At 40.2% G+C, this 57623-nt stretch overlaps 1 protein-coding gene across 1 annotated transcript; it reads right to left on the reverse strand.

The window, feature by feature from the left end:
• Positions 1–19248: 19248 nt before the first annotated feature.
• On the reverse strand, positions 19249–45867 carry XB5944457.S (uncharacterized XB5944457 S homeolog; the record flags this gene model as incomplete). Its single annotated transcript, NM_001095684.1, is given in 14 exon segments — positions 19249–19792; positions 20536–20703; positions 21881–21981; positions 23082–23184; positions 23956–24087; positions 26735–26847; positions 28979–29103; positions 32176–32279; positions 32367–32501; positions 36320–36452; positions 37718–37827; positions 38056–38156; positions 39391–39522; positions 45453–45867. Coding segments are annotated over 14 exon segments (1800 nt in total). The 3' UTR covers positions 19249–19687.
• Positions 45868–57623: the final 11756 nt, after the last annotated feature.

Consider the following 57623-nt stretch of genomic DNA (forward strand, 5'->3'; position numbering starts at 1 on the left):
AGCCCTAGGCTAACATACTGATACACATGCGCGGAAGTGATGTAATACACGTAATTATTACGTCACTTCCTTTTGACCAAGGCTCGCAAGGAACCTCACAGTGTAGTTTGTAGAGCAGTCACTCAAAGAGCAGACACTCAAAGAGCAATCCTCCAGGCAGTTGTAGTTAAGAAAAGTATTTATTGAATTACAAACATGTATTACAGCCTTACGCGTTTCGTGTTCTCACACCACTTAATCATAGGCTACTGGAGAGTTACGCATACAGTGTATTTAAACTATTGTCCACCAATCCTATTTGTACTCAAATGAACCAATCAGACGGTATCAGAAAGCATCTTACCAAGCTAAATGGTCTAAAGTTAAAAAGAGGGAGGGGGAGATAACCCAACCCACTATGATGATGTGTGTCACATGACACACCCAGGGTAGCCATGTTTGTACTCCCTGTTGGAGGCAAATCCTCATCAAAAACAACTTTATTCTCAATCTAACAATACAACAAGAATGGTTAAAAACAAAGATATATATATTAATTCCAAAATGAATTGTTTGTAGTCTCATATTGAACCTATTCAGAGGTATATAAGTATAAGCTGCAAAATGGACCAATTACTGAGAAAATGATGTGCATTAGGAAAGTGACCCTGGAATGAGCCATATTTATTCCTCTCTTGTAGGAGTGTGAACATATGCCTTGATCCTGGGGCATAAGAGCCCAAAATCTAAATAATAAGGGCAGAGACACACGCTCAGATTTGGGGAGAATCTAAACTAAATCTCCTCGAATCTTCGCCTGTGCCCTGACCCTAAAAAGGAGAGTAATATAAACTATACCCTCATATATAGATGCAAATATATTAATACTGTATATCCCATTCAAATGTAATGAAATGAAAGTAGTGGAATTTACCTCTTGCACGTTGTTACATAGAGTTATAGTTACTTAGTTAAATCGGGTTAAAAAAAGACGAAATTCCTTCAAGTTCAACCTCTCCAAATGAAACCCAGTGCCCACACTCACACCAACCCCTCTAAACACTCACATAAACTATATATACCCACATCTATACTCATCTCTATACAGCTATGGGACCTTTAATCCAGAATGCTTGGGTCCTGGTGGACTCTGGATAACAGATCTTTCCATAATTAGACTCATGTCTACTAGAAATTCATGTACACATTAAATAAAGCCAATAGGCTGGTTTTGCTTCCAATAAGGATTAACTATATCTGAGTTGGGATCAAGTACAAGTTACTGTTTTATTATTACACAGAAAAAGGGAATTACATTTATAAATTTGGGTTATTTGGATAAAACGGAGTCTATGGGAGACGGCCTTTCTGTAATTCGGGGCTTATAATAATAGTAAGATATTGCTTAATAACTTATATATATTATATATATATAAGTATATATATATATATATGGTTACTGATATATATTTTCCAATAATAATTAAATAATGATTCAGTTAAATGAGTTACCATGGAAATCGGTTAGGAAGGGAAGCAAACCATAACGTTTTGCAGAAATATTTTGTTAAATTCGAGCTCCCACGTAAATAAATGTTTCTCTCGTGTCCTTGTTGCAGATTTCTATTGTTTATGGCAAATAACCCAAACCATCAAAATATTTGTATTTTCCATATATTGGCTCCATAGGGAAGTGGCAGTTGCAATGTAACCGTCATTTCTAATCTGTTATTTCCTGCACTGATTTATTCATTTACATAACAAACCTCTCTCTTGTGCCGGCAGCCTCCCCCACGTGCAGGAATAAAATACATTATACATGGGATCCTGAAACTGCATTTCTTTTCTACTTTGGAGAATTCATTTCTCTCTGACGCTGTCGTTCAGCTCATTTTTTGGCCTCTAAATGTTTGTGTGAATCTGAAAGATTTAGGTGGTTTTCTTAAGTTTTGCTGCTTTTTAGAAAATATTTTACCATTGTAATTACAAAAATGTTTAGATGAAACCAAATTAAAGTTATTATGACCCTGTTTTAGAAACTAGACTTTATACATATGAACTTACATTATGTTTCTGGTTTCACTTAATACAGCTCAGTGATGGCAGGTAGTAAAGGAAAGGAGATCTCATCATCAGCATAGGAAGGGGCTCTTTACTGTAAGGACAGTCAGGTTATGGGATTCCCTACCAAGAGAGGGGAATGAGTGATTCATTGGTGGAGAGGAAAGGAGATCTCACCATCAGCATAGGAAGGGGTTCTTTACTGTAAGGACAGTCAGGTTATGGGATTCCCTACCAAGAGAGGGGGAATGAGTGATTCATTGGTGGGGAGGAAAGGAGATCTCACCATCAGCATAGGAAGGGGTTCTTTACTGTAAGGACAGTCAGGTTATGGGATTCCCTACCAAGAGAGGGGGAATGAGTGATTCATTGGTGGGGAGGAAAGGAGATCTCACCATCAGTATAGGAAGGGGTTCTTTACTGTAAGGACAGTCAGGTTATGGGATTCCCTACCAAGAGAGGGGAATGAGTGATTCATTGGTGGGGAGGAAAGGTGATCTCACCATCAGCATAGGAAGGGGTTCTTTACTGTAAGGACAGTCAGGTTATGGGATTCCCTACCAAGAGAGGGGAATGAGTGATTCATTGGTGGGGAGGAAAGGAGATCTCACCATCAGCATAGGAAGGGGTTCTTTACTGTAAGGACAGTCAGGTTATGGGATTCCCTACCAAGAGAGGGGAATGAGTGATTCATTGGTGGGGAGGAAAGGAGATCTCACCATCAGCATAGGAAGGGGTTCTTTACTGTAAGGACAGTCAGGTTATGGGATTCCCTACCAAGAGAGGGGAATGAGTGATTCATTGGTGGAATGGGAGACAGCTCTGTATGGATCACCAGGTGCTGATTAGCTCCCACAAGTGGAACATCTGAAAGGAACAGAGATCAGTAACAAGTCTATTATGTACAACTGTCAGCGCAGATTAATAACCAGACAAGGAATTTGTTCAGCAGAATATTGAGATGAAAGCATTTCAGAAACCAGATATTGTCATTCTAAACCCGACGTGAAATCTGTTAGAAGGAAATATGTTCTGTAGTCACAACACACCGGGTTTTTGCTTAATGACATTATTTCAAGAATTGCTTTGTTGTTCCTTTAGTGAGTGATAGAAGAAATCAGCACTGGGGGAGAAGCTCATGTATACACTCCCCCATGCAAAGGAAGTAGAGACAGTCACAGGAGTACCAGGAAATACACTCCCCCATGCAAAGGAAGTAGAGACAGTCACACGAGTACCAGGAAATACACTCCCCCATGCAAAGGAAGTAGAGACAGTCACACGAGTATCAGGAAATACACTCCCCCATGCAAAGGAAGTAGAGACAGTCACACGAGTACCAGGAAATACACTCCCCCATGCAAAGGAAGTAGAGACAGTCACACGAGTACCAGGAAATACACTCCCCCATGCAAAGGAAGTAGAGACAGTCACACGAGTATCAGGAAATACACTCCCCCATGCAAAGGAAGTAGAGACAGTCACTTGAGTACCAGGAAATACACTCCCCCGTGCAAAGGAAGTAGAGACAGTCACACGAGTACCAGGAAATACACTCCCCCATGCAAAGGAAGTAGAGACAGTCACATGAGAACCAGGAAATACACTTCCCCATGCAAAGGAAGTAGAGACAGTCACATGAGTACCAGGAAATACACTCCCCCATGCAAAGGAAGTAGAGACAGTCACATGAGTACCAGGAAATACACTTCCCCATGCAAAGGAAGGAGAGACAGTCACATGAGTACCAGGAAATACACTCCCCCCTGTGCACAGGAAGTAGAAACAGTCACATGAGTACCAGGAAATACACTCCCCCATGCCAAGGAAGTAGAGACAGTCACACGAGTACCAGGAAATACACTCTCATGCAAAGGAAGTAGAGACAGTCACACAAGTGCCAGGAAATGCACTCTCATGCAAAGGAAGTAGAGACAGTCACACGAGTACCAGGAAATACACTCCCCCATGCCAAGGAAGTAGAGACAGTCACATGAGTACCAGGAAATACACTCCCCCATGCCAAGGAAGTAGAGACAGTCACACGAGTACCAGGAAATACACTCCCCCATGCCAAGGAAGTAGAGACAGTCACATGAGTACCAGGAAATACACTCTCATGCAAAGGAAGTAGAGACAGTCACACGAGTACCAGGAAATACACTCCCCCATGCAAAGGAAGTAGAGACAGTCACATGAGTACCAGGAAATACACTTCCCCATGCAAAGGAAGGAGAGACAGTCACATGAGTACCAGGAAATACACTCCCCCCCGTGCACAGGAAGTAGAAACAGTCACATGAGTACCAGGAAATACACTCCCCCATGCCAAGGAAGTAGAGACAGTCACACGAGTACCAGGAAATACACTCTCATGCAAAGGAAGTAGAGACAGTCACACAAGTGCCAGGAAATGCACTCTCATGCAAAGGAAGTAGAGACAGTCACACGAGTACCAGGAAATACACTCCCCCATGCCAAGGAAGTAGAGACAGTCACATGAGTACCAGGAAATACACTCCCCCATGCCAAGGAAGTAGAGACAGTCACACGAGTACCAGGAAATACACTCCCCCATGCCAAGGAAGTAGAGACAGTCACATGAGTACCAGGAAATACACTCTCATGCAAAGGAAGTAGAGACAGTCACACGAGTACCAGGAAATACACTCCCCCATGCCAAGGAAGTAGAGACAGTCACATGAGTACCAGGAAATACACTCTCATGCAAAGGAAGTAGAGACAGTCACACAAGTACCAGGAAATGCACTCTCATGCAAAGGAAGTAGAGACAGTCACACGAGTACCAGGAAATACACTCCCCCATGCCAAGGAAGTAGAGACAGTCACATGAGTACCAGGAAATACACTCCCCCATGCCAAGGAAGTAGAGACAGTCACACGAGTACCAGGAAATACACTCCCCCATGCCAAGGAAGTAGAGACAGTCACATGAGTACCAGGAAATACACTCTCATGCAAAGGAAGTAGAGACAGTCACACGAGTACCAGGAAATACACTCCCCCATGCCAAGGAAGTAGAGACAGTCACATGAGTACCAGGAAATACACTCCCCCATGCCAAGGAAGTAGAGACAGTCACACGAGTACCAGGAAATACACTCCCCCATGCCAAGGAAGTAGAGACAGTCACATGAGTACCAGGAAATACACTCTCATGCCAAGGAAGTAGAGACAGTCACACGAGTACCAGGAAATACACTCCCCTGTGCAAAGGAAGTAGAGACAGTCACACGAGTACCAGGAAATACACTCCCCCCCCCGTGCACAGGAAGTAGAAACAGTCACACGAGTACCAGGAAATACACTCCGCCATGCAAAGGAAGTAGAGACAGTCACACGAGTACCAGGAAATACACTCCCCCGTGCAAAGGAAGTAGAGACAGTCACACGAGTACCAGGAAATACACTCCCCCGTGCAAAGGAAGTAGAAACAGTCACATGAGTACCAGGAAATACACTCCCCCGTGCAAAGGAAGTAGAGACAGTCACACGAGTACCAGGAAATACACTCCCCATGCAAATTGTGAAAAGGTTCATGGGAGTTATAGTTCAGCTAGGAGGTTGGACACACTGCTGGAAAGAAGCAGGAGATACCCCTATTTCTGTGGGGTTACAAAACAACAACATGGACAGGGAACCCCGCAAAAATACGGCCAATCTATACTCTGCCCAAATGTGACTGGAGTCCCCATATTTCTGCCTTGCGAAGCTGCCATGGAATGGACTTAATGCCCCAGATTATGAATTCTGCCTTTTCCCTTAAAGTATAAACTCACATGCCGTGATGCTGATATTTTGTGTTTCGGGGCTAAATCCTATTCTGCTTTTTGTTTAACAATTTTCTAGGGCACAACGTCAGTCCTGGTGCTCGGGACAAACAGAAGACATGGTTTCTATGGAAACAAAGGTCATGTCTGCCTCAGAATGCGGTCAGAAACGGGGAATAAATTATTTCTATTTCCCAGTTAGAAGGTCTGTGAACTCGCTCTTTATATTAAAAGCCATTTAACAGCCATAGAAAAATATTATTGTTTCATTTCTACTCAGTGCATTTTGATTAGTGGCTTCCAATAGGGAGGAAGTCACTGAGGGGTTGTTCTGTGACCATATAAAGGCACAAGGCTGCAGGCTGAGTTATACAGGGAACTCTGAGTATCACTCATGTATTATAAGGGATAATGTACCCCCTACTGTAAATGATAAGGATATTAGAAGTCACTGAGGGGTTGTTCTGTGACCATATAAAGGCACAAGGCTGAAGGCTGAGTTATACAGGGAACTCTGAGTATCACTCATGTATTATAAGGATAATGTACCCCCTACTGTAAATGATAAGGATATTAGAAGTCACTGAGGGGTTGTTCTGTGACCATATAAAGGCACAAGGCTGCAGGCTGAGTTATACAGGGAACTCGGAGTATCACTCATGTATTATAAGGGATAACGTACCCCCTACTGTAAATGATAAGGATATTAGAAGTCACTGAGGGGTTGTGCTGTGACCATATAAAGGCACAAGGCTGCAGGCTGAGCTATACAGGGAACTCTGAGTATCACTCATGTATTATAAGGGATAATGTACCCCCTACTGTAAATGATAAGGATATTAGAAGTCACTGAGGGGTTGTTCTGTGACCATATAAAGGCACAAGGCTGCAGGCTGAGTTATACAGGGAACTCTTGAGTATCACTCATGTATTATAAGGGATACTGTACCCCCTACTGTAAATGATAAGGATATTAGAAGTCACTGAGGGGTTGTTCTGTGACCATATAAAGGCACAAGGCTGCAGGCTGAGTTATACAGGGAACTCTGAGTATCACTCATGTTTTATAAGGGATAATGTACCCCTACTGTAAATGATAAGGATATTAGAAGTCACTGAGGGGTTGTTCTGTGTCCATATAAAGGCACAAGGCTGCAGGCTGAGTTATACAGGGAACTCTGAGTATCACTCATGTATTATAAGGGATAATGTACCCCCTACTGTAAATGATAAGGATATTAGAAGTCACTGAGGGGTTGTTCTGTGACCATATAAAGACACAAGGCTGCAGGCTGAGTTATACAGGGAACTCTGAGTATCACTCATGTATTATAAGGGATAATGTACCCCCTACTGTAAATGATAAGGATATTAGAAGTCACTGAGGGGTTGTTCTGTGACCATATAAAGGCACAAGGCTGAAGGCTGAGTTATACAGGGAACTCTGAGTATCACTCATGTATTATAAGGATAATGTACCCCCTACTGTAAATGATAAGGATATTAGAAGTCACTGAGGGGTTGTTCTGTGACCATATAAAGGCACAAGGCTGCAGGCTGAGTTATACAGGGAACTCGGAGTATCACTCATGTATTATAAGGGATAACGTACCCCCTACTGTAAATGATAAGGATATTAGAAGTCACTGAGGGGTTGTGCTGTGACCATATAAAGGCACAAGGCTGCAGGCTGAGCTATACAGGGAACTCTGAGTATCACTCATGTATTATAAGGGATAATGTACCCCCTACTGTAAATGATAAGGATATTAGAAGTCACTGAGGGGTTGTTCTGTGACCATATAAAGGCACAAGGCTGCAGGCTGAGTTATACAGGGAACTCTGAGTATCACTCATGTATTATAAGGGATAATGTACCCCCTACTGTAAATGATAAGGATATTAGAAGTCACTGAGGGGTTGTTCTGTGACCATATAAAGACACAAGGCTGCAGGCTGAGTTATACAGGGAACTCTTGAGTATCACTCATGTATTATAAGGGATACTGTACCCCCTACTGTAAATGATAAGGATATTAGAAGTCACTGAGGGGTTGTTCTGTGACCATATAAAGGCACAAGGCTGCAGGCTGAGTTATACAGGGAACTCTGAGTATCACTCATGTTTTATAAGGGATAATGTACCCCCTACTGTAAATGATAAGGATATTAGAAGTCACTGAGGGGTTGTTCTGTGTCCATATAAAGGCACAAGGCTGCAGGCTGAGTTATACAGGGAACTCTGAGTATCACTCATGTATTATAAGGGATAATGTACCCCCTACTGTAAATGATAAGGATATTAGAAGTCACTGAGGGGTTGTTCTGTGACCATATAAAGACACAAGGCTGCAGGCTGAGTTATACAGGGAACTCTGAGTATCACTCATGTATTATAAGGGATAATGTACCCCCTACTGTAAATGATAAGGATATTAGAAGTCACTGAGGGGTTGTTCTGTGACCATATAAAGGCACAAGGCTGCAGGCTGAGTTATACAGGGAACTCTGAGTATCACTCATGTATTATAAGGGATAATGTACCCCCTACTGTAAATGATAAGGATATTAGAAGTCACTGAGGGGTTGTTCTGTGACCATATAAAGGCACAAGGCTGCAGGCTGAGTAATACAGGGAACTCTGAGTATCACTCATGTATTATAAGGGATAATGTACCCCCTACTGTAAATGATAAGGATATTAGAAGTCACTGAGGGGTTGTTCTGTGACCATATAAAGACACAAGGCTGCAGGCTGAGTTATACAGGGAACTCTGAGTATCACTCATGTATTATAAGGGATAATGTACCCCCTACTGTAAATGATAAGGATATTAGAAGTCACTGAGGGGTTGTTCTGTGACCATATAAAGACACAAGGCTGCAGGCTGAGTTATACAGGGTACTCTGAGTATCACTCATGTATTATAAGGGATAATGTACCCCCTACTGTAAATGATAAGGATATTAGAAGTCACTGAGGGGTTGTTCTGTGACCATATAAAGGCACAAGGCTGCAGGCTGAGTTATACAGGGAACTCTGAGTATCACTCATGTATTATAAGGGATAATGTACCCCCTACTGTAAATGATAAGGATATTAGAAGTCACTGAGGGGTTGTTCTGTGACCATATAAAGACACAAGGCTGCAGGCTGAGTTATACAGGGTACTCTGAGTATCACTCATGTATTATAAGGGATAATGTACCCCCTACTGTAAATGATAAGGATATTAGAAGTCACTGAGGGGTTGTTCTGTGACCATATAAAGGCACAAGGCTGCAGGCTGAGTTATACAGGGAACTCTGAGTATCACTCATGTATTATAAGGGATAATGTACCCCCTACTGTAAATGATAAGGATATCAGAAGTCACTGTAAACATATATGTTGATATCATGTCAAGATAAAATGAATATGAATGTTAATATTGTTAAAGGAGAATTCAACCCTTAACTGAAAAAAACCCTACCCTACGTAGACTCCCCCCCTCCCTCCTCCCCGCAGGCAGAGCTGCCCCCCAGGCAAATTACCCTAACTTTTTACTTATCCCTCGGTGCTGATTCAGGGATTGCAGTCCACTGCAGCCATCTTGGGGGTCTTTGGCAATTTTCGGTCTATTTCGGCCAATGCGCAGTTGATGCGTATTGCGCATGCATCGATTTGCCGGTCTCAGTCTCAGATTACCGAAGACCCAGAAGATGTCGCCCATGAACTACAATCCCTGAATCTGCACCATTGGGTAAGTAAGTAAAAAGTTAGGGGCATTTGCCCGGGGGGGGGCAGCTAGGCTGAGGGGAGGAGGGAGGGGGGTCTACATAGGGTAGGGGGGTAGGGTTTTTTAAAGAGTAGTATTATTCAGAAGAAACATTTTAGAGTTTAGTGACCCTTTAAGTGACATTATCTCAATATATATTTGTTTCATCCATGTGGCCCACAGAACTGCCCCAGAGCTGTTTCATCCATTCCGTCCCTCTAATATCAGAAATGATGAATAAAATTAGCGGGCGCATCATTTCCAGACTTTAAACCTTTCTCCGAGTCAAGGAAAACACATTGTGAAATTCTTGTTGCGTGAGAAGATCATTTCGTGAAAGAGAAGAAATCTCCTGTCAGAATAATAACCAAATACAAAACGTTATGCCTGTACCTTTATAATAACCTCTAATAGATCTTAGAGTGATTGAAATACAAAGTATCAGTTGTGATTTGGTTTTGCAACTGCTCAACTCCCAACGTTTGAAAAATGAAAAGAGCAAGAAAAAAATCTGCTGCAGCCAAAATTTTTCGACTATGCACATTTTATGGCCACACCCCCTAATTAACTTGTCCATTTTGCAGAATTTGGCTGGTTATGAAAGTCTGAACACATTTGTAGGAGTTTTGGCGGCCATGTTTTATGTGTTATAACAGTTTTGCTAATGAAGGGGAAATTGCCCTTTAGTATTGATTTAGACAATGAGAAAAATGATCATCACAAGCCCTTGTTCATTACACTACAAGTATTATTTCCCACATGTCATTACACAGAGCTGCCCTTCCGTCTGTGAAGAATCAATATTCAATGTTCATGTCAATAGTCTTGACTTCTGTGATAGACAAGTGGAACCTTCTTTGCTGATTTATAATGTTTCTTCCTAAAGGTCTCCCAACTGCACTTGACCCTTCAACAATTCAACCCTGGGCAGATGGACAGATGGTGACCTTTGGTTATTGTATCTAAAGAGAACAGCAGGTATCCGGTCTCCTCAGGTACAGGAGAATCCCCAGAAGATGTCTAAAGGTGGCCATACACTGAGAGAACCGCTCGTTTCCCCAATATGCCCACCTTGAGGTGGAAGATATTGGGCTGATCCGATCATGGGCCCTAGCACCCAACGATCGGATCATAACGAAGGGTAACGGGCGGTCGGATTGCGGGACCGCATCAATGAACAGATACGACCCAACTGGATTTTTAGACATGTCCGATCAACATCTGCCCGACTTTTGGCCAGATATCAATCAGGGAAGCCCATCGGAGGGACCCATACATGGGCCAATAAGCTGCCGACAGCTTTTAATGGCTCGCGTAAGGCCAAACATGTGGTCATTGCATTGTCAGATGTTATCAGTAGATGCTGGTGAGACCTGGATACATCTGGAGATCACAGTGGCTGAAATGGGATATATTACTTGCCAAAAGCTGGACATGACTAAAGAGTATTTAGAACTTTTAGAGTTGAGAATAATATAATAGTTTGCTTTTGTTAAATCTTCTTATTGGATGATCCTGGGAGAATGTATTTTGAGATGTAGGACTCGCGAGAATCCAAACCAACCACTACAAATACAGTTAGAGTGTCAACGAGTAACCACTGCATCGCCCCAACACTTACCTTTATTGAATCAACCTCACTGCTTTATATTTTAATGGGGGTCTAGACATCCAGGTTCCTTTGGAGATTTAGACCTTGTTTTAAGGGAAAATGCAGGAAATCCGTTATCCAGAAAGCTCTGAATTACAGGAAGGCTGTCTCCCATAGACTCCACTGTATCCAAATAATCCAACTTGTTAAAAATTATTTTCATTTTCGCTGTAATAATAAATCAGTAGCTTGTACCTGATCCCAACTAAGATATAATTAATCCTTATTGGAAGCAAAATCAGCCTATTGGGTTTATTTCATGTTCATGTGATTTTCTAGTAGACTTAAGGTATGAAGATCCAAATTCTGGAAAGATCCGTTATCCAGAAAACCCCAGGTGCCAAGCATTCTGGATAAAAGGTCCCATACCTGTATACCCAATATCCTGGAGATTAGCACATTTATAGTGGTGGTACTTATGAAGCACCATTCCTTTCCATGGGAGTCTAAAGCACCCAGTATGCAACTGGGACTTGTCTTTTCAGGCTGTAGCCCCCCAATATACAGTGCCTAAAACTAAAAACTGCACCTCATTGTATCAGATTGTGCTCATGGCACTGTGGCAGTTACTCTAGCTCAGTGATCCCCAACCAGTAGCTCGTGAGTAACATGTTCCTCCCCAACCCATTGGATGTTGCTCCCAGTGGCCTCAAAGCAGGAGATTATTTTTGAATTCCAGGCTTGGAGGCAAGTTTTGGTTGTACAAAAATTAGGTACAATGCCAAACAGAGTCTCAATGTAGGTTGAAAACCCACATAGGGGCTACTAAATGTCCAATCACAGCACTTATTTGGCACCCCAAGAACATTTTTCATGCTAGTGTTGCTCCCCAACTCCCTTTACATCTGAATGTTGCTCACAGGTTCAAAAGGTTGGCGATCCCTCCTCTAGGGACTGAACTCTTTGAAATCCAGACTTGCTGTGTAACTATGTGACCCTTTGTACTAATTGACTCAACATTCCATTAATTACAACCCATTGGGTTCCCAGCCGCTGCCAGGAAGAACTGTTTCCCCTTATAAATTGGGGATTAAGGACTTGGCTTGTTTTCAGCTCTGGATAAATTTGTAATGACTTCCTTACCCCTATTTACATTCAAATACACTTTAGACAAGTGATGTTCAAAGTAAGTACAATAATGCAATGCTGTACACTGCTACAATTCAAGATTTCAATACCCGCTCAATCATTTTTGTTCTTGACCCAAAACAACATCTGTTCAGGCCCAGAAGCGCTAAACATAATTCTAATAATTAATGGTACTTTACTTACCGGAGCTCACACTGATTGTGGCAGAGAACATTGTGCAACCTGAGCAGTAATGGAAAAGTTAGAGACTCCGCGTGATCTTTATTATGACTCACTACAATCAAAATAAAATATTTTAACTTCACCATGTTCTGGGCTGAGTTGACCTTGAGCAAAGAGAGGGGATTGTGGAAACTCAGCAGGTTCATTGACTTTTTCCTTTGTGAACGTGTTACATTTTGTTCCAGGCACTTCGGAAAGAAAAATTTACCTTGGATGGAAGTCTTGTTGCGCTTTCTCTTTTATTCCAGGGCTGTAGTTTTTTTTTGTCCTTCTCTCTGGCTAAGTGCTGGGGTGGGATTGTATCTGCAGCTGGTGCTCTTGTAGTTTTGGGAAGGGGTGGAGAACTGATTTGCTGAGGGTCAGGAAGATCTGTGTGCGCTTTGTACTTTCCTAGGAATCTTCTTCCCTGCTGTCAATTCCTTTCATTTTACCCCATGCTCCACATGAAAAGGGAGAGAAGAAGAATGTTTCAAAACAAGCAGAGTCGGCAAAGATAACGATAACGAGCTCCTACTGTAAATTGCCTTTGAGGGGAGTTTAAAGGGATACTGTCATGGGAAAAAACATTTTTTTTCAAAATGAATCAGTTAAAAGTGCTACTCCAGCAGAATTCTGCACTGAAATCCTCAAAAGACAGATTTTTTTATATTCAATTTTGAAATCTGACATGGGGCTAGACATTTTGTCAATTTCCCAGCTGCCCCATGTCATGTGACTTGTGCCTGCACTTTAGGAGAGAAATGCTTTCTGGCAGACTGCTGTTTTTCCTTCTCAATGTAACTGAATGTGTCTCAGTGGGCCTTGATTTTACTATTGAGTGCTGTTAGATCTACCAGGCAGCTGTTATCTTGTGTTAGGGAGCTGCTATCTGGTTACCTTCCCATTGTTCTTTTGTTAGGCAGCTGGGGGGGAAAGGGAGGGGGTGATATCACTCCAACTTGCAGTACAGCAGTAAAGAGTGACTGAAGTTTATCAGAGCACAAGTCACATGACTTGGGGCAGCTGGGAAATTGACAAAATGTCTAGCCCCATGTCAGATTTCAAAATTGAATATAAAAAAATCTGTTTGCTCTTTTGAGAAATGGATTTCAGTGCAGAATTAGCTGATTCATTTTGAAAAAATTGTTTTTTTCCCATTACAGTATCCCTTTAAAGAGCTACAAAAATTCCCATTAGATAGAAACAAGAAAGGTAAAATGGAGGTAAAATGATATTTGGGATATAATTGAAAGTGGCTGCTGGGTGCTGCAATAAAATAGCCCCCTATTAACGAGTTCTCACTAATAGCAGCCTCTCTCCCTACCAGGACCAGAACTAGGGGCAGAAGAGGCAAATGTCTAGGGTGTAATGATGTGGGGAGCATTGGGCACGTACCTCATTTGTAGCCGACCCCTAGTCCGAGTTCTTTTTACTTTTATTTTACACTAACACCCGAAAGTTTTTTCAAGTCTCCCAATCCCCATCGGCAAAACATCAGCAGAATCCATTTGTGCATGTGCGGTCCTTTTCCGGCACGTAGTTGTTTACTCGCACGTGGGGTGGTGGGAGACGTGGTTGGTCAGGTTGTCTACGCCACCCAGTTGGCTTGGCCCGGCGCTGCTCCCTACAAACAGTGTCGGACTTGGATGCCAGGGGCCACCAGAAAACCTTAGACCGTGGGCCCACTTTCCAAACTGTTACTTCTCCTCTCCTCACTCAACCTCTTTATTATCTTATTATATCTACTTACCTTATTCTTCCATTACTACTCATTTTTTTCTCATAAAGAAATGCATGAAATGTATGTTGGATGGAATTAGAGAAGAGGGGGCATCTGGCAATTATGGGCAGCCCTTCAGGTGTGGGCATGCCCTATGGATGGTGGGATGGTCCCATTGGTGTGGGAATACTTACCATATAGTATATGAAATAGGGGGTGGTCATGATAGTGTTCTAATGATCTCCTCTAATGAACTAATTACTTTTATGGTGACATAGATCACAGTGAATAAAGAGCCATCAGTCAGGGAACATTGACCACATGAAAAAGGGCTTGCTAGTGGAAAGCTAGATTCCATGTTCAGTTACTCTAGAAGCAAGAACTAGTTGTGGTTATTTACCAGAATAGTCAGAAGCTCCACCAAGGAGTTCACAGGAATAGTACCTTATGGTATAGAGTCAGAAGAACACCTTGGAGCTCAGCTTAAAGGACACCATGACTGGTGAACAGTTTAATCCCTTTCTTCCAGCCTTCTCCCAAGGGCCCAACTGAGATAGTCCTCTGTAACCTCTGCTCTTCTGGAGTTGGTAGTGACCAAAATAACAAATATATATTTTGAATCAGAGTTGTCTAATCTCATCTGGGCCATTGGGGTAATTTAGGGGGGTTTAACCTGTAGGAATGCAGGTTTGACATTCCACAATAATAAATGTCTGGTATTTTTGTCTGCATTTCTCCTCAGTGGTTTGGCAGCAAAATGACCAATTCTAGCCATTTGGAGAACTATCTAGTACAAGATTCCATTGACTCAACTCTGACAGAATTGAGAGTATCCAGACACGTTGAATAGATACAGATATACAAATAAATGATGATGATCATGATAAAGGTTAACTTATTTCCCAAGTAAACTTACTCTTGCTGACCCAGAGGAAGGTGGAAAAACCCTTGTGGAAACGTCTCCCATTTGCATGTTAGTAATGTTCCTTTCTGGGCTCCCAATGGGAATTTTGGATCAGTCCATGGGTCAGTTTAGTACTTTGCATTATACTTCCTTCCTTGTACCTATCTAATATATCTGCCAGCTCGCTCTGAAACACCCATTTCCCTTAACATGGAACCTCATTTTCTCTAATCTGATTGGCTCCCTCCTGCTGGGAGGAGCTACTGGTGAACAAAGCATCCTTCCCTTTCTTCTACCTATCTAATGTATCTACGTTACAGCCTCTTCAGAGAGAGAATCCCGCAACTTCCCCACTCTCCGTGTAACACCCCTTTCCCTCCTTAACATGGAACCTCCTTTCCTCTAATCTGATTGGCTCCCTGCTGTCTGCTGGGAGGAGCTACTGGTGGATAAAGCATCCGACCCTTCCTTATACCTATCTAATGTATCAGCCTGTACCACTGATTCACTTCCCAGCTCTCCCTGTAACACCCCTTTCCCTCCTCTAATCTCATTGGCTCCCTCCTGTCTGCTGGGAGGAGCTAGTGGTGAATAAAGCATCCGACCCTTCCTTGTACCTATCTAATGTATCAGCCTGTAACACTGATTCACTTCCCAGCTCTCCCTGTAACACCCCTTTCCCTCCTCTAATCTCATTGGTTCCCTCCTGTCTGCTGGGAGGTGCTACTGGTGAATAAAGCATCCGACCCTTCCTTGTACCTATCTAATGTATCAGCCTGTACCACTGATTCACTTCCCAGCTCTCCCTGTAACACCCCTTTCCCTCCTTAACATGGAACCTCCTTTTCTCTAATCTCATTGGCTCCCTCCTGTCTGCTGGGAGGAGCTACTAGTGAATAAAGCACCCGACCCTTCCTTGTACCTGAACAGGTCCATGTTCCCCGAGCTCTGGGGTTGTCAGTCAAGCACACGCATTCACAACTCAGTGTTTAATATTGTATTTATTTGATTTCTTTGTTTCAGAACATACATGACAATCGTGCTTCGATCACTGTTGACACAAGTAAAAGACATTTAAAATGCATCTTATAAATATATTACATTTGGTCCATAGAACAGGTTGCAAGTTTCTAAAGATAAAGAATACTGTATATATATGTTATTTTTTTTAAACAGGCTCTGTTTGTGTATATATATATATATGTGTGTATATATATAATCTGACTATGTATATGTTACATTAGATATATTATATATAGAGATCCATTTATTTGTGTCTTGACAATTAGAGTTTATTGCCCAGAAGCTTATTCCATCATATCATTGCATTTTTTCAGGGATGGTACAACAAAAAAGTTACAGTTCTACACAATTGAAACACATTTGGTCCCAGAACACTATTTTCTGCTAAATTATGTCATTTTTTTTTAGCCTCCTACAAAGCTCATCTTTTGGGTTGAGGTTGTTGTGCACAGACATTTAATACAGGGATTCTCAGAACAAAGCTCTAAGGAACAGTAAATGGTTGTAATAAATGTATTCTTTAATAATAAAAGAAAAGTACCAATTCTGAAGTATTTTTTCACATTTTTGGGAGGATTAAAGTGAAAATATACATTATTTATAACCAGGGTATTCTATCATGAAGACATAGCTTATTGTAGGCCATACATACTGTACACGAAAAGGATCTGCCATATTGTTTTACCGAGCAAAGTAGGTGACTTTAGAACTCTACAAAGCAGAAAAAGGAAACTGATGATTTCGGGGGAGCAAAAGTTCATATTGCAGATAATTTTAAGTTTAAGTGCAGAAAAATATAGATGCTCATGCTGTCCTATAGAACCAGCTCCTTCCCATATGCATAAATATGAGCACATACTGTACTGGGAATCAAAATGGCACCTAATATACAGAGAAGGAATGTTCTGTGCACAAAATAAGCCAGTGATCCCCAACCAGTAGCTTATGAGTAACATGTTCCTCCCCAACCCCTTGGATGTTGCTCCCAGTGGCCTCAAAGCAGGAGATTATTTATGAATTCCAGGCTTGGAGGCAAGTTTTAGTTGTATAAAAAACAGGTGCAATTCCAAACAGAACCTCAATTTAGGTTGACAATCCACATAGGAGCTACCAAATGGTCAATCACAGCACTTATTTGCCACCCCAAGAACATTTTTCATGCTTGTGTTGCTCCCCAACTCCTTTTACTTCTGAATGTTGCTCTCGAGTTCAAAAGGTTGGGGACCCCTGCAATAAACTGTACCCTCTTATTGTACCGTCTAAGGGAATCAATATGGCACCTCCTCCCATATGTATACATACAAATATACAGAGAAGGAATGTTCTGGGCACACAATAAGCTATACCCTCATACTGTACTGTCTAAGGGAATCAATATGGCACCTCCTCCTCCCATATGTATAAATACAAATATACAGAGAAGGAATGTTCTGGGCACACAATAAGCTATACCCTCATACTGTACTGTCTAAGGGAATCAATATGGCACCTCCTCCTCCCATATGTATAAATACAAATAAACAGAGAAGGAATGTTCTGGGCACACAATAAGCTATACCCTCATACTGTACTGTCTAAGGGAATCAATATGGCACCTCCTCCTCCTATATGTATAAATACAAATATACAGAGAAGGAATGTTCTGGGCACACAATAAGCTATACCCTCATACTGTACTGTCTAAGGGAATCAATATGGCACCTCCCTCCTCCCATATGTATAAATACAAATATACAGAGAAGGAATGTTCTGGGCACACAATAAGCTATACCCTCATACTGTACTGTCTAAGGGAATCAATATGGCACCTCCTCCTCCCATATGTATAAATACAAATATACAGAGAAGGAATGTTCTGGGCACACAATAAGCTATACCCTCATACTGTACTGTCTAAGGGAATCAATATGGCACCTCCTCCTCCCATATGTATAAATACAAATATACAGAGAAGGAATGTTCTGGGCACACAATAAGCTATACCCTCATACTGTAATAAGGGAAACAAAATGGCAGCTATTTCTTTGTTCTTGGCTTCCAGCTACAAACATTTAGCACTTGATATCTGTGGATATGTTACATTGAATATGAGACAGGAATTACTAAACAAGACAAAGTCAATTAAAACATCTGTCCGTATATATTGTCAACAACAACGTGTGTGGACATTCTGAGAATATTACTTTATTGCAAGAACATATATATCTCTCTTACTCTTTGAAAAAAATGACGGACAAAAACCAACATTCACAGTTACACTTATTTTCACAGAAGAGTTTCTACTTTAATTTACAGATTTTGCTATGCCCAGTTGTTCAGTTTTGTCACAGTTATTTCTAATATGTTACAGCAAGGGTCGCTGACTCCTGACCACCAGCTCGTGCTCCGCTACAGTTTCCAATATTTTGCCATTCTTTTGGTGGAGAATGCGGGCAGTTGTAGAAGAGCCGTAACTGCAGAAAAGCTGGAGATTCTTGTGCTTTATATTTTCCTATCCTTTTATCCGTTTGGCCATTGCTGTTATATATCAACCTGTTTCCGTATTTTTCTTGACAGGGAACAAAGTAAAAGATGACGTGTGTCGCCTGCTTAAAAGGTGCACATCTTTTGTTTAGGGATTGATATGTGGCCACAGTCTTACATATAACAATCAATTCCTGATCTGTAGGATCATTACCGTTTTAATGCCCTTTTTTATTAAAAAATAATTATAATAATGATAATAAAAAAAATGTTCTTACTTTCAGAAATGATTCAATAACACCGGGTAATTGCATTCGGGATTTTTTTTGCATCGATATTTTGCGTAAAATGTTTTCAGCGATAAGCAAACGATTCTCTATCCTTTATCATATTGACTGGCCCTGTAATATTTTCCTGTTATTATCAACTATTTGTGCTTCCATAGTTCATAACAAACAATGGGTATATTTCAAGAAAAAAAATTTAAAAGAGAAAAGAAAAAAAATATATATTCATAAAATACCATAAAATTTACCGTAAAGCTTTGGGTAAATATATACGAGATAAAATGTATTTTTGCTATAATATCTTTATAACTAACCTCAGTCTTTTTTTTTTAATATATATACATATTATTTAAATTTAACTTGAAATCACAAATATTGACTAAAAACAAGATTCTACGTATATGTTGTTTTGGGGAGCTGGTTACGTGGATACAAATTAGACTCAGAACCTCACATCTTCATGCCAAGTATAGGTTTAAAAACGCAAACAGTTTACAAATGTCACTCCCGCAGAAAAGATTAAAAACGTTAACAGTCTAAACCACCTGCTGATACCATTTTGCCATGGTGACCCAAGAAAATATTAAGAAAATAACCCAAGATTTTTTTTTTTCTTTGTGCTCTTTGTTTGGATGGTCCCCTTTTTGTCACTGGAGGTAGGTAAATTCTTTATTCCAGATGTAAATTGGTGGTCATGTCAACCGTTATGATTTCAGAATATCTTCACAACTGCATCACTGGAACAAAACTCGGAACATTTTTATATATAAGCTTCCTTGTTTGCGGAGTTGCTCTGGGACAGTTGTTCTGGGCCATTTTCAGAGCAGACGACTTCATCGGTTGGTCGTATCATGAGTTGTAGGCGCTGGAGAAAAGAGTAAATTACTTCATTGACCAAGTAATAGAGAGTATTTGTTAAAGTACACAACCAATGTGCTTAGTCAATGTAATATGTGCAAGGAATATAGCACGGGTAGACTCTATGGGGTTATTTATCAAAATCCGAAAATATCTCATTATTTTCTAAAAGCTAATCCGACCAAATCCACACAGGTTTTTTCCCCTTATTTATCAATATATTTTTGAGATAATTTCATGGGCGGGAAAATACTCGAAAAAATCATGAAAAAAAACCAAATCGTACTAATTTTTGAGATTTTTGCCCGAAAACCACAAAATCTTGGGATTATTGCATAAAAACCAGTGCCGATCAGGATATCTTCGGGACATCTCCCATTGACTTCTACATGAAGGTCTGAGTTGGAGTACTTTTTTCCAGACTTTTAACACCCTCAGGGTTTAATGAATTCTGAAAATTTTAGGGGTTTTTTTTCGCTAAAAATTTTGATTTTATGGTATAAAAAAAAACTAAAATTTTTCGAGTTTTTGGAATTCGGACTTTAATTAATAACCCCCTAAGTGTATGGTCCCAAAAAATATAGTAAAAACATAAAGGTACTCAACAATATCAACATGTTATTCTGGCATTTAGCATAACTTTATTTATAACCCATCAGTTTATTGTATGTCCCATTGCGACATTACCCACTCAAATACTCATTGTGCCGTCACCCAATTTAATAACTAGTCTAGACTTTTGGTACATACCTGTTTTAATGAGCCTTTAAGAGACAGAAACAAATAAACCATGTAACCTGGAATTAACACCATGGATGACAAAGCCATGAACCAGCCGACTCCTTGCCCCCAAGATGGGAAAACGTAGCTGCCCATAGTCAGAGGAGTCATCTGAATAGCACTGAAAAGGAAGACTCCCTGAAAGAGAAGTGTTGAGTGCAATGAATCCATCTGATCATCTCTGAATGAAAAGGACATTGTCATAAAAGGAACTGATTGAGAATTTCCATTTTTGATTAATAAACTGCTCTGTGAATTCTGCTGATGAGAAGAACTTGGCTTTTTTCTCCAGCCAAAGAAATTCGCTGGCAAATTAGTGTTGAAAAGGTTACGTTGGTAACACGGAAAGAAATTAAGGAAAGTGCTGTTGGAGCACCATTAAGAGGCGCAGGAATAGATTATTTTTGCTTCCTGAGGGAAACTCGTTGACATTTTCTTAATTCTAAATCCTTCTCATATGCAAATGGGGAACAGTCAATGGTATTTTCATGTTCCAAAAGAGAGAAAAAACATGTATCACATTGGGATTAATGACCAGATAAGCAAATAGCCAATGTAGAGCTTAATTCTGTTTATTTCCTTTAATCTGCATTTGTCTAAAGGTTTTAAAGTTTTCAGTAGAGAATTAGGTATAAACGCCTGAGAGGAGTATGTTGATGGCAATATAATCATAATAGGGGTTTTTCAAAAATGTCAGTGGTTGTTTGTTTAGAAACCGCCAGATCCCATTAATTCCTGGAAATAGACCCCCATGCTTAGGTGTTAATGTTAAGAATCAAATTATTTCTAGACCTGTTCCCAGGAAGGGAAGGACATACACACATATATATATATATATGTATATATATGCCAAATATTGGCTATTTGCTTATCTGGTCATTAATCCCAATGTGATACATGTTTTTTCTCTCTTTTGGAACATGAAAATACCATTGACTGTTCCCCATTTGCATATGAGAAGGATTTAGAATTAAGAAAATGTCAATGAGTTTCCCTCAGGAAGCAAAAATAATCTATTCCTATATATATATATATATATGTCTGAAGACAAATTCTTGGTGTTTGTGTCCCAAGCCTAGGTTTTATGAGGTTAGGAAATATTGTTTCTGCTATAATTGTAAATAAGCCTATTTGTCTAATGGTAGTAACCCCAAAAATGTTAATATGAATAGGAAATAATCTGCAAGAACTTTCATTGTTTGGGTGAGAATGTGAGTGGTGAGTCGTGTAGTCCCAGTTATAAGGGGCAATATTGTAAATAATTGATAATGACCTTGATCCATTTGGTATTTACAGTCATTTCTGATCTACTTACTGCTACGATGATGGGGGTGAAAAAAGTCCAACAGAGTTTCCACCAGAGACAAGGCCTGTAGCCGACCATTTCCTCAATATTATCGTAGAATCTGTTAACGCCTGAAATATGAGTTCAAAAGAATTTTGGTTTTAGAATGTTAGGCATTACATTATCTGTAAAATATCACATGAAATCACACGACTCCTGTTCCTGTAGTATAAAAAAGACCAATCGGTAACTACATCGCCCTGAGATGCTTTTGTACCAACATAGACAACAGGGGGCAAATTTACATAGGGTCGAATATTGAGGGTTAACTAACCCTAGATATTCGACTGCCGAATGTAAATCCTTCGACTTCGAATATCGAAATCAAAGGATTTATCCCAATTCCTACGATCGAACGATCGAAGGATTTTAATCCATCGATCGAAGGATTTTCCTTCGATCAGAAAATTGTTGGGAAGCCTATGGGGACCTTCACCATAGGCTAACATTGGCCTCGGTAGGTTTTACTTGCCGAAGTAGGGGGTCGAAGTATTTTTTAAAGAGACAGTACTTCGACTATCAAATGGTCGAATAGTCTAACGATTTTTAGTTCGAATTGTTCGATTCGAAGGCCGAAGTAGCCTATTCGATGGTCGAAGTAGCCAAATTCGATTATTCGAAATTCGAAGTCTTTTTTTCTTCTATTCCTTCACTCAAGCTAAGTAAATGGGCCCCCAGATAGAGCGACAGAAAAGGTTTTAGGCAGAAATATAATTAGGGAAATGTTAATGTTATTACGGCAAGTATTTGATTCTATATCTTTGAACCTGTATAATAATGTGAAACACTATTAAGTTTTAAAGTGATTTATTCATCTTGTGTTAGTCTCATCTCTTACATTACCATTACCCAATGGGCTTTTGGCAAGGTTATGCTCTTAGCACTAAACCAGGGTCTCTCAGGGAAGTTACATCTGCTCCCACTGAGTTGACCTTTTTTTAGCAGGAGGTTTGGCTTTGATTAGCGATTACGCACAGAGATCTCCTGAACTCTGTCCACCCTTTCTGATTGCTTACCCAATTTACAGACAGAGGCTCAAGGTACAGGAGAAACTATTTAAGGAAAATAGGGCAGATGGGTTAATTTCTCATGGACTTTTTCCTTTGATGGCCACCACTGTCATTATATTTCACCACTGTGGGTCATTCTATGCTCTGGTTACTGGACTCACCGTAACACCAAGAAATGGAGATGCACTCAAAGAAGACCAGAAACAAGAGACTCATTCCACTGGCCGAGTAGTAGTCAAACAGTTTGAATACATAAATTCCACCCTGAATGAACACAGAGACTTCTGTTAGATTTCTTGCGCCGTATAAAGGAAGGAAAACGTACAAAAGAGCCAAACGTTGATTCATTTGGTGTAACTGGTTCATTTCACTGGTATAAATTGCCAAGAAAAGCCACACTTTGCAGACAACATTGGTGAGAAAAATGAACAGAGAATTGATAGTATAAAATTGATATTTGTAAAGTTGGGTCAGAGAGAAACTCAGGGCTTTGGTGGACACTAGTAGAGTTTTATCTACCATACCCTCCCACAGGTTAATTATTCGGAACTACCAATTGTTATGCTACTGCTAATTGTTATACATTTTCAGGCTTAACAACTGGAAACGTCTTGTCGTAAAAAATTACCAGTTAGAGTTTCTGCAAGACCAAAGTCCCTCACTTATTGTACTTGGGTCTCCTATAGGTTTCTCGTGTTAGCAGTTTCCATTGATGCTACACGAGTTCCATGCTTTTAGCTTGTTATGAATTCCATGTAAGGTGCAAAGTATGGAGTGCAAAGATCCAAGAGACCCCTGGAATTAACACCAGCCTTGAGGAGATGTTACTTTCATTGTACTCCATTCATGTTTCACCTACACGCTCAACCGGGTTCCACCAAATGAATCTCAGAACATTGTATTTGCAAAACATTGTGCCCCTGTTATAATATCTCAATTCTGGGGGAAAGTTCTGCTTTTTGAGGAAAACAACTGAGGCACAGCCCAAACATTGCAGGATGTGTGAGGCTTTGTAACTGAGTAGGTGCTACTCACCTGGGTTATGTTGGACAGTCCCACTAAGTAAGAAACAACACAAACAACTGCAATGAAAATTTCTCTCCGTGTGCGCAACAACTTTGGAAATTCATCCACCAGAGCTGTAATAAAGCCTTCAACTGTACAAAACTGAAAAAAAAAACAAAAGGTTGGAAAAAAACAAGCACAACTTTAATATAGTCATTTTAAATATTATTTCCACCAGTTCATCCCCCTAAAAATGTTTATAATGAGGTATTCTATTAACCCTAGATTTGCTAAAATGTTTTCTAATGCAACTTGACCGTTTGAGAGTTATCAATCAAAACATTTTGAAAATTTGAGAGGTGTATATTCAATATTTAAGCTGTTCTGTTTTCCAAGTTTTCTTTAAACATTATAATTTCTAAAAATGAATGGTAAAATGACTAGTGAATCTGAACAAACAATTCAAAGAAACTGCTGAAAAATTTGTGAAACAGTGAAAATATTCACTCATCACTTGTGATCACCAAGATATTTTTTCCCTGCAAATTAACACAAGGTGAGTTATTCCAAAGGTTTTTTTTTTTTATAAAAATGCTAATGGTTGAGAGAAAAAAATTTATTTGATTTATTCAATTTTTTCGTCCCTGAGTTTAAGAAAATACTCAGATTCAAAAAAACATCTGTGAAATAAACAGAATCTCTTAGGTGGTAAGTAGTGATGAGCAAAACTGGCCCATTTCACTTCAGCCAAAAATGAACAAAAAAAAAAGAATTCACGAAATGTCCAAATTTCACTAAATGCATTAAAGTCAAGAGTAATTTTTTTTCTCACATCAAATGCATTGGAGTCAATGGGTGTTTTTCTTAATTTATTCCCCCACTAAAAGAAGCTAGATTTTTTTTCCCCGGCAAAACAAAATGCATTACAAAATTCTAGCTCAGAATATGAATATGAAAAATATGCTAATGGTGCTAATTATGAACATTTATTTAAGATCGGATTTAAGTGGATTTAGAGGTTTTTGATACCACAACTACACTCACAAACTCTAAAACCTCAATTGTCACTGAATTTATTAAAAGATCCAAATATAAGAGTTATGAACAAAAAAAGGGCTGAATAATTTTAAATTTAGTTTTTCTGACAATTCTAATTGAAAAAAAAATCAGAAAACCTCTAAAAGTCCAAAATGCTTTAAAGCAGTCCAATGAGATCAGTGCAGCTTCCACTGACTTCTATAGCACCTCAAAAACTTTTACTTGCCAAAGTTTGGCATTATAAGTAGTGAAAAAAGAGAAGCCCATTGGGTGAAAAAAATTGTCTGGTAAAAATGTTGTTGCCCATGGACCAATACATTTGGCGAATATTTTTGGGAATTTTTGTTGAATCGAAATGGGTCAGATTAGCCCATCACTAATTATAGGTTTTTCTGTTTATTACTAGTGATGGGCGAATTTGCGCTGGAAAATTCACAAATTTCGCGCGAATTTCGCGAAACGGTGAAAAATTCGCGAAACGGTGCCGGCGTCTCATTTTTTTCCGGCGCGGCAATTTTTTTCCGCGGGCATTTTGCCAATTTATTCGCTGGCGGGGAATCACGCAAATTCGCCCCGAATTCGTGCCTGGCGAATAAATTCGCCCATCACTATTTATTACACTGAATAAATCTCACATTTTAGAGCTTTTTAGAAATATAGGAAAACCATAATTTTTTTGTTGAGATTCGTGAGCCCCTTAGAGGCCAGTTTTATCAAAAAATTTAATGTTTGAATTTTCAGGTTTATTTCTCATTCAAAAAAAGTAAAAAAAAATCTCACATGTGTGCCTATTACTCAAATTAAAAAAATTCTATCCCGTAAAAAAAAAACCTCATTCTATTATTTTAAGCGATTTTGCCAAATTTCAAATTAATCTTCAAAAAAGTGGATTTTTGTAATACAACTGCTATTGGCTTTTACATGAACTCGACTTGTAGATGCTTAATTTCTCTCCGTTGACAAAGCTGTGATAAATGGTATTTGGTTCAGTTCCCCCTTACACATTTACACAAAGTCGTTTATAAACTTTTGTGGGCTATGGATTTCACTAATGAGTTCGTTTCACATTGGGGAAGCTTCAACATATTGGTGTAATAATAATTCTGAGATAAAAATACAGTCATTATTATAATTCAATTTCTCTCATTTGTCTTAGAGTCTGAAAGAAATGCCAAGGGCCCAAGTTGACCTACATTTCTACGTTTTGCCAATAACTTTTCATTTATGTGACAAATGGGCATAGTTTGTTCAGTCTAGTGCTCAGCATCGGCCGCCTGCAACATCGCCCAAGAATTGGCTCCATAAAATTCTTTGTTTCCCTTTTTTTTTTTGCTTGTATTGTGAAAGTTCTGAATAAATCACTGGTTTGCAAAAATGTTTAAAAAAGTCTTAATAGACAATATTTAATACAATCATTTACACGGAGAGATAACAGCTGAACATTCGGTTATGAGGGAGATAACAGGGACATTTCCTTGTTTAATTGTACAGTTTCTGCATTATAATTTTGGAGCTCACATTTTACCACAATTTACACCGAAGTTTTCATATATCCAAATCAATGTTTTTATAAACTGAACTTCTAAAAACTTTCTAAAACGTCAATATGCTGCCCCGAGATTTCTGCTGTGCATCTCTACAATGTGGAAGAACAGTTTTCTACCCAAGATGGCCATTGCCAAAACCTTAGATATGGGAAAGTCTTGTTTGGACAAAAATCACTGAAACTTTTTGAGAGTGAGAATTTCAAGGCAAGATTCTATTCAATTACCTGGCTGTCAATCCCAAGCATCAGCAACATAGAAAAGAAAAGCACCGACCACAACGGAGATATGGGCAGTTGCGTCACCGCTTCAGGATAAGCTAAAAACGCCAACCCAGGACCTGGGAGAGTAAGAGGAGAAATATATGAAATCCATTTGCAGGGTGTGACCAGAATGTTGGATATCCCCATTATCAGGCAGAGTAATGGGATCCTTCATGTTTTTAATGAGAGCAAACAAACCAAGTATTTTTATGTATGACAATCTCGATTTCCTTTCAATTTTTTTGTTTCCTATTTTGTTTAAATTTTAATTTGTTTTCAAATTTAAAATTGTTAAAATAAAGCAAATGCAATTACAATTGCAGTTTACAGCAGGGAGCACTTTCAAGCTCTAACAGCCCACTGAATCGCTAATCCCTGCTGTAAATCACAAAATGGCATCGTGCGGCACATTGATCAAGGGTCGAATTTCGAATTCCGAATTCATGTGAGTTTTTTAAAACTCCCATGAATTCGAAACTCAACCAATCAAAATTTATTAATAAAATCAAATTTTCTCAGTTCGGACAAATTGAATTGACCCGAAAACTTAAATCGAATTTGATCCGAATTAAAAAAACTTGATTGGAATTTGAGTTTTTTTTCTGAGAAAAATCGATCCTTGGACCTCTCCCATTGACTTATACAGTAGTTCGGCAGGTCAAATTCAAGTTCTTAAAGGGCCAGAGTATGATAACTCGCAAAATTCGAATTAAAACTCGAATCGAGTTTGGATAATTCACAATTCAAATTTGAGAGTTTTGAGCAAAAATTTTTTGAATATCTGAACTCAAATTTTCACTTCGACCCTTAATAAATCTGCCCCTTATGGGCAGAATTATCAATGGTCGAGGTGAATTTTTGAATGAAAAAAATTAGAATTTCAAGCTAATTTTGTGAATTTGGAATAGTCCAAATTCGATTTGAATTTTAAAAAATTTAAAATTTGAATATCTACTTCACCATTCACTAACTAAAACCTGCCAAATTGCTGTTTTAGCCTATGGGGGGCCTCCTAGAACCTATTTGGAGTCAATTGGTAATTCTTTACCATGATAAACTTTTTTTAAAAAAAGTTTATTGGGAAAAAAATTCGGCTGAATACGAACCTATTCTATCGAAAATGGACCTATTCGACTAAAAAACAACAACTTTGACTTAATTTCGGTTGGTCTTTTTGAATTCTAAATTAGATGTTTTTTCGATTCGAAATTCAACCCTTGATAAATATGCCCCCTAGTGTTTGGACAATTCAATCAGTGATTTAACAAACAGTTTGCTTTCCACGCTGGAATGATTTGCTGTGGGATCTGAAACCACCATCTTTTTAATAAGGGGTACCCTTGTTTGGTAAAACAGTGCTTCATAAAGTGATCTTAGATTGTCTTTCTCACAAATAATCTATATTTTCTCTAAAGATGTTTAAAAATGTTGATAAATTTTCAATAATAAATCGAATGTGCAAATTACAGCAGGGCTTTCTGTTTGACAAATAATGTATTTGTTTTTTCCTTTCAACATTTTCAACATTTTGTAAAAGTAAATGTGCAATTTGCAGCAGGGATTAGTGTTTCAGTGGGGTGTTGGAGCTCAGGGCAAGATAGAATTAAGCATTTGGAAAATGTAATTCTGATTCAACAATGAATTTTCTTACATTTTAGCTACAGAAGCAGCAGTGGATGTAATCTAATTTAAATCTAACTTTACAATCATTGAATGTTTTTAATTATTGCCAGTTTCGAAAGTACATTTTCTTTCATTCGTTAAAATCCCCATTTGCATTTTTCCGGGTATTTCCCTGGAGTTTCAGCTGAAAGTACATTTCTGGTTTTAGCACTTTAAACAATAGCAGAACCAATGGGCAGAGATTTAGGGGATAATAAGAACGAAATGATCTACTACAACCAAGTACAATTGTACATAATCCCTAAAGTGCATCTAATTTGCCACCGATGAGGCACACGGATATCTTTATAAAGGGAGCCTGGGATTGTGGTGTTATACAGCAATGGGCAAAGGTTTCCCTTGGACCTCTACCTATTGGCCCTAAATAGCTGATTGCCTTCAGAACTGTGATTTGATGCTGCTTCTTTTTGGTCTTGGATAGACTTTTAGTTGACATTTTGGCAACACCGTCCCCAGGGCCATCACCTTCCCTTGAGCTCTGTAAGAAGCAACATACCTCACAAGCAACCCATGTTGGTACATTACCTGAGGCAGCTACTTGTTCTATAGGTCTCTTGGTGACATGGGCCATGAAGCCAACAATAGAGAAGATTACTAAACCAGCAAACATGCTTGTGCACGAGTTGATGCAGCAGACAATGATAGAATCCCTGGAAGAGATAAGAGGGTCCAGTTAGGGCATAGACATGGATCTCAGGGGGGTTGCACGGAGGTGTTTTATAATGGTGACTGCCAGATTTCAACAGCTTCTGAAAAGGAGATGGCACTTGGGTCACATGCGGGGAAGTTACCAAGTGTGCTTGGGAGAACAGCTTGTGACACTCACTATTTGAGGAGTGAAGATGAACCACCTACACTTAGAATTGTGTTATACTTTATCTCCCAGTGTGAAAATACCCATATCATACAGCAGTGGTCCCCAACCAGTAGCTCGCGAGCAACATGTTGCTCTCCAACCCCTTGGATGTTGCTCTCAGTGACCTAAAAACAGGTGCTTATTTTTGAATTCCAGGCTTGGAGGCAAGTTTTAGTTGCATATAAAACAGTTGTACTGCCATACAGAGCCTCAATGTAGGTTGATAATCCACATAGGGGCTATTAAATGTTCAATCACAGCCCTTATTTGGCACCCCAGGAACATTTTTCATGCTTGTGTTGCTCCACAACTCCTTTTACTTCTGAATGTTGCTCACAGGTTCTAAAGGTTGGGGACCACTGTCATACAGCATGATAAAGAATTACCAAGTGCCAAACTTGAACGTGTCAGTGGAACATAGGAGCCAAGACATAGCACCTGTTGTCTACTTGATTTGTCAGGTGAGAATTTACGTGCAATTTCAGTGATGTATATTTGCAGGCAAATCTCCTTCCCCACACACCTCAAATCCCAGATTCCATGAAAAAAATTGCATACAACACCGGCATTTCATGCATATTTGGCACTTTGTAAATCTTGCCCCTTGTGATATCACTCATGCAGCAGCCATTGTGGCACATTCAGGTATAGTAGAGAAACATCAATAAAAGGCAACTGCTCTCCACTATTACAGGCCTACCACAAATCTGATCATTTTGTGTCTTTGTCCAAAATGTGACCCCAGTACCAATGTTTTTTCCACAGCCATCCTAAAGCCATGCACGTTTTAAGCGCCACCTGTTTAAAGGAAAAATTTACACTCCGAGTACCAGAGAAAATATGAGGTAGATCCTGAACCTTATCCTCCCCCAACAAGGGAGGTTTTGAGAGGAAATCTGTTAAGAGAGGAACAAAGATGATCCAAAATGGCCTTCAGAATAACCACCCCAAAAATATAATTACCTACTAATGGAGATGCCAAGAAAGGGCTTCACCATTCCATAATTCTGTCTTTTAATCTCATAATTATGACTTTTAAACTTTTAGTTCTGACTTTAAAAAGTCAAAATTCTGACTTTTAAACTCATAATTTTTAAGTCATAATTATTAGATTAAAAGCCAGAATTTTAGTTTAAAAATCATATTTATGACGCATTATTATGACTTATTTTTTAAAAGTCATAATTCATCAGAATTAGTTTTTGCTGGCCAAGTGCTCTTCCGTTCAAAAGAGGTTCATCCAAAATATTGGAATTCTAGGCATTTTTGCCATCGCTCTTATTTTATATGTTCATTATGTTTTTCAGTAAATAAATGTTTTGTTCTTCAACCCTTCCAAGTTTTCCAAATTTTGAATTTTTATGAGTTATCTTTTTTGAAAACTTGAATGAGAAAATTTGGCAGCTAAAACCTGGTGAGCTTTTTAAAAAAACGAATGAATGTTATTTTCAAGGCAACGGAGTCTTTTTTTCATTAAATGAACATCAACTTTTAGATATTTCAGTTAAAAAAATAATAAAAAAACACCTGAGTTTATCCAAGATTTTTTTTCCATGATCAAGTTTAGGAAAAAACTCAAATTTAAAAATACTGTAAGTATTCTAAAAATAAAAAGCAAAAATAAATATTGTTGGGGATATTTTTCCCTGAGAAAGGAATAAAGAACCAGAGGCCACCACTTTAGACTAGAGGAACAGAAGTTTTAGTAGATGTGGAGTAGGGGGGGTTCTTCAGTGAGATTGGGGAATGCACTGCCGGGTGATGTTGTGATGCTGATTCTGTTAATGACTATAAGAGGGACTTGGATGATTTTTTGGACAAGCAGATTATTTAAAACTACAGTGATCATAAGATCTACATATTATAGAGGGGTAGATCCTTGACTGTACAGTATAGAATTAGAAACCATTTGGTTTAGGCAGCACCTTATAAACTTGAGAGGTAAACTGTGATAAACAAAATCATTGTTCTGTTTTATATAGGGATGCACCAAATCCACTATTTTGTGTATCACGAAGGATTCGGCCGAATACCGAACCGAATCCGAATCCTAATTTGCATATGCAAATTAGGGGTGGGAAGGGGAAAACATTTTTTACTTCCTTGTTTTGTGACAAAAAGTCATGCAATTTCCCTCTCCGCCCCTAATTTTCATATGCAAATTGGGATTCAGATTCGGTTCGGCCGGACAGAAGGATCCGGCCGAATCCGAATCCCGCTGAAAATGGCCGAATCTTGGCCGAATCCCGAACCGAATCCTGGATTCGGTGCATCCCTAGTTTTATAAGAGAGTATTTGGGAGTTTATCAAAATTCAAATTTATCTCAGTATTTTCTGAAATATACTCTGACCAAATCTGCACAGGTTACTTCCCCTTATTTATCAATACATTATACCTACACATTCCAGTGCAGGAAAAAAACTCAAAAAATATCTGTAAAATACATAAGAAAATTCAAAATGTACAGATTTTATTCAGATTTTCCACTTTTTTTTATTTTTGCCCAAAATCCATGAAATCTGATTCTTGCACAAAACCCAGAGCAGATGGCAACATCTTCAGGACTTCTGCCATAGACTTGTATACAACCTTGGCAGGTCTCAGATGCTGGATTTTCAGATTTTGACTTTTTCTATCCTCAGGGTGTAATAAATCCTGAAAAAATTCCAAGTTTTTTTCACAAAAAATGAGATTTTATTGTAAAAATTAGTTTTTGGTGTTTGACCTCTAATAAATACAATAACCCCCTTTGTGTCAAGAAAAATGTAGTTGTTCTTATACCTTAATATTTCAAGTATACTTTCATATCCTGATGTTTTAATCCATAATGTATTTTATTAGGATTCAATTTTCCTCTGTACTTGCCTGTAAACATTGTTGTGGAATCGATTGTAGCTTCCCAAAGCAATTAAGGAGCCAAGTCCCAAACCATAAGAGAAGAAGATCTGAGTGGCAGCGTCCAGCCAGACCTGCACAACATGGAAGATATCGTTGGAATTGATCGTTTTTGTGACTTTATTTCATTATGGTTATTTGTCACGGTGTCGGTAGATTACCTCTGAATCCGAGAGCTTGCTGAATTTAGGAGTTATATAAAACAAAATCCCATCCAAGGCTCCCGGCAAGGTCACTCCTCTGAAGAACAAGATGACCAGCATGATGTAGGGATATGTCGCTGAGAAGTAGACCACCTGCCGAGAAAGAAATATTTATGGAAAAACAAGGAACTGCTCTTTGCTGGAACAGCTGCGATTCTTGGACTGAGCTGCAAATGAACCTTCAACCTGAGACAATAATCAGTTTGCAGATGGGCAGGAAATTGGAATAGCCTGGGAGAAAGAGTAAAAAATGGTTTGGATAACATAACAAGCATTCTTTCCCTTTATTTACATATTATTATTAGATTTGTTATCATCATTTGTTACAGACAACTCACTCATCTGTGACTGTCAGATCTCACTTGCACCAACTGATCGTTCCAGGGAGCAGGTGGCAGTCGTTAAGGTCTAGAAACTGGTTCTAGGACAAGTCAGACATCCGGAACACCCAACTCCCAGAATGCACGCTCGTTTCAAGCAGAAAAGCAAAAGAAGTCAACAATATTTTTTATAAATGATTTCTTCAAAAAAATAACTAAATATACAAGAATAAATAAGCCCAGATATATTGAAATGTATGGGGGAAATGACCATATATCCATATCACCATATATATACTGTATATATATATAAATAAATAAGCAAATGTTTAAAAATACATATATTTAAACCAAAGAAGTGATACTGTAAACGTTATATTTCGAGTAATACAAGTAATAAAAGTCTTCTCTGTGGTGTAAGGTATTTCTCATTTCAGTGTATTCTCTGTGTCTACTTCAGGATGGAAGAATGACAAACTAATCCAAGTCCTTCTCTTCCAGATACAAAAAGTGTTCTGCAATTTGCTGCATCCTCCACCATGTGTAATCAAGGACAATTATCTACCCAACAATACCTTGGACTAAGCAATGTCTTAGCAACCCAACAAGCTCTTAGCAACCCAACAAGCTCTTAGCAACCCAACATCCCCATAAAAAGAAGATTTTGTCAGACTGTTGTGTCCGAACCCTCTGAACTCATGACATTTAGCTCTAACAATCATCATTGCCTCCAGAAGTGCCAAGCTGGAAAACATTGGACTATTTAAGGTTTCTCCAAGCGTCTCTCTGTTACTTCCCTTCAAAGTTTTTCATCGTCCTCATCTCTATCATGATTGTCCTTAAAAGTGTCAGAATTGCTCTTTCCGTCGCTTTCTCTGCTGACAAAACCCAATATTTCAGATTCCGACGCTGTAGTTTCTCCAGCAGGGATGGGATTCTATAGGAAATTTGTCCTTCGCATAATACTTGTATATTCATAACATCTATAGATTCCTCAAGCAAAACAATTTGTACAACTTGTAGTAGACCAAGGGCCTTATTTATCAAAGTTCTGAAATTATCTGACTATTTTAATCAAAAAAGTCTGACCAAACAAAAATCCATGACTGGACCTTATTTATTATTTTAAAACAAATCACAATTTCATTGGATCAGGGACAAACAAAAAAAGGATTGAAAAGCTGAATCAAATAATTTTTTCTGACTTTTTTCCTGAATTACTACATTTTTGCCCAAAAGTCTGAAATAGTTGTATTTTTCGGGCTAATTCCAGCGCAGACCACAGAAACTTCCAAATAGGATAAGGACCTTTCCTAATGACTTATATACAACCTCGGCAGGTCTGAGATGCTGGATTTTCGGATTCAGACTTTTTCCATCCTCGGGGTACAGTAAATCTTGAAAAATTCAAGGTTTTTTTTCCCACTAAAAATTTGGTTTTTCTAGTAAAAAACTTTTTTTGAGTTTTTGGGCATTCTGACTGGGACACATTGCATTCCAGGGCATGCCCTCCTTATATACAGATACTTTATATTGCCATCTAATTTAATAACACGGTAACAGTCAATAAAATCATATCTATCTTATATCTCATAACATTGCACACTCTCACAAACGTTCTTCATTTCTGAAGGAGAAGAACATGGGCCATTAATTAAATAGAAGCATTTCCAAAACGTTGCCCTGTGATGTGTCTCTGGGTACCAATAACCACAGTAATATAATTTCCCTCTTCCATCAGAAAAAAACGAGGAGCCGTATCTGTAAGTTCCTCTATCAAACACCATGTGATGATTTCTCTGACTAGGAACACATATCTAACTATGCTCTTTATCATTGGCACATATTTCACTGTAATTATCTGACATGTTCCATTATGAGACTGAAATGGAAGCTTTTGCCTTCAGTAAGATTTACCCCCTTCTAAGCTTAACCTAATGGTCCCTAAGCCTTTTCCACTTACACACATTAGTTGATTTCAAATAACCCCATAAAGAGATTTAAAATGCAGATTATGGTTGAGTTATCTGATGAAAATGTTAAACACAGAGAGAATTTGCAGAGAGAATACAGTTAAAATACAGCGATAATACAGTTATAATGGTAAGATGGCTTTGCTATGTTTTGGTTCAGCTCATCCACTGTTCTGTGTCCCATAACTGAGGATATCAATACAGGTATGGGACCTGTTATCCAGAATGCTTGGGACTCGGGTTTTCCGAATAATGGATCTTTCTATAATTTGGATCTTCATACCTTAAGTCTACTAGAAAAACATGTAAACATTAAATGAACCCATTAGGCTGGTTTTATTTAAAATAAGGATTAATTATATCTTGGTTTGAATCAAGTACAGCCTACTGTTTTATTATTACACAGAAAAAGGGAATAATGTTTAAAAATGTGGATTATTTTATCATAATGGATTCTATGGGAGATTGCTTTTCCAATATTCAGAGCTTTCTGGATAACAGGTTTCCAAATAACAGATCCCATACCTGTATTAGCATTAATGAATTGATTTAGTCAGTTCAGCTACTTAACAGCAGGAATTCCTTTTCTGTATGTGTGACTGATATAGTATATTATATATGATGGCACAGACATCCTCATGTTTAATTTAACATCAACTAAAAAGACAATGGAACTGGCTGTCAGAATGGGCAAAGAAAGTAGGGGAACATAGTGAATAGGTATGGGAAGTGAATGGACCATGAAAAGTGAAGGTTACTCTGGCAAAAAAAGAATAAAACACTGGGAAAATGAGAATGACTCTTGGGAAAGGGGAGAAAATGTTGCATGGGTAGAGGTGGGTATAGAGGAGAGAATGGTGCATGGGTAGAGGTGGATATAGAGGAGAGAATGGTGCATGGGTAGAGGTGGATATAGAGGAGAGAATGGTGCATGGGTAGAGGTCGGTATGGAGGAGAGAATGGTGCATGGGTAGAGGTGGGTATGGAGGAGAGAATGGTGCATGGGTAGCGGTGGATATAGAGGAGAGAATGGTACATGGGTAGAGGTGGATATAGAGGAGAGAATGGTGCATGGGTAGAGATGGGTATGGAGGAGAGAATGGTGCATGGGTAGAGGTGGGTATGGAGGAGAGAATGGTGCATGGGTAGAGGTGGGTATGGAGGAGAGAATGGTGCATGGGTAGAGGTGGGTATGGAGGAGAGAATGGTGCATGGGTAGAGGTGGATATATAGGAGAGAATGGTGCATGGGTAGAGGTGGGTATGGAGAAGAGAATGGTGCATGGGTAGAGATGGGTATAGAGGAGAGAATGGTGCATGGGTAGAGGTGGATATATAGGAGAGAATGGTGCATGGGTAGAGGTGGGTATGGAGAAGAGAATGTTGCATGGGTAGAGGTGGGTATGGAGGAGAGAATGGCACTGAAAAAAGGAGGAGTGGTGGTGAATTCTGAGAGGAAGAAAGAATTGTACATGGAGAGTGGGGGGAGGAAGGAGCTACTCAGCAGGTGACAATGAAAGTGAGAGGGAAAAGAGGGCAGTAAAGAAAAAGTAGACATTATAAAAAAGGAAATAGACAGTATATATAGGTTTTTCTATATCCCGGCAGTTCCTCATTACCTTTCCTGTCCAGCCGACTCCTTTCCAGATGCAGAAATAGACCAAAACCCACGCAATTGCCAGTGTGATCGCCAACGGCCATCGGATCTGCCCTGGTTTTTCCAGTCCGTCAGTCATTTGGTGCATATTGCGCCTGGAATGGAATTGAATCATTGTCATACAAAGAGCTTGTATCAAAATAATCTACATACAATTGCTCTTTCTTCGTTTGTGCAATATTCAAAAACGCATAGAATTTATATTTCAAAAAATATTATTTCTACATATTTTCTAGATATTTAAGCTCAAAGACTGATATCTATATATCATATCCATAACCCTGCTGCAATTGGATTAAACATGACCCAGTATTGCTTTACTGTGGGCTGTGAAACCCCATCAGCTTTACTGTATATCCCACTGCCGATCCTTCGTATCCGCCTTCCCATATTTTGTAGGGTTCTTGTGATGCAGAACTTCTCCGCTGCTGATGTTGGCTTTGCCTAACTCATTCTAATCTTGATTTTTTCCCATGCCAATGTTTCCATGCTTGTACACAGTATGGCAAAAATATAGGAACACCTTCCTCCCAACATCTCATTCCTAACCCAAGGGGGTAATATGAAGTTGCCCCCCTTTGCTGCTATAACTGCCCCGGTGCTTCTGGGAAGGTTCCCACTTAATGTTGGAACATTGTTGCTGGGAGTTGCTTCCATTAAGCCAACACATGAGTGAGGTTGGGCACTGATGTTGGGAATCAGGATCACAGTCGGGGTTCCAGTTTATCCCACAGGGGTTCAGTTGGTTTGCCCTCCTCTTGCTGCTATAACTGCCCTGGTGCTTCTCTGAAGTTTCCATGTTGGAACATTGTTCCTGGGAGTTGCTTCCATTCAGCCACAAGAGTGAGGTTGGGCACTGATGTTGGGGATCAGGCTCACAGTCGCGGTTCCAGTTCATCCCACAGGGATTTCCGTTGGTTTGCCCTCCTCTTTGCTGCTATAACTGCTCCGGTGCTTCTCTGAAGGTTCCATGATGGAACATTGTTGCTGGGAGTTGTTTCCATTCAGATACAAGAGCATTACTGAGGTTGGACACTGATGTTGGGGATCAGGCTCACAGTTGGGTTTCCAATTCATCCCCCAGGGGTTCAGATGGGTTCTGCAGTCAGGGTCTTCCCATCTCAGCAAACCCATTCTGTAGGGACCTGGCTCTGTGCATGGGGGGGGGGCAATATTGTGCTGAAACAGGAAAGGGTCCCCCAAACTGTTCCATTAAGTAGGAAGTAGGAATTGTCAGGAATGTCATTGGATGATGTGGTGGCACTTGGGTTGGCAATGATGTATAGCCAATTCCAGCAATAAGAAGAACATACTTTTAGCCATATAAGTGTGACAATCACAAATGGAAAAAAAAACTTACTCCCAAAATTCCAAAACGGCACTCGTCATATTGGTGGTGTTGGGGATACTGTAGTTGGAGAAGCAACGTTCAGTATTCCAATAGTTGTCACAGTTTTTCCAAGGGAGGGTCTGTAACAGAAAAGAAATGTATTTATTGCTGCAAAATAGCCTTTTATCACAACTAATGCCATTGGATTATGCCAAAATGAAAAACTGCCCCACCCCATATCTCAGAATATAATTAATAAAAAATGTAAAATGATGTTACAGATATGGGTGGGTCTGCCTTTCTTAGGACATGTTTATTGTACACAGTAGAGAATATTACACATGGAAAGAACTTGACTTATTACTCACAGTGGTGAAGGAACTGAAGAGGTAATATATAGCCCAGGCGATGATAACAATGTAGTAGATATTTAGCCAAAAGGAAAGGATGGCAGCAGCGAGTCCAACACCTGCAGATAGAAGAGATCTCGTCCTATCAGTCTGCAGGAACATTCCACATCTGTATATAAACCTAATAAGGTGAACCCTTGATAAGAAGAACTAAATGGTGATTTCTTGCCCTTTATAAAGCACTTGGACTCAACTAGAGACTGGGGTGCAGTTTTGACATGGAGAAACTCAAGAGAAAGGAGAGGAATTGATATATGGAGAAAGCCTGGCCAAGGTGGGGGTTGCTGGCATTCCTGGGGGCCATATGATTGCTCTACATGGGGGCTGCCTATGATTTGCAGCTGGGGCTTCCCAAAGCACATTGAGGAGAACTTTCATCTGCAGTTGCCCAAAAGGACCATTTAATGTATATATTATAGTATTGTTTCCATATGTTCTTCACGTTGGTTGGTTGTAGGGATGCACCGAATCCAGGATTCGGTTCGGGATTCGGCCAGGATTCGGCCATTTTCAGCATGATTCGGATTCGGCTGAATCCTTGTGCCTGGCCGAACTGAATCCGAATCCTAATTTGCATATGTAAATTAGGGGCGGGTAGGAAAATCACATGACTTTTCGTCACAAAAGAAGGATTTTTTCCACTTTTTCCTTTTCTACCCCTAATTTACATATGCAAATTAAGGTTCGGATTTGGTTCGGTATTCGGCCGAATCTTTCACGAAGGATTCGGGGATTCGGCCGAATCCCAAATAGTGGATTCGGTGCGTCCCTAGTTGGTTGGTTAGTTGGGGGCACAAGTCATATGTGGCCACTTCTTTTCCACTTCAGCTTATATTGACCATTAGTTACGGCTAAAATGTATTTTCAGGCTCATGAAACGTATCCAAAGGGAAGATACAGTACAGAGTAGCATAACATACCCATAACTAATGCTCTATTTACCTCTATGTGCATCTTACACAGTTACATGGTTAATTTGAGTTGAACAAATACAATAGTCTATTAAGTTAAACCCCCTAAATGAACCCCCGGGTACATACAATATAAAGGAGCCATGAATATCCTATAAACTATATCCTTATAAATGGTGCTTAGTGCTCAGTTATCGTCGGCTTTCAGCTTTGCACTTTAATATGGAATGGAACTCCTCATGTATACCCTTATATTTAACAACCCTCAGTGACAATGAAACCATCGACCTTACTGTCTGTGAATGACAGAGAAAGAATTGGGGAGGGGTGTAGGAAAACACAGAGAAACACAGAGTATGATAAAATGTGGGTGAATCTGTACCTTTAAACATGGGAGCAAGTTTCCATACTCCAAGGCCTCCAATGGAAGTGTATTGTCCCAGGGAGCACTCCAACAGAAAGAGAGGAACCCCAGCGAAAATGAGCGTAAGGAAATAGGGAATGAGAAAAGCCCCTGGACAGAAACAAAGTAACAATAAAATTCAGTACGTTTGGGCCAATAAAATCGTTCACTGTGGCCTTTATACACAAATGATGGGATGTCGGAGAATCGGCTGATAAATTCCAGAAATATTTTCCCAGGAGAGGATTTAGGACCAAGGAAAATGGGTCAGAGGTAGTGAACATTTATAGACAGGCAACGTTTGATAAATCACTGATATTGTCATATTTCAGCCATTTTCCCAACTTGTATGCTTTATTGATTAACCCCATAAGTGTCATTACTAAGGGTGCCTCGTCGAGATAGACAGCAATATGGCATGAATTTGTACCCTTCGACTGTACCTCCCAATGACCCCACTATTACCACTTCCCAGTGATACCACTGTACTATTACCACCTCCCAATGATACCACTGGACTATTACCACCTCTCAATGATACCACTGGACTACTACCACCTTCCAATGATACCACTGGTCTATTACCACCTCCCAGTGATAACACTGGACTATTATCACCTCACAATGATACAACTGGACTATTACTACTTCCCAATGATACCAGTGGATTATTACCACCTCCCAATTATATCACTGGACTATTACCACCTCCCAATGATACCACAATTACCACCTCTCAATGATACCACTGGACTATTACCACCTTCCAATGATACTACTGTATTATTACCACCTCCATATGATACCATTGGACTATTACCACCTCCCAATAATACCACTGGACTATTACCACCTCCCAATGATATCATTGGACTATTACCACCTCCCAATGATACCTCAATTACCACCTCTCAATAATATCACTGCACTATTATCACCTCCCACTGATACCACAATTACCACCTCCCAATGATACCACTGGTCTATTACCACCTGCCAACGACACCACTGGACTATTACCACCCCCCTATGATACCACTGGACTATTACCACCTCCCAATGACACCATTGGACTATAACCACCTCCCAATGATATCACTGTACTATTACCACCTACCAGTGATATCACTGGACTATTACCACCTCTCAATGATACCACAATTACCACCTCCTAATGATACCAATGGACTATTACCACCTCCCAATGATATCACTGGAATATTACCACCTCCCAATGAAACCACTGGACTATTTCCACCTCCCAGTGAAACCACTGAACTATTACCACCTCCCAATGATACCACTGGACTATTAACATCTCCCAATGATATCACTGGACTATTACCACCTCCCAATGATACCACTGGACTATTACCACCTCCCAATCATATCACTGGACTATTACCACCTCCCAATGATACCACTGGACTATTACCACCTCCCAATCATATCACTGGACTATTACCACCTCCCAATGATACTAATGGACTATTACCACCTCCCAATAATACCACAATTACCACCTCCCAATGATACCACTGGACTATTACCACCTCCCAGTAAAATCACTGGACTATTACAACCTCCCAATGATATCACTGGACTATTACCACTTCCCAATGATACCACAATTACTACCTCCAATGATACCAATGGACTGTTACCCCCTCCCAGTGATACCAAAGGACTACTACCACCTCCCAATCATACCACTGGACTATTACCACCTCCCAATGATACAACTGGACTATTACCACCTCCCAATAATACCACAATTACCACCTCCCAATGATACCACTGGACTATTACCATCTCCCAATGATTCCACTGGACTATTACCACCTCCCAGGGATATCACTGGACTATTACCACCTCTCAATGATACCACTGGACTATTACCACCTCCCAGTGATACCACTGGACTATTACCACCTCCCAATGATACCGCTGGACTATTACCACCTCCCAATGATATCACTGGACTATTACCATCTCCCAATGATACCACTGGACTATTACCATCTCCCAATGATACCACTGGACTATTACTCACTAAACTTTGAGCTGAAAAACTGATATCGGCGAGATCTAGAGAATAGGCACAGGACTGGGTTGTGTGTTTTTCCCACATTTGACTTTTTCATGTAATAACCAACGGATTCAACTCAGGGATTTAATGAGCTTCACCAGCCGTGCAACACAGAGAGACAATTTAGAAATTCTGGGCTTTGAGTAGGAGCCAGCACTTCAGGATGGAACTGCTTTGAGACAGCTATTTTTCCTCCCCTTCTTATTGTATTTTACCATGACCTAGTTTGTGCTCCCTAACTCATCAAGATCAGGGATGGGCGAATTTGACCCATTTAGTTTCGCCAAAAATTCGCCGCAGGTGAAATGTCGCAGATGAAATGTCACAAATGCCCATTAATGTCTATGGGCATCAAAAACATTTTGCTGTGCGGCAAAATTGTTTTGACGCTCGTCTTTTTTTTTGACGCTCGACACCATACAAGTCTATGGGCGTCATTTTTTCGGCAAAACGAGGCGAAAAAATTCGCCCATCCCTAATCAAGATTGTTGTTTGTATCTATTTCTGTTTAGCTCTGTTTGTTGCATAATCAGTGGAACAATTATGGTTACGGCGTCAGAAGCCACTTTAGGGAGAACTTTGTTTCTCTGATCTTCTAATATAATTATAAAAGAAAAATGATGGACAAATCCCAGATAATACCCTCTTTATAAAATCTTTGCCTTTTTATATCTTGCTAGCCTGGGAAACATTTTTGGGCAACTTGTTTTTCCTGCAGTCTTGTCAACGCTGTGAAACCTGGATTCATGTTCCAGATAGCTAGCTGAATCTCAATGGTTTTTAGACTTTTTGGTTCAAGTTGCCAGCATATATTCTGTCCTCCTCACTTAGTTCAAAGTATTTTACAGATAAACAGAGAAGGCAGGAGAGCGGGGGGACCTAGGGCCTTTTAGTCCTTACTAACTGAATGGCCACAGTTTATTTGATGTTTCCTACCCATGGCACACTGCATTCATAAACTTTTCCACAGTTTCTCTACAGAAGGGCAAGACAGGCAACCTCTGACATTGTTGTAACTGGGGCAACTACTTCATGATTCATCTCTGAGCTTGCCAAGGTTAAGTTTTAAATCAACAAGTTACAAGCGTTCCTTGGGTTCCTCATGTTGACTTCTTCTGAATCCCCATCAAGTCAGTTCTGTGTGGGGTCCTGGGGTAGAGTTCAGCAATATAAAAAATCATTCCAAACCAGGAAGCTACGTTAGGTTTTCATGGACCTTTACATTAAGGAGCCCTAATATTGAATTAACATGGTTACATGGTTAATTTGAGTTGAAAGACTAGGAGGTCACTTTACTTACCCCTCTGGATAGTTATACTGATTCAAAGATTTCCCATAATGGCTAAATCCCACTCATTTGAAAACGTGCATCGGATTTGCCATAATTACTTGAAAGAAGAAGGTTGAATCATTACTGGGAGTCAAGATTCTATACAGGGTTACAAGGAAGCCTACTCATGTAAAATATTCATTCCTTGACTTGTCCATGAAGTGCCTCAAGCTATGGGTGGCTACTGACCTCTTGGATTTAACATGAGCTGATAATGAAGTCTGAGAGTTAGCAGAAATTTAAAGATTATGGGCAAAGGCAGTAAGTGGAGCGGATACGATTCAGTTGGAGGCTCATTCATTCCTTTTTTTTTTATCTCATTAACTAGAAGCCTAGAAGCCAACACTTGAGGCAACGGCAGGGACTTCGCTTAGAGATGGAAATAAACTGAATATTAAGTATCTCCAGATTTATTCCAAGAAAAGGAAGAATGTGCAGCTGAAAGGAAGATGATGCCTTAATACAGAAACACGATATATTCAAGGTTGTGTGATGAGAGACTGGAAATACCTAGAAGTTCTAACCGGTGTAGGAGAGCACAATGCCAGTCAGGCACCAACGAGTTACAATCAAAGGCACAATTTAGAAATCTTCTGCAGCATCTTTTAGTTTCAGTGTATTTTTCATAATGAAATAGTAACAAGATTCACCCCTCTTGCTTTGTTCTCCTGTAGCTTCTATGCAAGTGCTAATGGCTCATTTGCTGTTTTAGGTTCTATTGTTCTTTCTGGTGACAAATATCTGTAACTGTTCCATTATCCAACCTCTAGAACTATAACCCCTTTACAAAGAAGCCAACAGGGTGATCTATCAGACTGTGAGATGTACATTGAACTCATTGGAGATGTTTATTGAAACCCACCGCTTATTGTATCTGCCGCTATGCCAGCATAGGCACCCACCCGTAATACTTTTAACAGCAATAATCTTCTAGGTTTGGTCATAACCTGTTAAGAGAGATACCAAAAACTATGCCAACATTGGTTTACCTGTGTACTAAGCACAATCCACCAAGAATCACCCCCTAAATGAATTCATAGACTGAAAGACTTTGCCCACAACTCATGAATACAGTGTTGCCTTCAGCAGCACTGTATTCATAAGGGGCAGACAACACTCATCTGAGGTCATAGTACCCTATAGAAAACAATGCCAGGACAGTATTACTCTGTATTAAGCACAATTCAGAAAGAGCATTACCTACATTTACATATACTGTAGTCTGTACAAAGAGCTATAATAAAACTATGGCAACATAGGTATTCCCTGTACTAAGCACAATTCAGCAGGAACAGCCCCCTAAGTTTGCTCATAGTCTGTACAGAGAGATCCCATAAAACTATGGCAGCATAGGTATTCCCTGTACTAAGCACAATTCAGCAGGAACAGTCCCTAAGTTTGCTCATAGTCTGTACAGAGAGATCCCATAAAACTATGGCAGCATAGGTATTCCCTGTACTAAGCACAATTCAGCAGGAACAGCCCCCTAAGTTTGCTCATAGTCTGTACAGAGAGATCCCATAAAACTATGGCAACATAGGTATTCCCTGTACTAAGCACAATTCAGCAGGAACAGTCCCCTAAGTTTGCTCATAGTCTGTACAGAGAGATCCCATAAAACTATGGCAGCATAGGTATTCCTCTGTACTAAGCACAATTCAGCAGGAACAGTCCCCTAAGTTTGCTCATAGTCTGTACAGAGAGATCCTATAAAACTATATCATGATTAGAAGGATATATTAGACTTTAATTGCTGTTTAATTAAATGACCTTCATGCTTTATAGCTATTTCCATCATTATTGGCACAAACACATGCTACCATGCTATGGGTTACTAGACCAGTAGCACTATCCATTGCATATTTTGGCAAAGATAGATACATTGATTTATTTGTGCCATTAATGAACCAATTGGATACAAACAATAATACTAATACAAATACAAATATGGGGCTAGACATATTGTCAGTTTCCCAGGTTCCCCCATTGACTTGTGCTCTGATAAACTTCAGTCACTCTTTACTGCTGTACTGCAAGTTAGAGTGATATTAGCCCCTCCCTTCCCCCCCAGCAGCCTAACAACCGAACAATGGGAAGGTAACCAGATAGCAGCTCCCTAACACAAGATAACAGCTGCCTGGTAGATCTAAGAACAGCACTCAATATTAAAAATCCAGGTCCCACTGACACACGTTCAGTTACATTGAGTAGGAGAAACAACAGCCTGCCAGAAAGCAGTTCCATCCTAAAGTGCTGGCTCTTTCTGAAATCACATGACCAGACAAAATGAGCTGAGATGTACCTAGTCAAGAGTCAAGTCAAGAGAGTCAAGAGTGAGTTTATTGTCATTTCATCCATATACGTTTGTACAGTACACAGTGAAACGAAACAACGTTCCTCTAGGACCACGGTGCTAAACACAACATAGATACACACCAATATTACAACTAAATACACTTGTTGGTTCTGGAATGACATTTTACATGGTGGAGTGAATAGTTTGGAGTGTAAACAATCTAATTTAGAAATAAAAAACAACACCATAAAATCTGACAAATTTCAGACAAAAAAATTGTAGCAATTGAAGCATCATGGGAAATATAATTTCTATGAAGAGCTTACCTCCTCCATTCTTGCCGCAGAGATAGGGGAATCTCCACACATTTCCCAGTCCAATGGCGTAACCAACACAGGACATAAGGAAGTCAAACCTCCCTTTCCAGGTATCTCTTTCCATATCTTCTGTTTTCTTCTTCTGAACCTTCACCACCAAGGTTTTTGGCTTGTCATTAATAATGGGGGCCTCACTAAGTTCTGTGGAAATTTGCCCATCAGCCACTTTAGTTCCATTTGTTGCCATGTCTCTTGGTTTGGAATGGCAGTGCCTGGCAGCCGGACGAGAGATTTCAGCACCAGTCCACGTGGACAGCAGCTTCGCGGCTCTTCCTTACGTAACTAGGGTTAGAAAGACGCTTTCGCCAGGGTGCAGAGTGGTGAATATGATGGTCAGAGCTTGCTTATAAGGTTAAATGTTGATCTGAAAGACATAATGTTGAAAACACTATTTAGTCCCAAATTATGAATACATAAAACATAGGAATTGAATAGGAGGGTGGGAAATGGCAGCATTCAGTACAGCTAAGAGAGAACAGGGTTTAACAAGTCAATACAAGAAAGAAGTAGAGGACAAGTTCACAAGTTGAGAGAAAGGAAAGAACCCATAAAAGGTAGGAACAAGCAGTTCAAAGGCAGAAGAAGACAGATTTTAATATAGGTTGAAGAAGAGGGTGCTGAGAATTTAGAAGAGAACATAGTTCAAAAGAGATAGGAGATGACAGAGAAGTAAGAGAAGATAGAGTTCAAGAGAGGCAGAAGAAGACATAATATAATGGAGGCAGGAGGTGCAAGAAGGTACTGACCAGTAGTAAAGGAAAGAGTTCAGGACAAGAAGAGAACATAACTATAAACAGGTAAGAGATGAGAGGGTTCTGAAGTATCAGTAGAAGTTGTAATGCAGAAGATGTAAGAATTTAAGTTCAGATACAGCAAGAGAGGAAAAAGCCCTAAGTAATTGGAGAGACACAAATCCTATGAGAAGTAGGAGAAGCTATGGTTCTGGAGAAGTAGAAAATTACAGTTCAGGTAGTCTAGTGTTCAGTAGAGTAAGGAAATAAGGAGGGGTAAGAAAACTAAGACAACAGGGAGGTTTAATTTCATTAGAATTAGGGGAAATTAGAGTTTAGGAGAGACAGGAGAGGACAGAGATCAAAATATTAGGAGGGTGTATGGTTCAAACCAAGTAAGAGAGGAAGGGGAGTTCAGGAAAAATGTTCATGAAGTAGGAAGAAGTACAGAGGGGGGATGGAGTACAGGAATGTAGTAGTTGTGTAGGAATAATGGAATTTAGAGAAGCAGGGGAAGTTCAGTTGATATATAGAAGACTTATGGCTAGATTCAAAGTCTTCTTTACCGAAAGACTCAGGTTTATGTTCTTAACAAAGTAACATAGTTAGGTTGAAAAAAGATACATACCCCTCAAGTTCAACCTTTTAGGTCTGTATATAACCTGCCTAACTACTAGTTGATCCAGAGGAAGGCAAAAATCCCCATTTGAAGCCTCTCCAATTTGCTTCAGAGGGGGAAAACATTCCTTCCTGACTCCAAAATGGCAATGGGACCAGTCCATGGATCAACTTGTACTATGAGCTATCTCCCATATCCTTGTATTCCCTCACTTGCTAAACACCTTCTTCTTATACTTATCTAATGTATCAGCCTGTACCCCTGATTCACTTCCCAGCTCTCCCTGTAACACCCCTTTCCCTCCTCTAATCTCATTGGCTCCCTCCTGTCTGCTGGGAGGAGCTACTGGTGAATAAAGCATCCGACCCTTCCTTGTACCTATCTAATGTATCAGCCTGTACCCCTGATTCACTTCCCAGCTCTCCCTGTAACACCCCTTTCCCTCCTCTAATCTCATTGGCTCCCTCCTGTCTGCTGGGAGGAGCTACTGGTGAATAAAGCATCCGACCCTTCCTTATACCTATCTAATGTATCAGCCTGTACCACTGATTCAATATTATTTTTCAATCATTACTTTGGTTATCCTTATTTACAGATCTGCAGCATGGGAATGCCTTATGGAATTAAGCATATGGTTTCAGGAGATAAGAATATTTATTTAAAGCTGAAAAAGCCAAACTGCAGAAACCTATGAAACATCTCCCTAAAGAGCAAGTACATTGCCTGCCTAGCACAATAAATGCATAACTAACTGCCATCAATGTCAGAGCCTGAGATCAACTCCAACTTTGACAATCTACCCTCACAATGTAAATCTTCCCTCCCTCTAACCAGTTTAGTTGCACTTAGTCTCTGCACTCTCTCCAGCTCATTTATATCCCTCTAGGAGGGACAGAGGGATTAAACTGGGTGGAGGAGTGTGTTTGTATGTAAAGCCTGAATTAAAGCCATGCACTAAAGAAATAATAATAGCTGGCACTGGTGATAGTGTGGAATCCCTTTGGGTAGTGATTTTGACTGGGCAAAAGGTTACAAATAAAATTATCATTGGTGTATGTTATAAACCAGCTTAAACATAAACTCTGGAGACCCACAGCAAATTCAGTGTGTTTTTATTTCTCACACAACAATCTTTTCATGAGAAGGTGAGCAGGGACCTCAATTCTGGGATGGCAGTGGATGTGATTTACTTAGACTTTGCTAAAGCATTTGATACAGTGCCACACAGAAGGTTACTGGTTAAATGAAGGAATGTTGGCCTGGAACATAGAATTTGTACCTGGATAGAGAACTGGCTAAAAGATAGACTACAAAGAGTGGTGGTAAATGGAACATTTTCTAATTGGACCAGTGTTGTTAGTGGAGTACCGCAGGGCTCTGTACTAGGTCCCTTGCTTTTCAACTTGTTTATTAATGACCTGGAGGTGGCCATTGAAAGTACTGTTTCTATTTGTGCAGATGATACTAAATTGTGCAGAACTATAGGTTCCATGCAGGATGCTGCCACTTTGCACAGTGATTTGTCTAAACTGGGAAACTGGGGAGCAAACTGGAAAATGAGGTTCAATGTTGATAAATGCAGGTTATGCACTTTGGCAAAAATAATATAAATGCAAGTTCTACACTAAATGGCAGTGTGTTGGGAGTTTCCTTAAATGAGAAGGATCTTGGGGTCTTTGTAGATAACAAGTTGTCTAATTCTGGGCAGTGTCATTCTGTGGCTACTAAAGCAAATAAAGTTCTTGTATAAAAAAGGGCATTAACTCAAGGGATGAAACATAATTATGTCTCTTTATAGGTCCCTGGTGAGGCCTCATCTGGAGTATGGGGGCAGTTTTTGGACTCCAGTCCTTAAGAGGGATATAAATGAGCTGGAGAGAGTGCAGAGACTAAGTGCAACTAAACTGGTTAGAGGGAGGGAAGAGTTAAATTATGAGGGGAGACTGACAAGGTTGGGGTTGTTTTCTCTGGGGGGAAAAAGGCGCTTGTGAGGGGACATGATTAGACTTTACAAGTACATTAGAGGACATTATAGACAAATAGCAGGGGACCTTTTTACCCATAAAGAGAATGACGTACCAGAGGCCTCCCCTTCAGACTAGAGGAAAAGAAGTTTCATTTAAAGGAACAGAGTAGGGGGTTCATCACAGTGAGGACAGTGAGGTTGGGGAATGCACTGCCGGGTGATGATTCAGTTAATGACTATAAGAGGGACTTGGATGATTTCTTGGACAGACATAATACAAAGGCTATTGTGATACTAAACTCTATAGTTAGTATAGATATGGGTATATATCATTTATGTGACAGTAGGGAGGGGTGTGTGTATGGGGCTGGGTTTTCATTTGGAGGGGTTGAACTTGATGGACTTTGTCTTTTTTCAACCCAATTTAACTATGTAACTTTAGGACTGGAGTCCAAAACTGCCCCCATACTCCAGATGAGGCCTCACCAGGGACCTATAAAGAGACATAATTATGTTTCATCCCTTGAGTTAATGCCCTTTTTTTATACAAGACAGAAGTTTATTTGCTTTAGTGGCCACAGAATGACACTAGAGTTTCACAGTTTGTTATCCACAAATACCCCCAAATCCTTCTCAATTAACGATACCCCCAACACAGCACATATTTATGTTATTTCTACCCAAGTGCATAACTTTGCATTTATCAACACTCAACCTCATTTTAGAGCCAAACCACGGGGTGCACATGCCACATGCTCATGTATCAATGGCTAAATAGAAAAAGATAACATTTAAAGCTGCACATACTCTCCTTTAGAAAAAGACAACCTACTTTGTGATAAAATGTTATTTAATACATAATTCCCCTTTTACAGCATTACTGTGCCTCACTTCCAGTGCACAAAGTATTAAATATTGATGTTTGATGTCTGTTTGGCAGAGACAAGTAAAAAAGTAGCAAATTGTCCTCATTTCTCTCTCTGATTCCCGGCAAGTTAAATACTAAAATCAGACTTTGCCTCGGCTGCTCTTTTAAGTTGAAACTCATTTCTTGTGATTTGTGCAATCCGACCCTTTAATCCCAAAGCCTGAGATTTGTGACATGATTTTCATTTGGCAGTTCAAGTGCTGGAAACTGGAATTAGAAATCCCCTTTATGTTACACCTTTCCCTTTAATCAGCAACTCCATGTTTCAAGGCAATAAGTGGCCAGGATTTACTGGGTGCCTGTGATAAGGCTTAAAGGAAAATGGGGAAGAAATGAAAGTGGTTTTATATGGAAACAAGGTGTTATTCTCCTGCTGTTAACTTCTTCTTTATCATCATTTGCTTCTCTCCTTGTTCCATATTCTATTCTCCCCCCAACAGTTTGGTCTCATTCCCCTTACAGTCTCCCCTGCTATATTTCTCCTCTCCCCCATTTGTCTCTCTACTCCCTAACCCCCTTTCCCTTCTCTCCTTCTGTCTATCATCCCCTCTCCTTTCCTTTTCTCCCCCAACTGTTTGACCTTACTCTCCCCCATCCTCCCTCTTCTCTCCCCTTCTATATTTCTCCTCTCCCCCATTTGTCTCTCTACTCCCTAACCCCCTTTCCCTTCTCTCCTTCTGTCTCTCATCCCCTTTCCTTTCCTTTTCTCCCCCAACTGTTTGGCCTTACTCTCCCCCATCCTCCCTCTTCTCTCCCCTTCTATATTTCTCCTCTCCCCCATTTGTCTCTCTACTCCCTAGCCCTCTTTCCCTTCTCTCCTTCTGTCTCTCATCCCTCTCCTTTCCTTTTCTCCCCCAACTGTTTGGCCTTACTCTCCCCCATCCTCCCTCTTCTCTCCCCTTCTATATTTATCCTCTCCCCCATTTGTCTCTCTACTCCCTAACGCTCTTTCCCTTCTCTCCTTCTGTCTCTCATCCCCTCTCCTTTCCTTTTCTCCCCCAACTGTTTGGCCTTACTCTCCCCCATCCTCCCTCTTCTCTCCCCTTCTATATTTCTCCTCTCCCCCATTTGTCTCTCTACTCCCTAACCCCCTTTCCCTTCTCTCCTTCTGTCTCTCATCCCCTCTCCTTTCCTTTTCTCCCCCAACTGTTTTGCCTTACTCTCCCCCATCCTCCCTCTTCTCTCCCCTTCTATATTTCTCCTCTCCCCCATTTGCCTCTCTACTCACTCATCCCTATTCTTCTGTCCCCTACACCCCATCTATACCCAATTTCGGTTGTGTTCCCCCTGCCTCTATAATCCCCCTCAAATGTAGAATCATGAAATGCCCATAAAAAGTTATAGTTAATATTGTGATGAAAGTCGTGGGGGCCCCTGATATCTTTATTGTTTTTGGGGTAAGTTACATGATCCTAACTCAGATATTAGCACTGGCCCACTAGGAGATCTTCTGGCATAGTTCAGCTCATAATAGCTTCCTATACATTTTCTATAAGTTTTCTCTGATGGAAACAATGAGAACAATGGAAATAATGAAAGCTACTTAGTTTTTATTCTCCAGGCACATGAAAGTCAAAGATGTTCTTAAACTACAAATCCCAGCATCCCACTGGCAGCTGAACACTAGAAGTTACAACCTCTTCAGAATCATTGGCTGTTCATGCCTGCTCTGAACCATAGCAGCCAATAGAAAATTAAAAAAAATAGAAAATATCTGATTTGTTGCTATGGGTTACCCATTTTATGCTGTCAGATTAATGGAGGCCGATGCAGTCTGGTTGCTGTGGGCTAGGGCAAGCTGGGCCAAGTAACCTTGATCTTTTTATGAATATTAACCTTTTGTGTTACATTATAAAAATCAGTTAGAAAAATGCAGGTACAGAGATAAAATTAGTTTTTTTTGGGTGCTGGAGCTTTTATTTTGCTGAAAGGACAGTCAGTGCAAGTTAAAGGCAGAGAGATAAGCCTCTGTGATCTCTATCTCTGTAACCTGCTGAATAACCATTCCCAGCACTGGGGCACGCTGAGCATGATCGGAACTTTAGTTCAGTTACTATTCAGACATTATCAGGACTGGCAACATAATAGACCAGGCCACTGTGCTCATCCCTCTCTCCATGCATGGCTCCTATGGAGTCATCTAGAGTGTGAGCTCTTTGGAACCAGGACCTCACAGTATTTACAACCAGTCCAGCAATGAGATAAATCATACTCACACTTCAGTTTCAGTTCAGATGAGAGAACCTATTGTTCACTCCACTTTCATCTACTGAACAGGAATGGTGTTGTCTATATGTACTCAATGTCCGGCTGTTAGTGGGATGTTGGCACACGACTATAGGTCTATTACAGTCACCTTTATTTAGAGTTGTTCTTGTTGCTCACCCTCATCATTTAACATCATTTGTTTATTTTTATATTCAATGTATTAGTCAACTTGAGTCCCAGCGTGAACGTGTCAAGCTAAAGAGACCATTGTGCCACTCATTAGTAAATCTCTCTGCTCCGTATCCTCCAGCAATAAGATTGTTCCATCAGAGTTCTCTCCATCTGCTGAATACAAAGATATAATTTGGAGCCATGATCAGAAGGGGCCTCGGATAACCCTGGTCGCTGCCATGATGGAAACCAAGTGAAAAGGCACAGGGATATGGGAAAGAGTTGAGTAATAATTGGTGCCAATTGGTGGATATGAGATGGCACATTGGTGCCAAAAAATACACAATATATGCTCAGAAGTTTATACTGTCATCAATGAACATTAAAGTCTCTATCCCTATATTTACAAATTTTAAACTTGTTCTGGTGGGCCCCACCAAGGAACTGAGCTCATTGAGCATAGGGACATTTGGCTACCTACCCCTAACTTCCTTATGCTCCTCAAGCATTGAAACCCTTCTCTAGATTCATGTTCTACTCGGGCCTTGCAACCCAATGCTCTGCATCCACTACCATCCTCAAAGACAACAGATTTAATAAAGATTTTTTTGTTGGTCATATGGGATTATAAAACTCTCCCACACAGGATCCAATGACATAGTGGCACTAGCCAGGCTCCCCCACTATCTTTCACCTCTGAAAAACCTGCCAGGCAGTAGGTTCCTGCCTATGAATGTCTATGAAGGTTTTCATTCATCCAGGTCATGGTATATCTGGTAGAAGTAAATCTAGAGAAACTGGACTTGCTGAGCAATCATTGAAGGCATTTCACCTCTCATTCGAGCAGCTTTTTCATTTCAACTTACCTAGGGATATTTTGTTCTACTCTAAACTAACCAGAAAATATTTAATAGGGCTCATGTATAAACTGGAAGACAGGGTGCAAAGTGCTACTAATGGGTCCAATATGCCATATTCTCCAGCCTAAATGAATTTCCATAGGTCTTTGGTTCCATCTTTGAGCTCAAGGTCCTGCAACGGCCCTAGTAAATACAGCACTTCTGGTGTTTGGAGACATCACCCTACCTTCCTATCTGCCCCCTACTCATGTTCCTTACTCATACATGAGCACTAAGGGGCATGTCTATCTCTCCTTAGGGCTCTTGCACTTTTACTCCAGGTCTAAGTAGTTGACCTTCTTGGCTTGATCGTAAAGAGGGGCAGTTATATTGATGGGTTTAGCCAGCTCAAGAGCAAGGCATTATTTATTTATTATTATTCATACATTAGTATTTAGCAGAATCAGCCTCACTAATGAGCAGGCAAGGTGGCCAGTGAATTTTTAGGATTTAGGTCAACAAAAAGTTCCTATCTTACACAGCAATCTTTCCAAGAAGATAATACCCTGATCTACACCTCCTGAAATAACAGTAGCATAATGCACTTGGTTGATCATGATGTGCTACAATGTTCCATTGGGTGGAACTCTGGATTTATTGCCTTTTGATGGTCAAGACAGTGCTCCCTGTAAGTCTCTTTGTGCCCTGCAGGGCAGACACTGGGTATTTTCTGATCAAGTGCAGAATTTTATAGCTGGTCCTTAAGGTTCTGTAGGAACACAGCCCAAATCCCTTTAATTGATACATCCCAAAGAAGTTTCCCAACTTCATACTATTAAATACCAAAACGCTTCTTCCCGATGATGCAAATGGCAAACTTTGTGCCAGTTACATGTGATGGGGTCCCATGCACTGCTGGAATAGAGGTCGGCGGGTCTCAGGATTAGCCGGATAGTTGGGGCCCCAATGTGAGGAGAAAATAAAATATGTCCAACCTGTAACACTATTGAGAGATGGTGTGACTGGTGGGCAGCAGAAAGAGCATCCCTAGTATATACTAATATATCTAAGAGACAATCTCTATTGTTCATTCATCTACATTCCTTCCACCAAGGCCCATGTAATGCCCTTTCTGTCATGACCTGAGCCAGCTCCCATGTTGCTATCATGTGTAGTTGTGTCTCTACTGGGGAAGGTTATCTCAATAACAGAAAAGGAGACATGGCAACGTCTCTCTGTCCCTCAGCTGCTGATGTGACTATTTATACATCTCATCATGTTCCCACTGATCAACCATAAACATTGTGACTCCAATGTCCTTCCATGTTGATTACAATCAGGAGGAGCAACAGGCTGAACAAAGAAGACTTTGCTGAGTAGAACTTCAATACAAGCTGCTGTTTATATGGATACTGAGAGGCAATGAATTTGGGGAAACAAAGGAGGGAAAGCAGCAGGGAATTGAGTTAGGAGGTTAGGAGGTGGGGGTAATTATTGGGGGCATCAGTTGTCAATATTTTAAGTCATTTTTTCTATTCTCAACACGTTTCCCCAGTGATTCTGCTGCTCTAGGTCCCTCTACCAGCCTTGGGTGAGTAGGACACATTTTGAGGTTTGTGGTCCTTACCTTTTACTGAAAGTTTTATTGAATCCCTCACATCCCAGGCACATTCAAACAAATCACATAATGTAACAATAATGAATTTATGGGAGAATTTAGGTACCTGGTTGTCTTTGTACTCATTATCTCTTCCCTGATGGATACACATTCCTACTGCTTAATATAGTATCAAAGTCAAACTACAGAAACCATAAGCAACCAATCAGACACATTCTTTCTTCTGACTGGCTGCTGTGTGGAAATGGGCTAAAAAAGAAGAAGCAACAGCAGTAAAATTTCTCAGGAGAAGAAATAAGTTCCAACCCCACATTTCATCTTAACTGACCTCCATGTTGGAGTTCCAAGAATATAATCGACAGTTAATAGGCATTTTCCCCAAATTTCACCCTAACTGTCCCTCATGCTGGACGCCCTAAATCATTGTAACAAAGACACCCTTCAATCCAGTGATCCCCAATCCATTGGCCGTTGCTCCCAGTGGCATCAAAGCAGGTGCTTATATTTGAATTCTAGTCTTGGAGACAAGTTTTATTTCATAAAAACCAGGTGAGCTGCCAAACAGAGCTTTCCATAGGCTGCCAGTGCTCATAGGGGCTACCAAACAGCCAATCACAGTCCTTATCTTGCACCAACCAGGCACATATTTCATGCTTACATTGCTCCCCAACTCTTGGGGGGACCCCCGCTCCAGAACATTTAGAAACTGCCAACTGCCCTCCCCCCAGTTTATATAATAAGACTATTAGGGCACCTTTTGCCCTTGTCTCATGGTTGGCACTTTGCTTGGGATTTGCTGCCCTTCATTACAAACAAGTCACGGCCAAGTGATTCTACTTTGCTCTTTTGCCCGACACATTGTGAGACATTCCCGCAGGACCCGATAACTGACGCCAGTAGATTTCACAGAAGAATCCTCAATATATAAATATATATACCTCCACAATTAGGGTCAATGTCCCCTTTAACATGACATCATTTTTTCAGGCACAAATAAAATCAGAGAGTTAATCTCTGCTCCAAGGAGATGCATTTAATTCTATTGAATTCGGAATCAACGCTGAGCAGCAAATTGGCCGACTGTTCTGCAGAGATAAGTCCCTATCAATGGAGCCCATCTCCCTCCTCTTATCTCCATCACCCCCCCCCCGCACATAGACTATTGGAGAGAACAGATTTTCTGTAATTACGGCTTCTCTGCAAATGCGGCAATTGCAAGTGATTTCTTCCCCTTGAACAAAGCCGAACTCTGCCAATAACGTTTCTTTAGCTGCAAGAGACATATGGGGGGGGGGGTATTTCTCTAAGAGACGTTATTTTATGTACAGTAACATGGCACCACACTGGGGGTCACACTAATGTATATAATGTAAACATTAGAGATATAGACAATTATTGGAAATTTTCCATGGAATTGGGAGCTGGCCTGCTAAGGTCTGATTCAGGGGCCTAATAACCAGTCTCTATAGCTAAGACCCTGTCAAGGTGCAATACCATTAGGGCCAGGCTGGGGGTCTGAACACCCCGTAAGAGTGAAACAATTGACATACAGTACAAATCAGCAGGTTTTTTTCCCACTTTAAAATTGGGGTCTTATATTATATACAGGCCACATCAGACTGGGGGTACATTGAGTTTCCACATCAAGGCCCACCGCCTGAGCTATATCCCCCCTCCGGCACTCCCTTGTGCCTTCTCTCTTTGTGGCCATGATCGGGCCTGTGAGCCCCCCCAACCCAGCAGCAAGCCCCTCTGGCAGCCCCCCACCCAACTGTCGCATATCTTCTCTCTTTAGGGTGGCAATTGGGGCAGGAGGGGGAGGGAAGCAGGTAGCAGGTCTGCGTCAGCAAGCCCACCGGCCCAGTTGGACCCTGTTAAAAGACCAATTGGGGAGAATTACTGTACCTGTTCATACCTCAGGCATAGGTCATACACCCCTGCCCTGCAGAGCTTTCATTCCATGGGGGTAGGTCACTTTCAGACCCAAAAAGAAGGGTAATAAGAGCTGCCATACAGAACAGCTGAAGCATTGGCCCATGAGTGCCCAGAATAAATCACATGAGGTTCTGCAGGAGATAGGACTTGGGTTTTGTTTGGAAGGGCTAAGCGAAAGTTCCTTGTGAAGAAATCAGGAAGAGTGGAGCTGAGAAGAACCCCAAAAACATATTGCGGTATAAGCAGGAGAAAGTAATGAAATAAAACAACAACAATCCTGCCTCTTATGTCTATTCCTCACTATTTAGTGGCAGCAAATAATCCATATTGGGATGAGAAGTCATTTGCATTCCCAGAACTGACCCTGATGTACAACCAAATCTCCAGCACTGCCCCGATCTCTAGTAATGTGCCAGCGCTGCACTGTCAGTTCTCCCTACATACGCACCCCAGTCCCTGCCATTACATGGGTACATGTGGTCTGCCTGATGGGTACGAGGGAAGCAGAGCGTGGATTGTATATGGGAAACGTGCAAATGGCCCTAATCTATATGTTAATTTTCTGTGTTCTAACAATTATCTCCCCCTCGTATTCGTTTGACTTGAACGAACATCTGCATTTTTATAGACCCTCAATTTAATTAGCTCTGTAATAATGGCACATTAATATTCCACGGTTTCAGATTCTATTAAATCCTAATAACCAATTGATTCTTCCTGATGTGCCACCAACCAATTGGTTTAATTGCCTCTCACTCCTGCAATGTCTGTGTTTTATGGAAATAATAATAGAGATAAAAAGACTTTGGAGTGAGTATGAAGCAGATATCTTGTTGGTTGGGCTGGAAGAGACGTAAATAATCCCAATGTTTTTATGTATCTGTAACCTTGTTATGAGCTAAGGGGGCCCAGTCTGAAGGTCAGTTAGGGGGAGATTTGGGGTGAGTGTTTATTTGTACCCTGGGTACCCCTGGAACTATAGCAGGGTGACACCCCAATGTTTCTATATATCTGTAACCTTGTTATGAGCTAAGGGGGCCCAGTCTGAAGGTCAGTTAGGGGGAGATTTGGGGTGAGTGCTTATTTGTGCCCTGGGTACCCCTGG

The sequence above is a fragment of the Xenopus laevis genome, chromosome 4S (assembly GCF_017654675.1).
Source record: "Xenopus laevis strain J_2021 chromosome 4S, Xenopus_laevis_v10.1, whole genome shotgun sequence".
In the NCBI taxonomy this organism is placed as follows: Eukaryota; Metazoa; Chordata; class Amphibia; order Anura; family Pipidae; genus Xenopus; species Xenopus laevis.